Here is a 60,948-nt window from a genome sequence, read left to right on the forward strand (position 1 = left end):
ACGGTTAAACTTGGACGGCTCCCATGATATCCTGATCAGATTCTAGTTATGCCTCAAATTAGCCTATTTAGCCTATTAAGGTCACCTATTGGTGTTCCAAATGAACTTTGGGGTCATCAGGGGTAGAATATGCATAGTAGTTCATGTCATTATATGTTATATAACATAGAATGTTTTAAATGCATGCATAAACTAGAAGAGCTGCAGAGCTTAGTAAGTAAATAGTATGTGAGCAACATAGCTTAATGTTACAGACCCATAGAAATATTATTTCAAAATAAATGTTTCAAAATCATGAATTGAATAGCTAAGTCTTTACTTAGCCTGTTGAGCAGGGGTAGAATCAAACTTTGGTTCAGCATCAGTACTTGTTGTTGCACCAGCATCAAGAACTCCTAAACCACTCTTAGGAACTGATTGTGTGGTTGGATTGGTTGGGATGGTTGAAGGCTGAACATAACATTCACTTGAAATGGGCACAAGCAAAAAAGGAAGCTGAATGGGAGGCATGTTATCATTGGTGTCTTCTTTAGAAGACGGGCATAAGTTCATTCTGAATTGCTGAGATACTGGTATTCAGGTCAGGAAATAAGATGAAAGGGTTGGTCACCCGCCCTTGATAATCCACCTGAGAAACATACCCAGTAGCCTCAATAGCCTCCTCAAACTTAACTTGTTTGGCTGCATTGAAAGAGTCTTCAAAACATCAAGCACTCTTAGAGAAAAATGAATAGCATTTTCAGATGACCTCTTCTTTACCTCATGTACCATCTTGGAATATAACTCAGAGGTCTCCGCCAAGAGATCACCAGCCTTCTTTTCAGAACGTGGATGCTTCTCTTTGAGAGCCTTCTCATAGCCTGTCATGACTTCATTTGCATGAGTAATGGCTTGGCCAAGGTTTCTCATCTTAGTATTCCTACGATGAAGCTTCTCCTGGACTTTGTCATGCTTTGCTTGTAGAGTGGTGAATTGGGAACGCAGTTCCAAGAATTTCACTTTCCAAAAAGCAGCCTCGAAAGCTCCCTTTTGGGCTTTGTCTAGAGAGTTTTGGAGGTTGGCAATCATATCTCTCATGTTCCTGAAGCCAGCATCTGACTTTTTCTCTTTGGCCAAAAGTTAGTCTACATGGGTTTGCAGTTCCTCAGCCCTATTCTCAGCAGCCTCTCTTGCCCAGTTCAGCTCACCAGTGGCCATGTCAACGGCAGCTGTACTGGCTGAGGTCGCAAAGATTGGTTCTTTCATGGCAAAGAAGTTATTCACTAACTGAAAAAAATACAAGGTATGTAAGCAACACAATGAGAAAAATAGAACATTGTACAGAGAAGGAAGTCTTACCTTGGCAAGATAAATGCCAGATCTGTGAAATGACAGATCCAGACTACCAGCCATACTACCTTCAGCTCTATCAACAGGAAAACGCGCAGCTTCCAAAACTCTAAATGCGATGTCAACATCATTAACTGAGTGCTTATTGGTAACAGGAAGCTCATCAGGTCGGCCCCAAAGCCTCATCTCCACGATCATCTCCCTTTCAGGAGAGTCTGGGGATTCTGGCGAGAAGGGCATATCATCTGCCCACCTCCTCCTATAAGTTCGAGGAGGAAGGAGAGCAACAGTTACAGCAGTCGTCTCAATGACGCCTTTCCCTTTTCAATCATCAGGGAGGGAAGGATTAACAATCAATGGTACATGGTCACCAGCCTGTTCAGAACCTAGGAGAGGGTCCGAAACTGGTAGTGGTGTAGTAACTTTTTCAGAAAACTTACTTGGAACATTCACAGGAGCCTTAAAAGGTGTCTCTTCATCCACAGTTAGAAGACAAAATTTGGTTCTCTTACTTGAGGGTACAACACCAGGAGCAAGAGCAGAATCAGTTCTCTTTAACTTTGAGTAGTTGGACGGATGTACTTTCCTCTTAAAATTGCTAGCTGCCAGAACTTCATGTGGAAGTTCAAGGCCCCTCTCACCAGTGATTATACAATCATCACTGACATCAGGCTCCTGAATTGTACTCGATGTGGCAGCGACACTGGAAGTCACAATAGAACTCTTCTCTTTACTGTTCCCCTTTTTTCTAGTGTTGAGAGAAGATTCGTCTTGACCTAGAGGGGGAAGGAGACCAGCATCTTGATCTACAGGGGGAGGGAGTACTGTGCACCTAGTGTTCACAGTGTTAACCCCAAATGGAGAAAAGTCGAGGGGCAAGTGTAAGCAGTTCTTTAGCAAACATATTGAAGTAATCAAAGAGGCGGGTGGGATCAGGAACTACCACCCAAGGCATCCTCTGATCTTTGGAAATCTTATTAATGAAATCCACAATAACAGCATTGGTTGTGGTAAGTTGGTTCCATGGGGAAGAGTCATCTAAGGGATAATAACAAGAAAAATCAGTTGAAAGAACTTATGGAGGATTTGTAAATTCATTAGAAAGTGTGCTTACTAGTATGTGCATGAGTATGCTTTATGGGAATTGGAATCCCTACTGGTTCGCCATGAGCATCTTGATGACGAAGGTCCCACTCGTCACCCAGCACCCAGATGTGGTGATTAGCCCAACCCTCATCACTGTGTTTTCCCTCAAAGAAGACGATTGGAGCATTCTTGTCCCTAGTCATGAGATAGTAGTAAGACTGGTCCCGAATGCGACGGACCTCATAAAAGTACCCAAACACCCATCTGTTCAAGATGAATTCATGCCTCTTTGCTAGTATGGCAGAGTACATGACAGTTCTGTAGAACATGAGAGCCGCTTGACCAAGGGAAAGATTGAAGTGAATCAGACACTCCCTCAACAATGGGTGAAGAGGAAGAGTAAGACCGGCCCTGAGTTGACCAATTATAATGAGTGCAACCTCCTTGTAGGCCAACTCATCAGATAATCTCCCCCACTCAAGCCCGATATTGGTAGGGATGCAAAATTTCTCTCTTATCAGTTCTAGGGAAAAGAGAACCCCGAAGTTGATAAGTGACCAATTTGGGTTCTTCATTGTCAGAAAGGGTAGAAAGTTTGAATTTTTAGTTAAACCCTAGCGGGAAAGAAAAAAGTTTCTACATAGAGAAGGCTAGCAGAAGAGATAAGAAATATTCTTTCTCTAATCCCCTTTGTATACAGATGTGATGGACGGTTATGATTAACCTAAGCGTTGTATCTTTCTCGAGATGGAACTGCCATCATTACCTTTTTCAGGAAACGGCGTCTCTGCTCGAGCAGTCTTTTCAAAACCTTAATTAGGTGAGTTCATAGGTAGTTCCAACTACTGTTTATGATTCTCACGCAAAAAATAGTGTTACTTCAAACACCCACGTGCTAGATGGCACGAAAGGGGGCATCTATAAGGGGGATTTCCCATCATTGATTGGATGACACGTGGCTATAGATGTCCAGAATAAGATGAGAGCCACCAGATCAGTTCTGTGAGTAAGTGATCTTGTGTTTATCACTAGTGTTTAGTAAGCATGTGCTAGACACGTGACTAACCGCCTCTAAGCATAACAATTCTCCAAGTCGTTAGGAACTGATATGGACAGTTCTTGAATAGAAGGAAACTAAAGATGGCGATCTTTGATGAAAAGGAAGTAATTGTCACACCCCGAAGATCGAAGAGTCGGGAACAAATAATGTTTTTCTGAATTCTGTCGAAATCCGGGGTGTGACAGTTTGGTATCAGAGCATTTGGTTAGCTTAGCTTAGACTTAAGTGATTCTCGGATCGTGGTTTATGGGTAGTGTTTAAGAAGTAATATTTTCAAAACTATTTTCGCTAGTTGTTTTAGTTTTACAAAGAAAATGAAAGAGATATAGAAATAAAGAGAGTCAATAGTATTCTTGATTGGATTGTATGTGTAATGTATATATTTATATTAGTTACTTGTGGAGTGGATATGAAATGATGTTTTTGTTTCGTTACCATATGAGGAGTAGTTAGATTTATTATATGTTAATTATTAACGGATTTGATCAAAATGATGTGTGCTGCTATAGTGTGGTTTTGTTGTTGGTGATCATTTTCACATGGAGTATGGATTAAGTATGACAACCTGTCTGTGAACTTTGTATTTGAGTATTATATTATTATTTAAGAAACAATGAGATATTTTTATCTATATTGAATGAGTTGTATTAACGGATAACTTTGTGACGTACTAAGTAAGGAACTAATTGCCTCGGTGTTGGAGGAACTATCTCGCCTCACTCGTACACTTTAATGGATGAATAGTATTTTGAAGTATAAGAGATTAATTTGTTAGATGTGATTAATTATAAATAGAAAAAAATAATAATAATAATAAAATATACGTGTATTTTTTTTGAGATGTGTATACTTGCATATACACGTGTATTTTTTTGGGATGTGTATACTTGCATATACACGTGTATTCTTTTTTGAGATGTGTATACTTGCATATACACGTTTTTATATTATTATATATAGAGAAACTATTACCGTGCGTATGTGATGATTAATATTGTTTTACCAAGAAAACATGCATGTGTAGGTTGTGTTCTTAAGGTCATGTTATTAATGATTAATTAAAATAATGGTGATAATTGTTAAATTAGTTTCACATTGATTTTTGCATGTTCGAGTATTTTTAAATATATACCTTGATTTATGGTTCATAAATATTACCGTGAGAATATAACTTGTTATGGGTGATATATTAGAAGTGAGTTTATATGATCCTAATATTTTTAAAATTCATGTTAGACGGTAGCAAGACTTATTTTAATTGTCATTGTATATGGAGATTAATTTTTGAATCTTTTCACCGTTTAAAATAATTAGTGATAATAATAATAGCAATGAGCGTCGAGTATTTATTCTTAATTGTTTTGTTTCAATCTATACGATTTTGATAGAGGGATGTGGAAAAAATTATTTTTTTTGGATACGTGCTATATTTGATCCAGTTGCAAGCATGAATTAGGATTCAAGGGTTGTTTTAAATTTAATATTTCTGATAGCATGACTAAAGTAAATATAAAGTTTTATTGTAGTATCAATGACATGAGGGACCTTTTGTTTTAAGTGTGTTAGGACACTAATTTTCTTTTATGCATGAAAATGAAAGACTCCATAATGTTTTATGCAGGGATGAACTTACTCCATATTATTGATTAGTTAAGTAGAATATTAATTTTCGTAGAGTTTGCTACGTGTCCATAAACTACATGCTAAAAAGAAATGATGTATTTATCTTGCGTTTAAGTGACAGTAATCATTTGTTTTAATATATGCAGTTAAACTATAATAGGTTTTGTAATGGCATGAGGATATATATTCGGGTATTATTTAGAAATAATTAATACAAATGTTATCTTGCTTAAATTTAATCTACGTATATTCTTGGGTATGTTCTAAGTTAATAACCAATGTTATTTGTTCGTATAGCTTTACTTCCGAATCTCGGGACGAGATTCTTTTGAGATGTGTATAACTGTAACGCCCGTATTTAAAATACGTATTTATTTATTTATTTATTAATTAATTTAATTATTTATTTAAAAATCGGCTGGATTGGATTTGAGATTTATGGGCCTAGTTTCTGGGCCCGAGTCTGTGTTGGGCTTGGGTTTCAGACCCAAGTATATAATCACATTGTTCTAGAGAATAGGGTTTTTGGAGAATAAAAAAATAATAAAAATGGAGGCAGAGATAAAAGCTGGATTGCTGGAGGGTGGAGCGCGACGACTCGGACTCGGAGGAATTTCATCGAGCTGTTCATTAAGGTGAGTAGATAGTTTTTCTATTTCACGGAATCCAAATTTTACTGGTATACAGACAAAATTCTACTCTCAATTGTTTCTATTCATTTTCGGTTTGTTCGGCTGTAGTTATTCGGCGATATTGTCGAATTGATTAAACTAGATAATGTTAGGGTATCTTTTGTTTAAGTTATTGGATTGTTGTGCTTATTGGGCTGATGAAGCTCAAGCGAGCGTCAATGGCGGTTCCTCTGTCCGTATGCGTTACTGTTAAATTGTGATGGGGATGGGTTGTTTGATATCGGTGGTTAGAATGTCGGGATGGATACTGCGGGGTGGCGGTAAAGCTTGCACTGTCCATTAATGGCGGCTTGCCCAAACACTGCAGTAATATAGTTTGAACTATGTTTGGTTGATTTTGGTGGTTGAACTCTTGTGCTATGACTTTGTATTGCTTGGTTTGATGTTGGATTGGGTGGGGCTGTCGAGTGGAGCTTGAAGAACCATTAATGGCGGCCCGAAATTATTTCCAGATCTAGTTTTGGAGAATATGGGGGTTTAAGAGTTGGAGTTTTAGCTTTTAGTAAAGTGGTAGGGGTTGTCGCGGGGATCAAAATCGTGGGCTTGGAATGGGTGGTCGAGTGGAGGTCGACGGTGGTCGATCCGGTGGTGGCAGTTGGAGAAGATGACGGCTTGGGCTAAGGCCTGGGTCGGTTTCAGTTCTTGGGCCCTAGCTTGTTTTGTTTGGGCCAGACCAATTTGGCTTAGTCTATGGGCCAGTTTCATTTGTTGTTGGGTCCGATTCTATTTTGTTTTGATTGGGTCGGTTTCAGTTCAATTCGTTGGGCCGAACCCATTTGTGTTTTGAACCAGTTTAATTAGTTTTCTTTGGGTCGGTTTCTAATTTATGTGGGCTGGTCCTTATGTCCCCATTTGGGTCAGGTGGAATAAATAAGTTGGTTTTAAACTTTCCGGTTCTAAGGTTTGGGCTTGGCCAGTTGGGTCCGAACCATTACCTTAGTCATGAGCCCATGAGCCATGCACTTTTGACCTTAGCCATGAACCATGGCTATGACCCTGAACCTATCGAACATGGAAACGACAGTTTGACTTTGACCTTTGACCATAACGTGTTTACTTTGACTTTGACTATGACGTGTTGACTTTGACTTTGACAATGACTGTTGACTTCAACCATGATGTGTTGACTTTGACTTTGACCATTGACTTTGACCATGATGTGTTGACTTTGACTTTGACCTTTGACTTTGACCGTTGACCGTTGACTGTACAATGTTGTTTTTTCCAGTTTTTTCACATATTTGAGAATATGGACAAATGTAGTAATAAAATATTGTCGATATTGTATAACCTTGGTTGGTCATTATCTAATTAAGATTTGACGTGAGTAGTGTGTAAAACATATAATGTTTGACACGTAACAAAAAGGGAATTTTTATAGGACTTAGATATATACGTTTTTACGAGAATTAAATTATATACGGATTTAGATTCATGGACTTTGATTGTGGATTGTTAATTATTTAAATCGTGTTACGTTTTTATATATTAAATTGTATGGACCAATCAAATGCTAAAATGCTGTGGAAGCTTGTATAAATTTGGTTGTCATTATCTAATTAAGATTTGACGTTGATATTGTGACATTATATAATATGTTGGGATATATATATTAAATGAAATAGTTGTGGAGAAATAAATGTATAGACACTCCATTATTTTATCTGTGAGATGCTAGTAGAGTATTTGTGGATATTTCCCACGGGATTGTGGCGTAGTGCAATAATATATTGGCATGTGAAATGATGAAAGTGGTTATGAGATATAATTGAGATGTTTCTAAATATTGTGGCTTAGTGCAATAAGGTATTTGACCTGCACGTGATATAGTGGAATTATTATGAGTCATAAATGTATGACACCTGAATAAATTACGTAACGAAAATCCTAGAACCTGACTACTGCAACTCATGTAATTTGCCCTATGTGGGCGTATGTGGTATGATTGGTCCTTGTGTAGGGTGAATATATAAGATGTTGATTGACCCATGTGTTGGGCAATCATAGCCGAATGGTGGCTTGATTATTCCGTTCGCAAAATAGAACGAGACACGCGATATTTTATGCCGAATAGTGGCAGTACTTGCATAATGGCTTCCGTGTGAGGGTTACCTGGTGTGCGGCATCCCGCTCAGGGTAGTTACGCACGGAGTGGTTCATTATGTAAGGGGAGGCATGTGGATGTACATGTTCGGCGTTGGGAAGTGATTGTGGTAGCCAGGGAAACTTGGTAAGACATAGATACGACGTGATTTTAGGGACACACAAAGAAAGCCTTAATTAATATAATTATGGTAATGTGTTGGTTAATAATATATCTTGAAATATATGATTGTAGATGGTTTTGCATAAGTGTGGGTCAAACTAATTACTTGGGCAGAGACGACCCACTCTGTATTTGAGCATGAAATGCGGTACGGATATAATATGTTTGGTTGGTTATTTGTTTAGTTAGAACCTCAAAAAGCCTCGATGGAGGAACTACATGCCTTATTTATTATGAGTATAGTTTGTTGTGTGGTTAGTGGGAAGTTAAAGCACCCTCGATTGGAGGAACTACATGTCTTAATTATTGTATTTAAGGATGTTGTATTAGTTGTTGGAAGTTAAGGCGCCTCGGGGAAGGAACTAACTGCCTTATGGATTGTGTATCTATATGTATAAATATATGTTGTATTTTAGAGCTACTCACACCAGCATTTTTATAATGCTGACCTGATTTGCATGTTTGCTTATCGGGTGTGTTCATTAAATGAACATAGTTGATAAGTCTTGACAGTTTAGTATTGAAGAAGATTGGTTCTTTGGTGGTTTGTGTTAGCGTTTCATCTCAGGATATGTTTTGTTTTCCTTTCAGGTGATATAGATTTTCAGTTGAGATAAGGTTATTTGCATTTTCATTTGTTAATTTATGTAACGAAGATGACTTTTGTTTAAGTTTAAAATTCTTATTGGTTTTTAATTATCCACATATTTAAACTGTTTATGGGTTTTTGGGAGTGGAGAGTGCGTCACACCTCGGAGATCGAAGAGTCGGGAACAAATAATGTTTTTCCGAATTCTGTCGAAATTCGGGGTGTGACAGTAATCATAATGGCATATCTTTAAGAGTTACCTGTTAGATCTAATATTCCCATATGCGATGGGATATTATGACCAACAAGGAAACTTAGCTTTAATAAGATATGGTCTAGACTCAGACTTCCATAAGGAGAGGATTCCTAATAGGAAGGCAGAGTCCAAAGATGGAAGGGAACTCATAAGCGGTGAGGTTAACCCTAGCCCTAGGACTCTCAAGACTCTTCTTATATAAACCATAGGAATTCACTCTTAGGAACGACGCAAAAATAGGGTTTGATTCTTCTAAATAAACAAGGAGATACATAGGCAGCCGCCAGGTAGTTCAACCCTGAATACTAAATTATCTCATCCTTTCTCCATAAAGAAAAAAGGTTATGAATCACAAGGCACAGAGGAGGATTATGGGATACTCAGAAAATCTCTTACAATTCCTATGAAAGTGAGTTAGAATTTTTGTTTTTGTTATTAGTTTAGATTTAGTTTTGCTCGAGGACTAGCAAAATGTAAGTTTGGGGGTATTTGATAAGCACGTAAATGTTACATTATTTACGCCTAATTTTATATTAATTAGTCCGTTTATTTTATTTGTTTGATTAAATTAGTGCATTTTCAATGATTTTGTAGGAAATCAAAATAATATATGAAAGTGTGGCAAAAGCGTAAATTATTCATTGAAACCAAAGTGTTGCAGCTATAGAAGAAGAAATGCACTGGTGGCATCTGAATGGCCTTTGAAGTTTATATGGGTTTAGTAGCGTGAGCATATGACCTGATGACATGATTCTCTAGCTTGAATTATTGGTTGGAACTTTGGTTGGGCCCTTAAGCATTTGAATTGAGAAAAAATAGAAATAGAAGGTGAGGGACCTTAAGTACCCACGTGACCAGCATGAAGTCTTTGTTATATCAATCCAGCACATGCCTTACTAAAGGCCACACCATTTCCCATCCACCTTGATACAACCTGTAGCACCGAATCATAGTTCACTTTCTAAATTCTATTCCCTGAATTTCACGACACTGCACGAGAATATTCCAATTTTCAATTGCATCTTTTTGGGAGAGTTTCCTAAACTAAATGGACTTCTTCTAATTTCGGTTTTGGGAGACTCTATATAAACAAAGGAAAACAGTAGGGAGAAGAGCCTCTCCATAAGAAAATAAGGCAGAAACAACAAGAGGAGGAAATGAGAGAGAGAGAGAGAGAGAGCGACTATAGGAAGTTGGAACAGACAAAGTGGATTCAAATGGAAGACTTGATAGCAAGACTTCGGTTTTGTTTTATGAATCCTTTTTCTTTTACATTCACTGCACTGTTTACCATGTCTAGCTAAATCCAAGCTAGGGTTTAGATGAAGCCCTAGACTTGCGTATTTTAATGTTGTTGAATTGGTTAATTGTTCTCCACGTTAATGATTAAACTTGATTGTCTTCATATTGATTTTAGTAGAATACTTTCATTAATTATATCTTGCGTGTTAAATTGCATGACTTGACTAGTTAATAGTTAGATACATATTCCGTTATTATCAAAGTATTGATGTTATCGTTTACGTAAACTTGTGAGAACTCGTGCTGTAAGAAGACGATTTTTTATAGGAGTTTATATTCTCGTTTGTTGAAATTCAATCAAACTAATATCTAGATTTATATAAGAGCCCAACGTTCACATCATCGAGCAAGCTAGGGTTACCTTTCCCTCGTGCTACTCATAATTAAAAGAGAACTTTAAACTGATTTGACCTTGATAATCGACAACAGTCTAAGGTGGATTCGAATGCCTTAGTATTCTCTATATTAATAGTATTTAATATTAGTTTTATTATTTCTATAGTTTAACTAGCTTTAGTTAATAATTGCTATTCCTACAAACCAATATAGTTCAGATTAGGTTAAGTAGTATTTTAATATTCATTTGTACCCAACACGCATTCTCTGTGGGATCGACCTCGTATTTGCACACCTACTACAATAGACCTCGTGCGCTTGCAAGTATTCTTAATAGTGTAATAGGAGTTATTTAGCATGTTTATTTTGGTTAGTTAAATATCTATCAAGTTTTTATGGTGGATTCGAGGTTTCTTAATACCTCTCTTTCGAGGTTTCACCTTTGTTGCTCCAGAGTCTGGACTGCTTGGCTTGCCTAAACTGACCCTAGAGTGGTGAGTGTGGTGTTTTCGCCATTCAGTCGCTCCCTTTGAGTGTCATTGTTAGTGCCTGTGATTGGAATGATTAGGCCCTCATCACCAGTTACCCGGTCTTGAGGAGGAAGGTCCACATCGTACTATTCGATGTTTTCTCTTACATCTGTTACCTCATGTTCCTCTTCCCTAGAAGTAGCACGTCCGCCTCGTGTGGTTGCACCACATTTTGTCTTCCTAGTTCCTACCATCACAACATGAAAAAAAGAATTGTGTTTAAATTGAATCGCCGACCGATCGATATTACCTCGCTATCGTCCTGAGACAACACCAAAAGATGTAGGGGTGTATCCCACGATCCTCAACTGAATCGTGTGATGCAGGATTGAAGAATTGTGGTGAATAAGGGAATAGGCCGGGATGATAATATGATCAGGGTTGAACCAGTATGCGGCTGCCTACGTATCTCCTTATTGCTAAAAGAATCAAACCCTATTATACTTAGTTCATAGAAGCGGATTCATATGGCTTATATAGGGGAAGCCTTAGGAGTCCTAGGGTTAGGGTTTATCTCACCGCTCGTGAGTTCATTTCCCTCTTCGGACTCTGCTTTCCTATTAGGAATTCACTCTCTTTAGAAGTCTAGATCTAGATCACATCTTATCTGATGTCAGTTTCCTCTTAGGTTACGATAACCCTTCTTATAGGAGAAGGTTATCCCCAAGGTAACTTTCAAGATATGTTATTAAGATTCTTTCCTTACCATCGTGAACCATTGTTCATTGTTGATTTGGGTGAGTATTGGGTTGAAGTTGTTCATTTTAGATCTTATGAAGAGAAGAAGTGTGGATGGATAAAAACTAGACCTTTTCCTAAACTCTCATTTCCTATTTGTAGTTTTTTATGTATGAAAGATGTAGAAAACAACTAGTGGAGAAAGAATTGAAAGAGAGTATATATATATATATATATATATATAGAGAGAGAGAGAGAGAGAGAGAGAGAGAGAGAGAGAGAGAGAGAGAGAGAGAGAGAGAGAGAGAGAGAGAGAGAGAGAGAGAGAGAGAGAGAGAGAGAGAGAGAGAGAGAGAGAGAGAGAGAGAGAGAGAGAGAGAGCAAACTTTCTCACACAAGCAAAAATTAATTTTCCCAATCCAAAAAAAAATAGTGGGACGCTATTTTCCCACTGACAAAAACATCTTTGTGGTGGGGGGGACGCTATTTTCTCTCTTCTCATTCTCATGGGAAAATAACATTTTCCTGGAAAATGATTTTTTTTGTTTGCTAGCACCTATTTTGTTTAGAAAACGCAGAAAAATGATTGTTTAAGTGGGAAAATGTGATTTGCCAGCCCGGTTTGCCAATAAACAAACACAAATAGTTGGAAAGTATATATGTTGAACTTTAATTAGAAGAGTAGTAGGACCCGTTGAGAAAAGTGGTGCTTGTGGATTTTACGATGACAATAATAAAGCTAATAGTGGTAAGGCCGGCCTATCCTATTAAGTAGGAAAAAGTTTGTAAGTAGTGGGACTGTCTTAAGGAAAGGAAGTGTTGGAAGTTGGAAGGGAAGTCAAGTGTAGGACCGACCACACATTATTTTCATGAAGTGGCATTGTTTTTGCTTGGCACTTGGGCAGTTTAAAACAATGCACTTAAACTCTTAGGAGGCACGGTGTTTGGGGGGCTAAGAGTCTTAATACACAAGAGAATTGTACATAAAATCCTAGTCTAATAAAAAAAAAACACAAGATGGCAGATATATGACAAGCTACGACAGAGTGGACTAAACAGATAAAGGGAAGGAAAAATAGAAGAAAGGATAACAAAACTATAAGATTTGGGTGCCGAGAACTTTATTCAATTGTAAGGCTTCATGTGACTCCAAAAAACAAGTTTATAATGTTAAATCGGCGTACACTTGAAAAATAGAATGGAGAGGTTTAGTGATCTTCCTGATAGCTATAAGCATTGGGAAGCTCCATATCACATACATGGGAAATGGAACACGACAGGAAGGGGCATTCCAAACAACTTTACTGGTAAGGAAATATATTGTGTTTCAATTTTGGTTGGTAACTTTAAGGACGCGACGATTACAACAATGTTACAATCGAAGATTTGGGTGCCAAGAACTTTATTCAATTGTAAGGCCTCGTGTGACTCCAAAAAACAATTTTATAATGTTCGATGTACACATTAAAAGTAGAACAGAGAGGTTTAGTGGGTCTTCCTTATAGCTATAAGCATTGGGAAGAGTATCCATATCGCATATGAGGGAAGTGGAACACGACAGGAAGGGACGTTCCAAACAACTTTATTGGTGGGGAACTATATTGTGTTTATGAATAGGTCGATATAATGTTCGTGTGTAGGAAAGAAAGATTACGTAATACCGTAATAATATATTTTATGTTGTCGGTTGAATTTGCAGATGGAATTCTAGAGATGGATATGGTAGACATAGATAACCAAATGAAAGATAATTTAAAATTCTTTTACCACATGAAAATACCATCAGGAGTATTTGATTTAAGTTTCCCTGATGATATTGTTGACTTTCTGCGTGAAGTGGAGGAAGAATTGGGGAACGAGGAGGAGAGTGAAGGTGAAGAGAGTGGAGAAGAAAGTGAGGAGGGAGAAGAACAATGAAGTGTTGAAAGAGAGGGTGAAGGTTCTGAAAATGTAAAAAAGAAGATTAGTAATTGTGTGGAAGGAAAGAGTGAAGCAAATAATTTGAAGTTATGAGTGGACAAATAATAAGACAAAAGAGGATAAAAAAGCAAAACCATAGAAATATGACTAAGCCAACAATTGTGGAATCTGAAGTTAGCAATAGTGATATAGGAGAGGAAGTGAATATTTCAACAAAAAGGACGTTAAGGAGAAGTGATTTTGAGTTACAGTTGGAGCTAGAATGACGGTGAAACATATAAATCTTTAAAATATGACTTTGTAGGGAAATAAAGTTGAAAAGAGAAAGAGGAACTTTTCACTAAAGGCTTAGAGAAGAAAGGCGGTAATTTACAAGGTGCACTCGGCATTTTAGCACTGAAGGAAAATTACAAGTCACAAACTAAATCCGACAATTTAATAATCAATGTGAAAACTAGCACGCAAAGGGAGAAAAGGAACGAGGTAAATTCCTTTATATATATAACATGTGTGTTAAGGTTACCTTGTGACCCAAATCTCGATCTATAAAGGTCACACATCATAAGCTAAAACCCCTCGAGACTCTGGACGTGGCTAGATCTAGATTCCGACAACTCTCTCATTCTCTGACTCATAGGGTTCTCTCATTTCTTTTAGGTTTTTTCCTCTCATTTTTCTGCTCTCTCTTTTCCCACTTTTGTAGTGCCCCGAAACCAATCTCTTACCCAAGATCGGTATTTCATACCTGAGCACTAATTAACGTCATAATTTCTAAATAATTGATGCATTCTAATATGGATTCATAATTAAAGACAAATAAAGAAATAACTAAATTATTACAAAACAACTTAAAAAGAATCGATAGAACAAGATTTGCTTCCTTGTAAGTGTTCTAGATCACCGCCTTGGCCATCAGAGTGCATTGCATGTTAAATTTTCTAAACGAGCTCATACACTTTTTCCTGCCATTTATTCTCCAATGCTCAACATTAGATACTTAGTTAATGTATAATAATCGATCAGTGTGAAATAAAATAGTATACAGAAGACAAGGTTTACTTACCGTTTAACTACACTGCGCGAATCTTACCGTTTTCTTATTAAATTTGTGTAAGTGTATCAATTAATGGAATTCAACAAACGCTTTTGCAAGCAGTATAAAAGATTTAGATCATGTTAATACTGACAATTCCAAAAAGTGCCATAATTAATCAGTAATAAATATAAAGAATAACTGATTCTCTTTATTTGGGGGGGGGGGGGGGGGGTTCCTATGGAAGTGGTTGTGGTTGTGCTGGGTGGCTGCCTACGTACCCATTTTAGGGATCAAGTCTTTCATAGTTCTTCCTGTTGGGTTGTTTCTATAGGAATGGACTTGTAAAGAATAGACTTAGCACTAATCCTGTTGGGATGTTTCATGGTTGGGTGCATACTATTGCACTAGGTTTGAGCGAGTTACTAACTGGACCTCCCTAGTGTATTAGAAATTAGGGTGATTACGTCACCCTAGGTTGTAAGTATTAGAAAAATGCTTGTTGCCTACCTTTTGGCACGTGTTAAAGGCATTGACTTGTGCAATCACGCCAGGGCAATTATCAATAACAAGATCAAGACTATCACACAAAAGATAGCGGGTCTCAACATTATTAAGTGGAGCTGGAGATTCTGTCTCCTTTTCTAGCTTGAGAGCCCTCAACTCTTTTAACCAAGGCAGCCATTCTAGCATTCGCATCGAAATCATTATCAATGTGAAACAAACAATTCCTAGTAGTACTACTAGCCACTTTCGCGCACGGCTAGTTTCATTCCCACTGCTGGACCTTTTCAACAACTTTTTCTAAAAACGTCCACACTTCATCCACACTCTTATCGCAGAAATCCCCAGTACTCATGGTTTCAATCATATGGCTTTAAAACTAAAATCAAGACCCTCATATAAAATTTGTACCAGCCTACCCTTCTCACTATAAGAGCATGTCCTTGAACTTTCCCATGCACTTCCACAACGACTCTCCCTCATCAAAGAGATAAAATTACTTTCCTAAAAGCAGTTGCCTTATGATTAGGGGGGAAATTCTTTAAGAACATAACACACAATTTGTCCCAGATAGCGATGGAATTAGATTGAAGAGTATGAAACGAACTCTTTGCTTTTTCCTTAAGGAAAAATGGAAACAACTTCAATTTTATAGCCTCGTCACTAAATTGTTGGAGCTTAATAGTCTCACAAATATCTTCAAATTCTCTTACATGAAGATACGGATCTTCCTCATCCATTTATCTAAACTTAGGAAGAAGACCAAGCAAATTAGGTTTTAACTCGAAATCATTAGCATTGGTCTTTGGGGGAACGATTCAACACGGTTGAATTGTCCTAGTAGGATAGATAAACTCCTAAATTGATCTAGGTACTTGGGCAACAAGGTCATTATTATTGCCTCCCTTAGCCATGTCGACAAAAATTGGTATATTTCCTACAAAGGTTATAAGTATCTTTAACTCGATTGGATTTCTAATCCTCCTATGGAATGTCCGTTCAATATATCTCTGAATAAAACAAGCTAACTCTGTGTGGTTATCGGATCGAGTTTCAACCGTAAACCATTTCTAAAACTTAAGACTCTAAATGATGACACATTAACAAAAGGAAAATAAAATAAACTCCTAAGACTTGGACAAATGATGCAGACAATGCACACACAAATTAACAATATCAAACAATTATTTAAATTATTTTTTAAAAAATTGTGTAATATTATTGCTCCTAAACCCAAATAACATGGTCCCCAATTCTTGTGCAAAAACCACCGTCACTCGATCCACGTGTCAAAAAGGCTTTCCTAGTGAGCGGTCCTAATGCAAGACGCCTAAGGCTTATCAAGGTGAATTAACCTTCCTAAATGCAAGAAATAATAAGAACAAGCAAAACAGAACAGGGAAATTGTGCCAAACTAGCTAGTGGTCAAGTTGAAGTTTCTAATAAAGAAACTAAGCGGATTTTAGAAAAGACGGTACGACCTGACAGGATTGGTCTCAACATCTTAATGATTCTCTTTGGGCTTATATGACTGCTTATAAGACTCCCATTGGTATGTCTCCTTATAGGCTTGTGTTTGGGAAGACATGTCATTTGCCTGTGGACTTGGAACATTGTGCTTTTTGGGCCATGAAAAACTTTTAACTTTGACATGTGTAGGGCATGTAGGTTCACACCGTAAGCTTCAGTTGAATGAGCTAGCTGAGATAAGAAATGAGGCATATGAGAATGCGAAGATTTACAAAGAGCGGACTAAGATTTTTCATGATAATTCTTCGCAAGTCCTCTCTCTAAAATGTATAAAGTATATGTTTGTGCTGGACTCGATGCTATATGGAGGGAGAGAAATGCAAGAGGTTTCAAAATTCTAGTAGACCAGAGGCAGTAGTTTTTCACAAACTCTGTTGAGATCGAGTTAAAGAGATATATGCAGTGAATTCTTCCAGATTTGAATGAGACACTCATATGAGGAGACTCCTTAATGCCATTGGTATATAGGTTAGTCTAAGAATTCCAGCTAACAAGCAAGTCCTATGGAACCTACCTGATATGGGCAAAGTCAAACTGAATGATGATGGGGCGGTGTCTGATTATAAGGGCTCGAGTCATGGAGGAGTAATCAGAGATGAGAATGGCAAGGTGCTAGCAGGATATATTGGGAGTGGTGGAATGGATGGAGTCAGTCATTTTTCAGGAACTTAAGGTGATAGGAATTTAACCGGCCTAAATAAATAGACTAATTTAACCCTATAATTGTAATACTCACAAGTGCATAAGGTCTATTGTAGTAGACAAGCGGAAACGAGGGTCGAACCCACAAGGAATGTTTTTAGGTCAATTGAGTATTTAGGTTATTGACTAACCTAATCCGAACTATGTTTGTTTGGAGAGTTTTGAATTACTAATGACTAAAGTTATTTTAACTTAACTACGACCTAAGACAAAAATAAACTAAATAATTAGGTTTAATTAATGGGAGAGAATTCTAGGACTGTGAATCCACTTTAGACCTATGTTGTACTTTTTGAATTAATTTCAATATTCCAAATTTTATTACAAATAGCATTATTGATGAGAATCAATTGCTTCCTCGGTGATTTGATTGTGATCACCCTTTTCTACACATGTATCTTCTAAGGTTCAGAAGATATGCAAAATCAAATAATTACTTGTCTTCTAACAACACAAATAATAAACAACTTGGCTTCAACAATTTACTGTTGCAATGTGCTTAATCAATAATGCAACAGGTATCAAACTATATCGCATGCATCACATGCAATATGAAAGATAAACTTTAGCTAATAGCTTATAAACTTAAAATAATATGTTAAACATAAAGCTCACTAGACATAAACACAAACATCCACTACTAAAAAAGGGTTTATAAGTTCCGCTAAAAGGGGAGAGTTTTTACCTCGGTTTTCCAGTACCCAAAAAACCGAAGTAACACCCACCGAGATAATAGAGTTTCTAAAACCGAGATAATAAGCTACTAAATTATCTCATAAGTTTGATATCTTATCTAAATATATTATCTCAGTTTTCTAAATGAAATTGAAATTATATAGAATAAAACCAAGATAAATTGTGATTGAAACCAACTAGCATGGAACAAAGCTTAGACGCTTTTCTAATTGAAACCAAGATCATATTAAAAAAACAACAGTGATAAATTCTTTTGGGAAGGGCAATCATTGGACAACCTTTTATCTCACCCTTCATTCAGCTGACATAGTTTGTCATTTTTTTTATTTTTTTATTTTTTGGTGCTAGTATTGCTCACTTAATTATGACAACCTACAAATAAAAACCTCTCCCAAACAACCACATTCCCTTTCATATTCATAAACATTAACACGAATCAATAAAAAGCAACCCAACATAAGTAAATTCTTCGAACAATTTGATTTCATTAAGATAAGAATGAACAATGTCGAACATGAACATAACTTCCACAGAAAGTACTACCATCAATTTTCAAGTATTGTATCAACTAATCTTCAAACTATAATAAGACATGGTTTTAACTTTTCTGAATATATTCAGGAAAGGAAACGAGATGGATGAACCAACAAAAGTCCAATTTTTCCGACGCTTAACCGATCGAGATCTATTGAGAGATCAACCTTGTCATCAACAACACATGTTCCCCAAAGTAATGTTAGGAACATCAAGACAGTTGATCCAGAAGTGCAGCCACTCCACTCACTACCCCGAGCTTGAGCCATTTCTTTATTTCCGAAATTCCGGATGCTAAGACACAATAGAAGAAACTAAGTCAGGTTATTGGTCAATTTATTTTGGAAATGGAAACACGATCATCCTTAATCAAACTAGAGTAGCTTATCTCGATGCACCTTCCTAAGCAACAATTTGGTTCAGACAAATATGTCAAGACTTTGAGTAGATTTGAACCTAAATGAATTTTTCAGACCATGTATATAAAGCTATGAAAAATAATTCAAAAGAAATTTAGAATAAATAGAAGAAAAGAAGGATAAAACATACGTTTGGGTAGTTAAGAAACTCTAAGTTACTTATAGAACCCCTTTCCCATATCTTTCTTCCCCACACTAGTAGCTTCTCTTTTAGCTGGCTCTCTCTAGATAAAATGATTAGGCCTGCCATTATACTGCAAGCAAAAAAAGATCCCATATAAGAATAATAGGTTAACAAAAAATCACAAACAAAATAAAGAAAGAACACAAAATACCAGGTCATTTTGGTCATCATAAGCCCGAAAACCGCCCTTTTGCAAGTTTTGTATTTTGAATGGTAGCAGACTCTGCAACATAAATGCCTTGCTCACTAGACAATATAGTGATCCATATATCGTTCATTATAAACTAATACCAGCCCATGCAGTGCATCACTGAATTTAAAAGGCCATTCCCCATACAAAATTTAATTCATACCTTCTAGTGAGATCGATACTTAAAAATGACAAATATATTTTGTATATTATGCTAAGTTTGAAGAAAGATATCAAAAAGCCTACTCCAAAATCGTATAGTTTAACTGGCAAAAAGAAAGGTATAACTAAAATTAATAGAAGGCAAAAACAACTTCCTAAATCACAAAGCGGTGTAAAACATAACTATAGGCTAGAAATTTGACCTGAACTTCATTTTCTTAAAGTGTATTCTGTAGAAGAAGTTCGGGAAGCTTGGTCATGTAATGGCGGACAAATAGAGAAATGACAACAAATGTAACAATGCAATAACATCATTGGATGAAGGAAAAAGTAAATTAGAGGACTAACTCAAGCAAAACCTAAGCAGCTAACCTTCTCAACCTCGACATAAGTGTCTTTGGGAAATATAGACATCGAAGTTGATAAACACTTTAAAGCAAAGACTTTAATTTGTTCCACAGGGATAGGACTCATTAACCCCATTGGTAATAGTAGATCAATCCATGACAAGGAGAAGAAGTTAGCTAAATTCATAATCCCTCGAAAAGAAGTTCGCTGCCACTTGTAATATATTTTTGTCGCCAAGGTATAGCGGTACACTCATATTCAACAATGAACAAACCTACCGATTTCCATGCTTAGCGAAAGTAACAACACTGAACCTATCAATGGTCAACTCAACAAATATATTAAATGGTTATACAACCCACCAAAAAAAATTTCAAAATACAAAACATGTTAACACAAAACAATTCCACCCTCCAAAGAAGTTCTACCATATTATAAACAAACTTTATCCACATAACAATAACAAAATTAAAGGTTCTAACCAGGTGTGTAACACGTAATTTATAGTCATACAAACGGTAAGAAAAAAAAAAAGCTCTACTAGTCATTAACCAACCTTTGAGCTTGAATCGAATCGGGAATGGTGGTGAGAAGGAATCATCTAGCAAAGAAGAATCTGATGATAAAACAAATGAATCTTTCTATAGGTGGCGGAGTAGACTTGCATCACTAACGGATAAAGTAGTTTAATTATCACTAGAACTGCTCTTATAACTTTTTTCATGGAATTACACTATTGCATACCACAACTCTAGAGCAAGCAATACAAAATAAATTTATAGACCTTAGCACTAAAAGGTTCTCAAATGCGAGTAACAAAAGTGAACCTATTTACAATTGAGGAAGCATATGAAATGGTTATACTACCCAGGATACAAAATTTCATGACAAAACCCACCTTCTCACCATCGAAACCAATTTGATATAGTCGTACACAAGAAAAAAAAACTTGCTACAAGAAGGCCTTATCTAAAAAAAAAGATAGAGTAGTACTTGCTCTAAAGCAAATCAAGTTGAAGCAGGATGGCCGGAACCTCCTCGGATCCAATTTGTTCTACCAAGGAATGAATAGTGAAGCAAGATCCGCAAATCAATTTATTAAGTTTAGCCACTAACTTATTTATAGGGATTTCTTCTATTACTACTTTAATAGTGGAAGAACAATGAGAAGCTCCAGTTACCAACTTTATTTCTCATAGCTTTTATAGGGGCCTTACATGGTGTATTAAAATCGGTGACCGTCTTTCATTCATTCAACAAGAGGGTTTACTTATGAACAAATGTTATAACAGGGAAAGGATTTATCGGCTATATTGTGTAACATGAACAAGTGAACATCCATTTTAATAGAAGGCACCCACCCTAATTATAGGGAGATTGGATTGAAACATGTATTCAAAGTGTCATCTAACTTTTCTCGCTACTTCAATCCATATCTGTTTTTGACATTCCAAAGAAAAAAAAAATGTCTCAAGGCTTTAATTGTTACTTACTTTATAGTGATCGATCAATGTCTTCTTTTTCTCGACATCTACTACTTCTATGACATCTTTTTCTACTTTCTTTTCAGTTTAGTGATCAATGTCTTTTGGTTCAAAAGCACACTAAAAAGCATCTCGAACTGCCATATCTTAAAACCTTAAGTGATAGGTTTCTCTCAAGCTCAACTCAAAGAAAACAAAAGAGAAGAGAAGTGAAACTCGGTTTCAAAAGAATCAAGGACTATTTCATATTACATAGCCTTAATTTCAGGGAATCAACTCTCATCTCTCGAGTTGCTTTCATCTTATACCAAAGGTAAGATTAGTTTTATTGAATTATATGTTAGTTTCATAGATAGTTCTTATACCTAAGATAAGATCCTTGAATTCTCTGTGTAGTTTCGATAGTTCCAATCTTTGGATGTAAAAAAGCAGATGGGATTTATTTATAAATTCAAGTTTGAATTCTCCTTAAATTCTATGATTGTTAGCTTTTTAACTTGAATTGCTATCAGCAGACAATTTTTACTAGGATTTTGTTCATTCATTTTGTAAGGATCCTCAACAAACCTAGATAGATGACATTCAATTTATGCAATTTTTAATAGAATTGTGGCAAAGATAAAGTTTTTTATGCAATCTTACGTATAGCATCTCCAAAAATTAGAGAAGTATGTTTCTCAAATTCATAGTAATCCCAAAGATTCAAATAAGGAGAAGAGGATCTATTGACCTTCCTAAAGGCAGCTGTAAGTAGCACTTAACATTCTGCAATCTCACCCATGCTATATAACCAATTACCCTACACCTCGAGCTTGTACAGGTACACCAACAATTAATAAATCAAAGGGATCATGATTCACATGCACAAACCACATACAAACAAACACGGGTTGTCGGGGTGGGTATAGACATCTAACAGTCCCCCCCTAAACACCGGGTGGGTAAACATCTAACAGTCCCCTAAACAATGGGTGGGTAGACAAACTCGGCGGATCATGCAGTCACGCAAACAAAGCATGCACACACACACCTAATCATGCAAGCATGCACACACCTAATTACTTAAAAACTGCGCAAACTTAGGTTTGAAACTGCACTCAAAAAGAAGGAAACATCTAATTCCACTAAATAGAACTACATCCGGGTAAATGAAGGCAAGAGGCATAGCAAAAGCTACAATACTTTCACTATTTTTTTTAAGGTTAAACAAATTTATTAATGGTAATGAAAAGTACATAGTGAAAACCTGACTTAGTGAGGATTTAAGTCAGTTCCCTCCCACAACTTACATCAAATCCTAATTAACTTTCCCGACCAAACATTAACTGATCAAAACACACCACTCACTCTTATATGTAATATCTAAGTGAACCCATTCCCACGCAGACAATACTTAATATTTCAAATAATGAAATGACTCAATCTAGAAGAGATTTTGTCATCAAATATTCTAGAATTCCTTTCACGACAAATGCACCAAAATATAGCATGCAACAATCTATGCCAAAACAGTCTACCCGACAACCGATCACACTTGCTTTTAGGAGTAACCCAACTAACTATGATATATGCATATTGAATTATATATTAGGAATTATATATTATGTTTCCCACAAGTAGGCACAACGCATGTGCCCATTTACTAGTATATGCAATGAAAAAGAAGACAAAATGCCTAGGCTAACAAAGTTGACACATCTAAGTTAAAGCTCTAAATTCTCAATGACAATAAGAATAGAGTTCTCCATCGAAAGCACTATAGAATAGAAACCAACAAACTGAAATAATTGAACCATAAGAATAAAAGTATAATATTGAAACTTCAATTCAACAAAAAAAAGGTTCAATCTTGATAATGAGACATTCAATTTACAATTTCAACACAAATTAAATAACTTTGGTTTAATTTCTGAAATTTGTTGATGGAAAATTTTATTTTTAACAAATTGGAATTTACGAAGCATTTCAACAAACATAAATCTTGCATCGAGATAGGTGGCGTAACGTTTTATTTCTAAAAAGCCGATGGTTTTTCCGACAACATATATTCACCAAATTTAAGAAGAAAGCCATCTGTTTCTAAAAAAAAAATACAAGTCAAAAAAAATAGATTCTCGCATTCAAAACCCAAAGGGGAGTTGTTTTTCAGTTGGTGCGAGGTGAAGAGAGATCAATATAGATGACAAGAGAGGCCAGATAGTTGGGAGCACAACGGCAGTTGCCATCGTGAGTTAAAGTAGTCATGTAGAGAATAGTCCTCCTTGATTGTCCAATTATAACTTGAACCAACCAAATGCATGCTAATATCGGCTTGAATGGAGACGGGGTGTAATTAGGACATTAAGAGGTGTTACTTTGAGATTAGTTATTCATGCACTCTTAGTCATGTCGACAAATGCATCCAATGGTGTTTCGAAATCAAAGCCTTGTAGCAAATGTGCTAATGCCAAGTGCACCATAAGTAGCACAAGCGAGATTCCTAGGCAGGATCGTCTACCAGACCCACAAGGAATGAGTTCAAAATGTTGGCCCCTAACGTCGACATTTGCTTGATCAGTGAGAAACATTTCTGGTTGAAACTCACTAGGATTGCACCATATGCATGGGTCTCGTTGAATATTCCATATATTTGTTATCAAACGCGTCCCTGCTGGGGTGTGGTAGCTAGCGATGGTGCAGTCCTTAATGGACTCATGTGGTGTGGATAGTGGAGCAGCTGGGTAGAGAAGCAATGTTTCCTTGACAATTGCTTGGAGGTACACAAGTTTCACTATATCTGATTCATCTACTTGTGTATCTTTTCCAACATGAGTGTCAATTTCAGCTTGGGCCTTCTTCAAAATATGCCGGTTGTGCAGTAGTAATGAGAGGGTCATGTCAAGGTGACCATTGTGGTATCCGTCCTAGGGCGGTCAATGGTCCGGTTCTTAGTGTTGTAAGAACTAAGACTATTTAATTTTGCAGTTCGATTTTGGTTTCGTTCTTAAAATTGTGAAACTTTACCATAACCACTGGTTTCTAGCGGGTATTTCCGGTTCCGGGTTTTAAGAAATTCACTATTTACACACATTTTTTATTGGTCTTATTAAAAAAATGTGTACTAAAAACACAAAAATACCGCATGAACGAGTCGGTTTTCAACTATTGATATAAGTAATTATGTCATTCAATAATAAAATTAGTAAAACCATATATTTAAAGTTGTAAGTTATATTTTTATATTATTTATAACATTAAATACTAGAAAAATACATATTACACTAATAAATATAATTTAGTAATATATAAATGAACGTTTTGAGTTTTTATATATTTTATTTAGATATTTTTTATGTTAAAAGTACGATACATCCGGTTATGGTCCGGTTCTTTTGTTTAAAAAACCATTCGGTTCCAGTTCTATATGGTTCGGTTTTTTAGTACCCATTTTTCAATAGTTTCTAAAATTAGGAACCGTAACCATGATTTTTTCTATAGTTTCGGTTCCGATTTTGGTTAAACGGGTACCCATTGACACCCTTAATCCGTCCCACCCAACAACATAGTCTGCATAAACTCTAAGAAATGTAGGCAGATTATTTAGAGATTACGACCCAAGAACATAGCCCAATAATAATTTCGCCATAAGTCCAAAACCAGACAGATGTCATCACACTCATCATTTTTTTACTTATAATTTCGGCTCAATGACACATTTTTGTTAATAATTTTTGCTCAAAGACAAGCTGGGCTGACACCACCATATGAAAATTTAAATTTAAATTTACATATGAAAATTTAAATTTACATAGTATTTTACATATTAAAATTTAAATGTACATAGCGACGTACGTCAGCCCGTGTTTTTGGACTTAAGGCAAAATTAAAATTCAAGTGGACTTAGGGCAATTTTTTTTTGAAAATTGAGCTCTCAATTGAACACATATTGTTCATACCTATTTTGGGTATGGACAATCAATATTCATACATCAACATAATGTATGATCAGTAAGAACACCTATTGAAATATAAACAATGATTGTTTAGACATCAATATGAGCTATAAACAATCATTGTTCATACATTAATATATTGTATAAAGTATGTTCACCTATTTTGATATGAACAATCATTAATTATTGTTCATATATCAACATAAAGTATGAATACTCATTATTCATAGCAAAACGACAAAAAAAAATCGAAAAATATTTATTTCAAATTCGGACTATTTGTCTTTATCGATTATTTTCACTCGAAAATAGTCTTTGAGAGCGATTTAAAAAAAAAAAAAAAAAACAACCAATTGTGATAATTATTTTCACTTTCAAATAGGACTTGGGACCAATTTCTTCTCGTGGTGTTTGCTTAACGTTGTTCAAGACTGAAAGTCCACACTCTACACTTATTATTGACAACAACAATGAAAAGACGCTACCGACCCAATGACTTAATTCAGTTGATTGGTGTGCATCCTTAGCTTAGAAGGTTACGAGTTCTAGTCTTTTCTTTGTCCATTAGTGCGGAGATTTACAAACTCTTAAGAACATCATCAACGCGTTTTTTAATTTCGTTGTGACACATCATCATTTTAGGAAGCAAAAATTTCTAAAACGGCGGTTGAAACAATGCGGGTTGGTTAAATTTTGTTAAAAATTTAAACGGGTCAAGTTGTCCCGGCCCCACTCCAAATTATTTTGAAACGGGAGTAGTTGTCCCGTGCACTCTATTAGCCCATTTTATTTGAAAACGCTAAACAATGTTCCAAAGAATATTTGCCCCCCAAAGAACTCACCAACATAACTCAAAATCCAAACCTTCAATCACCCAATAAAATTCGATTTTCAACCAAATTTGTTTTGTTTTTGCAATGGATCAACGCCGCCGAAATGGGGCGTTAAGAAGACTATTATATCGCGGCTCGGGAGTTCAAATCCTCCGAAAAATGAGAGTGAACTCGCATCGAAAAATGATTTCAATTTTCCACGAGATTGAGTATTGTTGATCATCCGACATTGGATCCCGATCCGACATGCATGTTTCGTGTTTATATAACACCGACGGAGAGTAAGTATGAGTTTATGAACGTTGTTCAATTGATTTTGATTTAAAATCGTGTTTAAAATTTAACGATATACTAACTGTTTGATTAAATGCCTCAACGATAGAAAAAATGAGTTCGACGAGATGGAGATGCAATGCCGAAAGTATTAAAGACTTCGGAGTCATCTAGTGGAAAGAGGGGAGGAAATGGAGCACGAAGAGCTCGAATTTTGGGAACACCTTTTGGTCCATTGATATGGTGTAATGAAAGATTCGGACCGATCGACGCCAATCGATATTTTGCATTGGAACGAACGTGGTGGTGACACCATGCACACTTTTCACCTTCCATGTGGTGAGATTGGTATCACACCACTTGACTTTACAATGCTAACGGGTTTAAAGTGTGGGCTAGAAGAAGCCATTTTGTTTGATTCAAGTATCGTAGATAATTTTGAAAGGTTGAAGACTCTACCGCCGTTGTTTTTGATGTTAAAGGTAGACTTGTTTCGAGAATATGGATGGCGATACATTTTGAACCCATTACATCGAGAGAAAAATTCATGCACCGATTGAGTATTGAATATTGTTTAGAACATGAAGTTGACGCCCTATATTTGGACCCAAACTCTGCGGAGGAGGATGAGTTTATCAGGATTTTTTTGTTATATTTTTTGGGCCAAGTTGGTTTTACAACAGGAAAATCTGGGGTTCAGGCTAGTTGGTTAACGTCTTTGGTAGACCTTGATAGCTTGGAAGATTTTGATTGGGGAGGTGCTTTCATGGCACATTTATATACAGGGCTTGATTTGTTTGTATAAACAAATCAAATGGGGAAGCAATGCAACGGAATTACTTGGATACTACAGGTAATTCAATAGGATTTAACTTTTAAGATATAAGCTTTTATTTTGTTAGTTAAAATTATATAATTTAAATTAATTAGATACACTTTCATTTGATTATTTCAGTACTGGTGGTATGAGTATTTGGCTTGCTTAAACCCTATACTGAAAGAGGATTGGGATAAGGACTTATGGCCTCGCCCTCAGGGATGGGCTGTTTTTGGTCATGCTAGATTAAAAGATGAGGTCCATAATGATCTTCAAGCTGCTATGATCCAAATAGAGACGAAAAGTATGAAATCTATTGTTTGGAGTCCGTGGCAAGGTTCTCAATTTGAGAATATGCATATCTGTCAGCATAGTACTCTAATGTCGTTAAAAAGATTCATATTGCAAGCCCCTGATATACGTGCTTGGTTCCTTGGAGATAGGGTGACTATGCAAACCATTGGATATACATATATTCCTGCTCCCCCACCCACAGATATGCGTGCCATGGATGTTTTAGAGAATTTGATTGAACGGTATCGCGTTGAGAGTGCGTGGCCGTGTTTTACAGATTATGTTGATGTGAACTCCAGTCTTGATTATGAGACTTATTGGCGGAAAGTTTCTAGGGAAGCCTATCTCAAGGGTCCATCAGTATAGAGGTGCAAACATGGATGTCGCAACTAGTCGAGTTTTAGGCGCAGACGTCCAATTCCCGAACCCGCAAGTTCCACAAGAACATCCGGAGTATATCATGGTTATACACCCCACCTAGTGATCCATATGACCCATGGTCATACCGTTGTTAGTTCTCGGGGAATGGAGACCACATTTCACTTGAGCGTCGGTGCTTGTGCGATCTACAACAGTTTAATGAGGTATATTTATATTTCATTATGTTAATTTAAACACACTATGTATATTTAACTTATATACAATATTGACACAATGCAGAAACGGATGAAAGGCGGATCAATCGTGGGCTTCGAGCTAGTTTAATTGAGCACACTCAACAAAGATTATGGCTATTTAGACGAAGAACGAAAGCAAAGAGCAAACGCTGAGCGTAGGATGGCTGAGATGACAAACGAATTGGAAGCCTTGGTAATTTTATTATATGTTTTACATTTTCATTTTTTTTTAATATATATTCAATTTTATATTTTAATTGCATTGTGTTGATGTTTCAGAGAATTGCTACTGATATCATGCAACAAAACAGTGCTCCTAATAAGAGAGGGCGAAAACGGAGAGGGAGTGGCCAGAGCAGTCAGGGCAGTGCTCCATAGTGTTATATTGCACTATTTTGTAATAATTTAGTTATGTCATTGTTTTTGTTGTTGGTTGTTGGTTGTTGTTATTTTTTAGGGTTTGAACAGGTTTTTGAGAATCTTAACAGGTTTATGTATATGAATTATGTTGATTAAACAAAGGAGGCTATGTCCAATTTTTTTTATGCATTAAATTAATTATTACATTACGTTAATTTAAATTCAAGACATTACGTTAATTATTACTTAGAATCTATACATGCTTTTTATTATGTAGACAAAGAAATTCTCATGTGAACAATCAAGCCCATGTGAACGTGACTAATAAGCCCATGGGCCTCAATTTATTATTCTTCCAATCAATTTATATCCGTTGGCATTATTCCCAAGGGGGGATCAATTTATATCCGTTGGCATTTATTCCCAACGGATATATTTCTATCCATTGGGCCTTTGCATATATATTCAAAGTCATTTTCATTCCTCACTTCACTTCATTTTCATTCTCTAATCTTTCTCAACTTCAACTACCAATATGGGCGGATCAAATATTGTCCACATTTCTACACTTGAGATTTGTCAGTGGTGTAAGGAAGTTGGTCATTACGCTACTTCATGTCCATACATTAACATCAAATGCCCAAACCCTGAATGCAACGGCATGATGATAGTGGTCATAACTATCAATGATGATGGAACATTGGAAGACAAACTTCTAAAGTGTGATGTTGATGATTGTCCCTCAAATATCAACATCTATCATTCAAAAAAGGTTGACATACCTGTATGTCATTTTTGCAAGGAAGCAGTAGATTTCTGCCCTAGGTGTGGCTTGTGCGATCAATGCAATCCTTCAATGTAATATTTGTATTTTGTTTAATTCCCTAGTGTATTGTCTTTAATTGTTTTGCATGTGTTTTTAAGTCCGTAGAATTTTATAAGATGTTTTGTATTTTTATTTCAAATTAAGTTGTAATGTTTTTCATTTCTAGTTGAGTTGATTTGTTTTAATTTCAACTTATAAACAAACACATTTTTCAAGAAAATATACTTTCATTAAAACAAAATACAATTTTATTTAAAGAAAAACATACACGTAAACAATAAAAATAGATTACAACATAAAATTTAAATAAATTAGTACGCTAAAACATAATCTAATACCACCCAAATACATGTTCAGCCCAACGGTACAAAAAAGCGACCACGGTACAATTTTTGCAAATCTTCTCAAATCGTTCAGGCCCAACGGTACAAAAGCCCAACGGTATAATTTTTGTAAATCTTCTAAAATCGTTCAGGCCCAACAGTGCAAAAGCCCAAAGGTACAAAATCGAACTGCTTGAATTTTTTAATAAAAAAACAAAAAAAATTTGACGGACTAAAGTAGTCCCGTCCCCACTTGGGGATGGTCAAGTTTTCCCATGCACACCATTTCTATTTTCTTAACCAATTTGACTCCAGTTTTGACAATTCTTATAATAGAAACGATAATTTGACAACGCGTTGGTGATTAAAATTGCTATAAACATTGTCAACTGTCACATTGAAAATCAAAAATAACAACGCGTTGATGATGCTCTAAAGAAAAGACAAAACATACTTGTCATAGAAATATCGAACTAGGACTTCACTAATTGTATGGTTCATTTCAACTTTATTTCAACGTTTTGATTCCTCATTCAAGAAAGAGGAACATCACTATTTTCAGCGACTGATTATTCAAAGTTTTGCTGCTGCACCTTCATCTTCATTTTCTACAAACTAATTATTTATAAATATTCAATGGTATAATGGTATGACTGGATTGACTGCCGAAGTGCCTAACAAAAATGGGAAGTGTGCCAAAAGCCATAAGAAAAGAGTATTTAGATAACGTTGGTTTTCATTGTAATATATACGGATACATATCTCTATGTAAATCAATAATTATGACTTTTGACACATCAATAGATCCAAATAGTTAGTCAAATAAGTGAGTCCATCTAGCATCATTGGTAATTTTACGCATTTATTATATTTCACCAAATTTCTTCCAACTTTTGATTTGATTGACCGGATGCTCTAATCGTTATCTTATATAACGTGTGTTATGCTTGGAATTTCCATTGTATAGTAGGTTATAGGTGACCCCTGCACAGCTCTTAATAAAGTTTTGCTAATTTACATTCCACGATGTCAATAACGCCGGTGATTTTGAAGATAAAATCAAATTAAAGCATCAATGCTAATCACACATGTTTGAATATGGTAGGTGTTTTCCAAATCGTGCACCGGGCCGGCGATATTCCAACATGATGTTTTGAAGTTCTCTTGATGAACACTTGACATTTCATTGTAAATAATTCTCAAAGATAGTAAGATATGAAAATAGGATTAAGAATAGTCAAACATTAATCCAATGAAGAACAATGCACCCAACTTCAACACGAGTCGAGATCTCTAGTAGGAGATTTCATGGATCCCTTTGTACCCTCCATAATTAATCCATTGAGGAAATGGAAATGCTTCCCAGCAGACCACCACCCAAAAAGATAAAACATTGACTTAGTGATTTCTAGAACCGTCGCTAGCTTGTCATTCTTGTTTCCAACTCCTGTTGTGCTAACATATCATTTTCCGGCCATCATCATTGCAGGGGGTTTTCTGAGTATCCCACGATCCCCTACTGGACCGTGTGATGCAGGGAGGATAGGTGTGATTAGAATGAGAAAAGGATGATGATGGAACTTGGGTTGAACCAATATACAGCTGCCTACGTATCTCCTATAACTTAGAAGAATCAAACCAAATGCGCGTAGTTCATGATGATCACCACCGTTTGTGAGTTCCCTTACTTCCCTCTTGGGACTCTGCTTTCTATTAAGAGTCACTCTATTAGGAAGTCCGAATCTTGGTGCGAGTTCCCTCCTTGATTGTGATAACCCTTCTCTAAATAGAAAGTTATCCCTAAGGGGCAATTCTCACGATATGCCTCCTTGATTCTTTCCTTATCATTGAGGACGGCCTTCTCATGTTTCCTAGCGGCTTGGAGAACACTCTTACTTGGAGGCGGTTCGTCACATGACATTAAGGTCACGTGATGAGCACGAGGTTGCTTACACCATACCTGATCCGGTAGTCCTCATCTCGTAATGAGGATACGTAGCATTGAGGTATTTCCTCACCACGTGTCACCCGGACAGTAGCGGGAAATCCCCCTACAATCATGACCACTAAATTGAATATTAAGGTCTTCAAACCATTTCTTCATCTCTACTATTGTTGTGACCTATCCCTTCTCCTCCTCTACTATTCTATTTATAATCCCCCTCCTCCCTCCTGGGCCCTCCATCTGTCCACTCATCTTACGGTCTCTGGAGTGCCATGTGTTAAGTTCCCGTACGGCGTTAGGGTTTCGCCCTTCCTCCTTCTAGGCACGTGTCTAGATGGTTCCATTCCATGTCAGCTAGCCTTCCGAGCCGCGGCTCTCCACTATCGGTCCTCGGTTCTCGGCCTCCATATTTGGCTTCCATGCCCGCCGTCTTAAGTAGCCTGTCCGTCATCCCACACCCCGTCCTCTTCCCGGCTCCCTTACCCGACAGACCCTCGGCCCTCATGAATTGGGTCGCTACAATGCCCCCTCTTGAGTTCGCGAACCTCTCGAATGTTCGTGGACCCGAGAACTCAAATCACCTGCCTTTTTCCGTAACCTGGCGCCGCGCTTTTCTATTATTGGCCGCCCGTGTTCCCAGCCCCTTGGTTTTTTGTGTCGCCTCGTTTCTTGCCCCTCCACATGTCACCTTTCCTCTGGTTCAACTGACGGCTTCTTGATTTTCGATCCTATTTCTTTCCCCTTTTACCCCCTCCACGCTTCAACTTCTACTTACCCCTTCTTTCCTTCTCATTCCTTTCTCACCCTTCTACTTCTTCCTTACCAGTCGCAATTTTCAAACCTTCCACTTTCCTTCCCCGCTACTATCGCCCCTGTTTACAGTCAACTCCATCCTTCTTCTAACTTTCCTCCTACTCCTCCATTCTACACACCTTGCCCGCTCGAACGTTTGCCTCTGCTGCTGGATTGGTGCACCAGGTTGGTACTCTTCTCTCTTTAATTTTCGTGATTTCTTTTAAGAACCGCTCATATTCCCTAGCTTTCCTCCCATGTCGGATTCCCAATCCGACGGTCCGACTTCATGGTCGTGATCGCGGAGGAGTCTTCTCCTCCGCCGATCCCACCGCTGCCCCTCCACCACCGGGCGGCCTTTCAAGCTTCCACCGCCTCCCCACGCCCCGTCGACCTAATTTGGAAGCGATTAGGGTTGGCTATGGCATCCCGGACGACATCCTCCTCGAAAGCACGCGTGCCCGGCGTGGACTCACTTCCCTCATCTAGTCCCCCTGCCGGATGCCTCGTGGTCACAAATCGGCCAAATTGTATCCGGCTTGCGATCGCCAATCGCCTCGACTAGATGTCGGCGTATGCAACCACTTCAACATTCTCCCTTGCCGGTATCGGCAATTTTGGCGTATCATGTATGCCGCGAACTATTATAACCTCCACCACAAGCCCCGAATAGTCCTCCTCACGACATAATTTCTCACTATTACATACGCAAAAGTACCAAAGATGTGAGCGTTGGGTACCATTCTTTTCGCGTGTCCGCCTCGGCAAACAAATCCTTCATTCTCAAACTCACCACCTCGGACAAAACTTGGCATCACTACCCCCTGTATGTTTCGATAATTTCGTGTCCCGGGAGGTTCCACCTGGTGACTCTCAACCATCTCACCTTCCTCGCCTCGTGGTGAGTTAAACTTTTCGCCTTTTTTCTTATGTTGACTCATACTGCGGACTCACTCATTGTCTCTATTTCTCTCCCCGTGCGGGTTGGAAGTCCGACTCCAAAGTCCCGATTTTTACGTCGGCCCCAAGTCTGCAATCTTTTGAGCAAATCCGCACTTTGGGCTCTTCTCCGCTTGAAGTCCTCGCATAGATCCCTCTCATGGAACCCTTTACCGATGACCCCTCTTTGCACACCTTGGGCAAATATTCAGCCCCCTTTATCGCCCTCCTCCGCCCCAAAGAACGAAAGCCTCGCCTTCTCCATCCTCAATATCCGCCTCCCATCCGTCCCAACGTAACCCCACCGGCCAAGCGGCTTCACTCAGAAACCACCAAGTCTCGGGCCGCTCGCTCTAGAGGAGATAGTCGAAAAGTCCACCGCGACATCTTTCTTCTCAGCCTCACCAATATACATCTCCTTCTTTCCGTTCCCTTTACCGACCGGGGCGATCAATATATTCCCCAATTCCCCCCCCCCGACTCATCACCTCCCCTATGGACGCCTCCAAGATCAAGCCGCTTGACAAATACTTCGGACGATGACGGATCAAGTCCCTCCTTCCCCCTTGTCCCGCCTGCTGTTCCCCGCCTGCCCACGGATCCCTCATCTGAAGAGCCCCCCCACAAGCGCCGCAGGTCTTCTCCTTCTACAAGCCATTCTGCGGCTCCTCCGTCTTCTCCCCATCCGCAGCCGCCCAAAAGAAACCGCCGCTCTCTCCCCTGGTCTGCGATTCCCAAACTTTCCGCCCCTACTTCAAGGTCTTGCGCGCCGCCGGTCAATGTAGAGGATTCTGCTCTAGAAAACCCTGCTGTGGCCTCAGCAATGTTCTACGGCTCCCATCTTCCTCGTGACTTGGCTTTCTGGCCGACTCGACCTTCCTTCGAAGATCGCACCTCTTTGTATGCGGCTGGAGAAGGTCTGCCTCTTTGCCCACTTTGCACTTTCTATATTGACCCTTATTCTCGACCGCTTTCTTCCCTTGCTAGGTGAGCCCGACATGGCCTATATGATCCGCGGCCTCTTCTCTTCCCCGAGTTCCCCGTGGAATCCTTGGAGAAGGAGGTCGGCGCCCCGATGGACTAAGGGGCCACCTGTGGGAGCCTCAGCCGAGTTGTCGGCAGCGGACATGGCCAAACTCCGAAGCCGAGGATGAACCGAGGACCGGCCGGCTTCCCACCAGGCCTTCATGGACGGAGTGAACGACCGCCCTAAACAAACAACGGGAGGCCCTTGCCCTCCAAAGATAAGGAAAATACTGGCCTCTCTCGCCGCACACACTCAGAGACATGGAGCACCGCGGGTAAGCTTCAAGGCCTGCCGACAAACGGCCAAAAGCTCTTGCCGAGGAACATCGCGTTTTACTCAAAAGGGGCCGACTCCTTCCCGAAAAGCCCCTTCTCCCATGCCGCCGGAAGATCCATCCACCGCTGTACCCATTGCCGCAGAAGAGCCGCTTGTTTCGGTCGGGCGTTGCCCTCCCTCAATCCATTTGCTGCACGCTCTCTGCTTTTGGAGGCCTCCTCCCCCCCCCCCCTCGAGTGCTCTTGACCAAGCTCCCTTGTCAAGATCTGTGCAGAATTTAGACTAGCCCCACATTGGGGTCTGCGCTATTGTATTAGCTATTTTGTAACTTACTCTTCCAACTAAGTGTGCCACTAATCTTATTTGTTCTCTCCCTTTCATTCGTATGTTGGTGTGATTAGAAACTGTTTCACTCGTCCCCGACATGTATAATCTCTTAGCTTTAATTGTTGCTTTGTCCGCATGTCTTTGCTCGTCATTTCTTGCCTCTATTTCTTCTCATTTCGCCTTTATCTACGCTGGGGCCTTCTCTCTTCTTGCCCCCATGTGTGATCCCCGCCTCTTTCGGCAGGGAATTCCTCTTTTCCCTTTGGAGTCACTTTCGTTGACTCTAGGTTCCATCGGGGCAGCTCGACCTGCCGTGGGCCCGATTCGAACCATTCAACCGCTGAAGGCTCATCCCTCCGCAGCCTCTTTTTGGAGTGGCTTCGCCTACCGTTGGGCTTCTCTCTTTGCCCCCGGTGCAGCGTATGCCTTTCTTCCGCGGACGGCTCTCCCCGACCCGCGGCTCTATCTTGAGGTGGACCTCTCGTCCTCGGGCGTCTCTTGCCCTCACTTGTGTTTAGCCCGACCGGTTTATGTAAAATGGTGAAATTTACTCTCAAAAGTGCCATTGTATTATATATTTACAAATAGCTCCAGTGTACCATTCGACTTTCATTACATTCAAACATGAAACTTTTTAGCATTCTCACATTCCATGGCTTTTCTAGCACCTTTCCTTCCGGCCGTTTTAACTTGTAAGTACCGGCTCTCCTCCCACCGACCATCGTGATATATAGGCCCCTCCCGCCTCGCCCGAAGCTTTCCATCATTCTCTCTCTTGGTACTCTGGCCACCCGCCGCAAAGACGCATCCCCTACCCCGAATCGCTTCGCCGGCTTGACTCTCTTGTTATAACGCCTCTGCAGGCCGCGGTGGTACTCTCTAGTCCGATTCGCCTTCGCCTCTTCTTTCTTCCGCTAAGGTCATGTCCACCGCCAAGATGCCCTCGTTCAAACCCGCCTCCACCGCCCTTTGTCCTCGCTCGTGGCATTTACCATTTCCGTGGGAATCACGGCCTCTACCCCGTAAGCCAAAGGCGGAGGGAGTTTCCCTGTGATGTCCGGCGTGGTCCTCAGATGCCCATAGAACATGACTAAGTTCATCCGCCCCACACTCCTTTCTTATCCTCTAGCTTCCTTTTTGAGATTGTTCATAATGGCCTTGTTGGAAGACTCGCTGCCCATTGCCTTCCTCGATTGTATGGGGCCGAACCCCCGCTTCACCTTTGTATGCTTGCAAGAACGCCTTCACCTTGACCGGTGAACTGGGTTCCATTGTTCCTTATGATAATATATGGCAACCCAAATCTACAGATGATATTCTCCCACACCTAACTTGATCACGTGGAGTTTCCTTGACTGTTGCGGCCACCGCCTCAATCCATTTGGTAAAATAATCTGTGGCCGCCAACATGAATCTCCTTTTGCCCGTAGCCACGGGCAGCGGGCCAACTATGTCCATTGCCCACATTCGCGAAAGGCCACGGACTTGACACCGCGGTAACGGTTCGTTCACCGGTGCAAAGATCATCCGGCGAAACTTCGCACACTTCGCATCGCTTTAGCATAGTCCACGGCGTCCCTTTTTCATGCGCCAAAAGTAGCCTTGCCTTGTCGATATCAATTTGCGGTGTCATTTCCGCCTGGCCGAAAGTGACTCCCCGCTCCTCCCTCATGCAACTCCGCTAACACTTCTAGGGCTAATCTCGCCCGACACTTTAACAAAGGCCCACCGAAATTCCTTCGATATAGCTCCCCTCTATGAGCACGCGATCTCCGGGCGCCCGCTCCAGCCTCCTTTCTCCCCTTTATCTTCCACCACGCCCCCGACAAAAACTCTTGATGGGTACGATCCATCCCCTTCTTCCTCCTCGGCCTATATTTCGCCATCTTTCCTCCCCTCCTCCTGCTAGGCTTCTCCAATCGCTTTACTCTTTATCACCCTCTCTTCCGATTCAGGGATTGCGGCCGCCCACGCTATGGCGTCGGCATGTCCGTTTTCACCGCTGACCAAGTGTATGAACTTAACCTTCGCGAAACCCGCAGCCCTCTTTTTGCAGCACTTCCAAATATTTTGCCATGCGCACCCGCTACCACAAACCTCCGCTTTGCCCGACATACCACCAGATTTGAGTCGAATACACCGCCAATTCCTTCACCTACCTCTTACGCCATTCTCATGCCCGCTATCACTGCCTTTCATTACTTCGCTTCGTTATTTGATGCCGCGAACCCAAGCTTCATGGTTAATTCTATTCTCGTTGTTTTCCGGGGCGTGACCAACACCGCCTTTATCCTAATCGCATTGTGCGTAGCCCGCCCGTCTGGCGGGCGAAGACTTCCACCCATTCCTTCGATCCTGGGGTCCAACCAATCCTGTTCCATGCTCCTTTCCGGCTCCATGACCATCTCGTTTCCCCAAGTGGGGTCCTCCTCACTGAAACTTCTGCTAAGAATCTGCACCACCGCTGCGCTTTTCTCGGCTGTTCTAATCGATCATCAGATCTCGTAAGAACTCAACATTATCGCCCATTTCAGCATCCTTCCCGACTTCTCCGGCTTTCAACGCTTTTTTTCGACAAAAATTGGTCACCACCACTACTGAGTCGCCTCAAAATACGGTTTCAACTTCGTGAGAACACCAATGCCAAGGCATATTTCTATTCCGCTATATCCGGTCTCGCTTCCAAAGAAGTTGTTTTTACTTTGAAGTACACCGACTTTTCCAATTTACCCACAATTCTGACTAGTACCGAAGCAATGCGTACTCCGCGACCCCCAAATATAAGTACAACTTCTCTCCCCTGTTTCGTCGCGACAAAGATGGGGGCCTTGCCTAAATAACCCTTTAACTCTTTGAACGCCCTCTCGCGACTCCGTGGTCCATTCAAAATCCCGCGTATTCCTCGGCAACCCGTACAACGGCCTACACTTATCCGGCGACTTCGAGATGAATCTATTCAAAGCCGCGACTCTTCCCCGCAAGTCTCGCACCTCCTTGACATCCCGGGAGGCGACATCTCCACTGGGGCCCTTTATCCGCTTTCGGGTTGGCTTCTATTCCCGGTGAGTAACTATGTATCCCGGGAACTTCCCCGTGAGTGGCCGAACGCATATTTTCTGGATTAAGTTTTAAATTGTACAACCGCGGTATCCTAAATGTCTCTTTCAAACCCTCTAGATGCTCTTTCCTCCGACATGCTCTTCTCCACCATGTCGCCTATGTAAATCTCAATCCCTTTCGAATCTTGCTTTCAACATTTTCTCCCCAGCCGCTGAAATGTGGCCCGGCGCTTCTTCAATCCAAACGGCATTCTTGTGTAATAAGACGCCCCACCTTCCACCACGGCGGCTGTCTTTTCCCTCGACCGCCCATACATGGCCACCGTTATATCCCATTGACGCGGCCCATGAAAGAAAACACTTTAAACCCCGCCGTTCTATCCACCAGCTCGTCTACTCTCGGCATGGGGTAGCTATCTTTGGGACACTCTGAATTCCGTCCGCGGAAAGTCGATGCACATCCGCACCTTGCCATTCTTCTTAGGTACCGCTACCACATTTGACAACCCGGTCGGTAAAGGACACCTCTCATTATTATACCCGCCCCTTTCAACCTCGCGACCTCTTCAATCGAATTCATGCATACTCGGTCTAATCCCTCGTGATCTTCACGCCTTTACTAGTTTCATTCCCCTCATATGTAACTTATGACATGCGAACTCCGGGTCCAATCCGGTGACTTCCTCGATCATCCAGCAAATACATCTTGGTTAGCGGATAAGAATCGTTACTAATTTGCTCTTTCCACTCCTCGCACAAACCGGACCCCACCGATGTGAACTTCTCTTCACCGTTTCTCCCCAAGTTTACTACCTCTATCTCATCCAAGGTCTTCGCTCCTTCTACTAGCTCCGCCGATCCTTCCCCCGACGGGCAATCAGAATTGCTATGCTCGCCTTTTTCCCCGGACCGCGAGGTCTCTTCCCCCCCAATTCGGATCAATCTCTTCACCGTACTCAGGTGGCTATTCTTTTGCCGACACCGATCTCCATGGACCTCATTATACCCGGTAGGGGTAGGGGAACCGAATCACTTGGTAGTAAGTGGAGGGAACCGCTTTCATCTCGTGGAATCCATCTCCTCCCCAAGATGGCGCTTGTATCGCGAAATCGGCATCCACCACCTTAAACCTTGAAAACACCGTAACAGGTCCCGCAGTCACTGGGAGCAAGAGCTCCCCCAGGGGTTCCGTCATGCTCCCGTTGAACCCAAACAAATTTGTTGGCGAGGGTCTCAGCTGCTTCCTTTCTATGTTCATTTCTTCCATTGCTCCTCGAAATAGTAAATCCACAAAGATCGCCGCGAATCCACCAACACCCTCTTTTTACTATGTAATTTCCCTATAGTCACCGCGTGACCACCAACGCGTCCTCATGCGGGGAGTCGATGGCTCGGAGGTCCGCGTCGGTGAACGTGATGCTCTTCATTCCTTTTGCGACCCCGTAATCCGTCCGCAACTGCCCTGCTGTCTCATGTACTTGTTGTATGCTTGCCGCTCGCCTTATCCTGTCGCGGTGTGCATTGTGGCTCAATATCTCTCCACTGAAGATCACGTTGATCGTTCCTAGTATCCTCCCCTGGGTAGGCGCCTGCTCCCCTTTTTCCCCTTCCGCTACAAACTCCTTCAATAATCCCTTTGCTATCATCCTCTGAATTAACCACCTTAACGCATAGCAGCCGTCCGTCTCGTGATTGTGTATTTGATGATAAGCACAATAAGGTCTGCCTTGTACCTCCACTGGCTTGGTTCGCGGACCCTCATACCCCTGCAAATTCTGAATCAACGGCAGTATTTCACTCAACGGCTTATTCAGTGGCACTTGCTCTTCCTCGCGATAAGGCTTTTTGTCTCGACCCTCCCTCCTAGCCTCTTTTCATGCCCCTCTCGGCGATGAGTACTTTCGATACCCGCTGCCCCCTTTGTCAGAGGGTTCATATTGCCGACGCCCCTCCGCTTTGTCCAACGATAACACCGCCTTTCCCGGCCTTCTCACCTCCTTCTGCATGGTGTCCTCATACCTGATGTACTTTTCCACCCTCGGATACAAGTCCCAGTAGTGTTGCTATCTCATTCTTTGCTACCGATTCATGTACCTGGTTCCCGGCGAACCCTCTCTCGAAAGCTATCACCGCAGTCCTTTCATCTAGATTTTCCACTTTCAAAGTCTCCGCTTTGAATCTACACAAGAAATCTCATCGATTCAGCGGATCTGCCTTTACGTTGAACAAGGTCACGATGTCCACCACACGCTTCTTTTGATGTATGAAGTGATCAATGAACGCCTCTCCAACTCCCCAAAGTTCTCAATACTCTTAGAAGGTAACCTGTAATACCAATCGGATGCTCCCCTTTTGCCGGGAACATCATACATCTTAGTCCGTCATACCGCGGCTGGCTCCCGCCACAACGGCGGCATCATCTCATCGAAATGATGAATGTGGTCCGCTGGGTCTCCCCGCTCCATCATACCTCTCAAACCTTGGCTGGTTGAACCTCTTCGCACTTCGACTTCCATACCAAATCGCGCGATTGGGTTGCGATTCAACCCCCGCCACCACCGACTTGCCGTTACCTCCTCCCTCCCCCGGTACGTCCAAGCTAGCCTTCGATCGATGGCTATCATTTCCCTCGACTTGTTCCTTAGTGAGCCCCACCCCGCGCTTGTTCTTCCGCATCCGTTCCCCTTTCCTCCTCTTTTCCCCGCTCTAGACACCTCCCTTTCCGACTCTCTATTGTTTCTCTCTCCCTTCTTAACCCCTCATTTTCCTCCCTTAACCTCGATATTTCCTCATGCAACAACCTTGTTTCCTCCGCTCCAGACATTATTGTCTCTTCCCTATCCCGCTTGTCACAGCCCGATTTTCTAAACAATTAAAATAAATGAATATTTGAAATATAAATATCTCAAACATCACTATATTCAATTGTCTAAAAACTCAGGCTATGACGGGGTGGATACTACACATGCCAAAACCTAAAACCCACATCATAAAGAATCTTAACAACAAAATCATCTCCAAAACTTCTCTTTATTACTTTATAACAAGTCTATCTTCTGTCCCAATAAAACATCAATATAAAATTCTAAGAATAACAGATTCCAAACATCGTATTCTCATGTCATATAAAAATGTAACCTACGTTATTACATCCTTCCAAAAGATCAGACCTAATAAACTAAACTCCCAGACTGCTCCAGGCGAGAATCCCAATCACACCACTACACCATAACAGGCTATTTGCAACGGCAAAAGCGTTATGAATAATTTTCGCCAACGCTTTTAAGCGTTACAAATATGGCGTGAGGTAAAGTGTTGGAAATTTTGCAACGGTTAATAAAGCGTTGCAAATATAAATTCCCAACGCTTTTTAAAGCGTTGCAATAATGATTTGCAACACTTTGTATAACTATTTTGTACACAAATTTAAAATATTTGCAACGCTTTTAAAGCGTTGGTAATTTATAAAATATTACCAACGGTTCTTAACCGTTGCAAAGTTGTTAGTTAATTTAAAAAAAATTAATTTAAAAGTCGTTTTGTAACGGTTATGAACCGTTGCTGATGGGTTGCTGATGAAAAAAAAATAATTTCTCATATTTTGTAGCGACCAGCTACACCTACAAAAAGATGCCCCATCTTACACCATATACATAAATCATAAATTCTTATTTAAGCTAAATTTATCCTGTACACAATACATTTTCATACTATTTTACAAAGAAACCATAATATATATGGGAAAAAAAACTGATAAAATACAAAACTAATCCAACCATATACATTCACAACTTTGAGCGATTTTCTAAACCTCACAAACTTATTGTTGGACTCTCACCATAAAAAAAGTTCCGTACTATGATCCTAAATAAAAGATAACAGCTTGCGTTGTTGAAAACCCTACGCCCATTTACTTTCACAAATGCTCCAAAAGAGATCCTAGCATTAAGATAAAATAGTCAACCAAGAAAAGATCATGAAGCGGATAATAAGGGGATTAAAACCAATTTAAAAGCTAAATACTGATAATCTAATAGTTCTGAACTTCTAGAATAGCTGACTAGGTATAACTCTGTTCTTCCTGAACTTAATATGAAGTTAAGTATGCCTATTTTAACTGCAAGTTGCAACATTAAGAACCAGGTTTGTGTATTTTGGGACTAGTAGTTTGTAAACAAGCTACACGGACATTAAATTAAGTTCTCCTAACGTTTTTACCTGATTCAATGGTGGCATGGTGCACATAAAAAGACATACAAGTTTCACTTTTACAGGGACAAAACTGAAGGCTATATAGGAAAATCTTCGAAGTGTATGTTCATGACCCCATAGTCCAAAAGGACCTGGGTCGCCTTTGACTCATTTTTGAAGACTAAAAACTACAGAATAAGGAAAAGTTTCTTAAAATATTCAAAGGTTACTATCATCACACATTCCATGTTAGCTCTTATTCCGGACTACGGACAAGTTGGGGCAGTAGAATCACTCTCCTATTGCTTAAATTCTGAAATGGTGCTTTCTAATTGACTCACATACCCTCAAACTTCCTACAAATGCCTGTCGGTAAGCCAACTACAGAGGGTGTCACAAGTCTCAACCTTCCCCACTCCTAGACACATTCACATGCTATCTTAAATACAACTATTTGTTCTTTTGTGTTAAAATCCAGAATAGGAAATGATATATGACAAGAAGTGTTTCGAATGTGTATGTGAGGGGCTTTTAACTTTTAGGTGGAATATGTTCAAAGACATGTCTTGTTCAAATATTCACATATAGGGCTATAATAAATAAAAAAAAAACAGAGATAATTCATAGGTTAAGATTGAGTTGCTTTCTAGTTTATACCTGTTTATTTTAGATGGATTTTGAGGTTGCTTGCTTGAATGCCACAGTGGGAGCAATTCTACAGCTCCTTCTCTCATGGTCCAAAGACTAGTTCTCCAAAGAAACCAGTCCGGTTTCTCAAAATTTGTCGTTTCACCGAGCTTCTTCCCTCCAAAAAGAATCGACTCAACATTTTTTTTGCTTCAACATCTCCTCTGCAACTCCAATCAGTTTATTCAATTGCTAGGACTTGGGTCAAATCCACATTTACCCCACATTGATATAAATTTGATCCATTTGCCTATATGACAATACATTATATCAATATGGCCTTTAAAGAATTGTAAATGCAGTAAACTACAAGTATTAACTTAACAATGTGATGAATAATTGATATGTTATAAGATCATGGCAAAAGTTATAGTGAGATTCAATAAGAAAAACAATGGGGACATTTCAAAATGAATTATTGGAAGGACACCAACTTTTCTTTAAGGATATCGGGCATAATCAATCTGTTTGGGCCCTTCCAATGGGCTTAAAATGCAACCCCATGTTTCAAACTTTGCACCAAGTAGTACGAGAATAGTAGAATAGAGAGTATTCAAGGACATTGACAACCAAGATTTGGTACCCAAAATGTCCACTAATGAAGGCCAAGAGGTAGCTAAAATTAAACGTAACCGCAAGAGGGGCCAGGGTGTCACTATTCACTACCACTCCATATCTGCCATTTTCAGATAACCTTGAAGACCCAGTAGAAATGTGTTTCCGCTTATTGTGGGGATCCACCTGCTTCAGAACAACACATACCCAGACACCCATCCTTTTTAGCTTTTTGTTTGGTAGTTGGTTAAGTTTTCACCACAGCAATGTTATTTTCTACCAATTCTTGTTATTAAGATAATTTTACATACATTTGACCACGTCACCTAATCACTAGAACAACTCAACATGACAACTTTCTGAAACAAAACATACTCAGTAGAAGGAAGTGAAGTATTCTGGACCATATATGGAGACTGGGCTAACAACAAACACAGGAACACTAACCAAAGCACAATTTCTAGCCTCGACCTTGAAAACAAACTTAGATAGTTGCATCACATGCAACAACCAACGAAGAAGAAATGGATATTGTAAATTGCAGAAAAAATAAGCAGCATTTAAGACTCCATTGCTGAACAGGACCACTCCTAACTTATTAGCTGTTCCTATTTAAGGCAAAATGCTCAAGTACTTTGTACAAAACGGCCTATATCAGCACCATTTAATTCCTTTGTAAAAATTCCTGGAAACAAATCAAATCAATGGTGAAAAGTATGCCAATGAAAATGACAATTGCAGAACCAAGCTGGCACTAGTTTACATTACATCAACGCCTTTTATTTAGGTAACAAGATTAAGCAAACGGAACTAAAAACCAAGCATGTGTGTGAATCAAGTCAATCAACAGTTGCTTTCATATTTGGTTGAATTACAATGCGGGCATTACGATAACCTAATTTTAGGTGTACCTGGATCCAGACGTAACTACCACTTTGACTCTGCCCAAACGCCATAGCAACAGCATGGTCAACCAAATCAGCAGCCCCATCACCAAAACCACAGTTAATATTTGAGATAACTATTGGAGCAGAATATGAACTTGATAGCCTAACAACAAAATTCAGTGATTTTATCGGAATTTATTAACAAATATTACTAGATCTTGAACATATACCAATAAACATATAAATACTTTCATTGTTGAAGCCATTTTCGCGGGTGCAATCCTGCAAATTAAAGCAAGCTGAGACGATTAGCTTTAAAATTGCGAACGTGCTATTCCAAAACATGTTAATGGGGCAGAACTGCCGGTTACCTTGCTGTGGCTGTTGCGGCATGAATTAGACCACTAATTTGTACCCCATCCATCAATAGTGCCATAACCATCAACTATGAGACCAGTAACATCGCCTAAATGCAAGCCATTGGCTTGAATCAATCCCGTCCCCACTTTTCGTATCTTGAGGAGATAATATAGTTCCAAGTATCTACAAAAAAGAAGACGTAGTCAATCACCAATCAAGAGAAGTCTTTCTAACTTGAGCCATAAAACTCTACTGTATCGAAAGTATCGACATGGACATTATTAGGATGATCTTTTGGAATTGCTACTGTTTTGGCCATGTTTATGTTAGCATTTTTACTTTCGGTTCTCAAAAACAGAATCGAAAAATGTCTTTGATTTTTCAGCACTGAATATTTATCCTTGAAAGTTTGCATGGGCCATTGAACGTAATGGGATTAACCAAAAATCTCCTTTCTCGGGAATAATCATGTTAGCACTTTCGCAAATTCTAATTACATGTAACATCCCATGCCTTCAAAAATGCCCGGTAATCAAAGATGGAAGTCGAATCATTAAATTATATATTAGGAAGAAAGCTAGCATACGGAAGAGAAGTAAAACAATTTACTTGAGAATAATCAATGTAGCCACCCCCAACAGCTCCATAGTCTAAAACATTGATCTCTTTAACAAAACTACAAGAAAGAACAATAACATTTGAGCAGGATAGAGTGACAAGTATCAAGGCAAGTATACCCTGTGCAGAACAAAAGAATAGTTTTAGGATTCACCAAAGTAGAGACAAAATGAAAATAAATAAAAAGAAAATGAAAAAAGGAGAGACAAAAAAAAAGATAGTTAATTGAGGCATATTGAAGAAACCCATTCGAGAAAGAGAATCGAGCTACTCACCATAACATATGGTGGAAATGTGGAATGATCCTTGTATGACAAACTTAGAAACTTTTCTTTTATAGGTACCTTAAGGCACTTAATTTCAGCGTAAAATGTTGCACGACTCTAGAAAAATGTAGAATCGGTTTATTTTGTTATCATTTCGACCAAATAGTATACTTGACTTCCGATTGAGATTTTAATTTTTAATGAATAGAACCCAACAACAATTGTAGGGTACATATTCAACTCGTTGATTTATACATACTTTGAGACCTGTAAGTGTACTTCTCATCATTTCGAAAATCAAGGGAAATATATTACTTATTAGAGAAAGCAAGATGGATAGAAGCTCTTCAAGAGCATGAATTATATTAAAAGCCACCCTTAGAAATATAAGCAAACAATGAAGGATAGAGGTTTCCACGCATTGAAACAGTTACCATAAAGAGTGGGAATTTACTCAATTTAGATCCATCAAGAGTGGGAAAGCAAGAACCTGATTATGCAGATCTTTATCGGACAAGAGTTTTTACTTGACTCGTCCACACTACAAGGCATTGACACTACATATCAGTTGAGAAATTACCGATAATATATACAAGATAAAACTTACTATAACAAAGTCGAACACTATAATCTTTGTTTTAAGAAAAGATATAAAACTAAAACATGTGGGCAATAGATAAATTAAATTACTAGTCAATCCGCCGTCTAGAACTAGGGGCTTGGTCTTGTGTAATTTCTCAAAATTTGAATAAGACTAAAAAGAGATCTGTATATATGTGGTTAAGAAAAGTCCAATTAACATTCGATACCTTTTGTCCTTTAAGAGATGAATGATGGCTACGACTTGAAGGAGAAACAACTTGTCTTTAAGCGATTGTGAGAAATCGATGGTCTTGGGGCATTAGTAGTAGTAGTACCGGTGTAGATGGGCGGAGGAATCTGGTGGAGAATACCAAGAAGAAGAAGATGGCCCAGAATTTCTTGTTGCTCTTGAGAACCCCTGCAAAATAATAATAACAACAATCTTTCAAATTTGAAAATAAATTTAACAAATCATCAAAAAAAAGGAAAGAATACCATGATACATAAGAACTGCAAAATATCACTTGATACATAAGAACTTCCATAAAATAGGAAAGTCAATAGCCAACTGAAAATTCTCCGCCCTCTCACGCCATGAATTCTTATATAAAAGAAATTCACAAGCGTGGAGAACACATCAGCAAATGCTTCTTACTGCATGTAAGTATTCTACTACCAAATGAGATCCCTCTTACAGCCAAAGACACCTTAAGAGTAAGCCAAGTATCAGAATTTCTTATAAAAACAAATGGAGATAGGCGTGCGTTTTAAGAAAGAGATGTGTTTTTCTTTTCACAAGCGGGAAAATTTTCTTCGTTTTTGGAAAACATTGAGCTTTTAAAACAAACCGTCGAAATAAAAAAGAGATGTCTTTTGAAACAAACTCTCAAAATTGAAAACGGTGAATCAATCAGTTAGAACAACTTTGATTAGTGTGGAACTGAAATTGAGCGACCATTGTTTTCAATTTCGGAGAAATCGAGAGAGAGAAACCAGTATTTAGGGATTGAGGAGTCGCGAAAATTAGGGATCTTGAGATAATGCGGCGGAGAGAGAGAGAGAGAAAAAAAATTATGTTTTATATTTCGATATTTTGGTTTCCCTCTATTTGCGAAATTTTAAGTTTGTAACACTTCTCCAACGCTTTTAAAGCGTTAGCAATTAATTCGAAAATTCACCCAAATAAAACAACGGCTTTACAACATTACCAACGCTTTATTTAACGTTGAAACTTACTAACGCTAAATAAAGCGTTGCAAATCAAAAAAAAAGGTCGTGTTGCAAATATCCTATTATGGTGTAGTGCACGCCATGTTCCATGCCTTCCACCTATGTTCCCGAGAACACACCCACGTTGCCAAAACAAAGCAAACATGGGTCGACAAATTGAATTTGCTTTGGTATGAGTAGACTAAATACATATAAACATTATCATACTTTGATTATTCAAACAATCACTTTATATTATCCCATAACTTAATCATTCACAGCTTGGAAGACAGGTAGTTCCGTCATTTCTACCGGCATAGCTTCTTCCCAAGCAAGACTTCCATTTATTTTCACTCATTCAAATCACTCGTTTTAATATCTAAAACATTTAATTAAAACTTACCGATATCCATCTCTTTGTATAAAGGGTAGGACCCGGCGTCCTGCACAAAATGTTATTAAGTCCTACCCTCCTGCAAAAAGAAAGTTAGAACTTAACATTTGTCGATATCCTATAGGTATTCAAAAGTAAACCCAAGCACACTCGCTGACAATCAAATTAATTTTTCTTATTAATTAATCAATTACTTTTCTTATACACATATTTCACAACCTATGTACCTTAGGTCATTCCCGCCCACATTCAAGGAATACCCAACCTTACATTCTCAGTACACTCAAGGAATACAACTAACCCATGGCGAATACCTTAGTTCCTCTCTAGGGTAGTCCAAACAATCTGGTCATTCATGGCACATTCAATGAATACCCAGGTCATTCATGGCACATTCAATGAATACCCATAGATAACGCTAACGGGCCATTTATGGCACATTCAATAAATGCCCACCTAACCTATGACACCAACAGTCATAAAACTAAATTCCAAAACTTGAGGCGTGAAGAGTTCTCAAAGAGGTGGTAAATTTGTTTACGCATTATTGAACCTTATTTCATATATTATTTCAGAGAACGAAAGAGTATCTTGATTCATGTATTTTTGTTTTACGCGTTATTAATTTCAGGGATGTCTTAGTGTCATAACGTTGTACATCATAAAATACTGCAAAATCACATAGTAGTTAATACACATACACACTTATATATAGAGGTCTTAGCCTAAAGTCAAGTATGCTAATAGTCCTAGACCTATCTTAATAACCCAAATCATAATCCGAGTTAAAAGGTCAAATTGGGTCAACTGGTCAAAGTCAACTCTGGTCAAAGTCAACCCTAGTCAAAGTCAACCATGGTCAAAGTCAAAGTCCACATGTCACGGTCAAAATCAACATGTCATGGTCAAAGTCAAACTGTCGTTTCCATGTTCGACAGGTTTAGGGTCGTAGTCATGGTTCATGGCTAAGGTCAACGTGCATGGCTTATGGCTCATGACCAAGGTAATGGTTCGGACCCAACTGGCCAAGCCCAAACCTTAGAACCCGGAAGTATAAACATTTAAAGACCCAATTAGATCTATTTTAAGTCCAATGGTCTGGCCCGAACAATATTAGAAACTGGCCCAAAAACTGTTAAGTGGTTCGGTCCAAAAATCTTAAATTGAACTGGTCCACAAAACTTAACTTAAACTGGCCCAAATTAAACACAATCCGGGCCCAACCAAACATTTAAATTTCGGCCCAGCCACTAAAAATTTGAACTGGCCCCAACTAAAAATAGAACCGGCCCAAACTAAAAGATTTGGATCGGCCCAATCTCACCTAAGGCCCAAGCCCACACCGAAATCACTGTTCATCTTCTCTATCAGGCTCCTTCCTCCACCAGCCACCAGCTCCAAATCGACCACCACAAATACCGATCGCCTACCCATTCCAACCAAGCGGTTGGACTCCTAAAGAAAAACCCCACACCTTTAATATATGAAAAACTCGATTTCATCTTCCCCTCACCAGCCACCAGCGCGACTTCAAGCCAAATCGCGCCGCCATTGATAGCTTCAACACCTCCGACAGCCCTCACACCAATCCAACATACAAACAAACATCAAATCCAAACAAACCAGGTTCAAAAGATTTTTAAAAAACGATAACCCCAAGTTCGGTATCACCGTAATAACGCCATTAACAAGTCCCGGGCTTCCACCGAGCTTCCCAGCACCCATTCGACCCATCATAATCCCACTACACAACCCAACAACCAACATCCAAACAAAAATAACAATCCAAGATAAATTACAAAAAAAATAGTATGAGCTAGCCTCCATTAACCCCTGTTAAGAGCTTCAAACATCCACCCCCAAATCCGGCATTTAATCCCCACTAATCCCCAATCGATGCGATTTCATTTCAAAACCACAATCGGTGTATAACCGAAAAATAAAACACAACAGTACTAATATATGCGGGGACCATTGTTTTGTTTGGCCGCTTTCATGCCCATTGATGACCAAATCGCCTCAACAGAGTTTCGACAGTTCTAAATCAACTCCGAAGTTTCACTTTCGAGTTTTAACAACTTCGACAACACGGCGTCGAATCAAAACAATATTATGGACAAGAAAAAACAAAATATTAAACCGACGAAAATCATAGTTCTAGTAGTGGTGAGAGTTAACTCTACTCACCTTTTAGCTAACAAAATGACTCGACGAATTTTCCTAGCCGAATCGTCGTTGCTCCACCTCTCCAAAGAAACCGACTTCTTTCTCTGCCTCCATTTTTTTATATTTTATTATCTTCAAAACCCTATTTTCTAGAACAATGTGTTTATATACTTGGGTCCAAACCCAAGCCAACACCGACTTCGGCCCAAAACCAAGCCCACGTATCCCGAGTCCAATCCGGCCAATTTTAAAATAAACAATTAAATTAATTAATTAAATAGAAAAATACGATAAAAAAACACGGGTGTTATTATATGCCCTCCCCTTCGGCTCCTTGTTGACTCCACGTCCATCTCATTCATCTTCTTTTTGGTCGCCCCACTCTTCTTTTGTTGCCATCTCACTATTTTTTCTTACTCTCTCTTTCTTTTCTCTCCCCACAGACGGCGCCAAATGTTGTGACCTATCCCTTCTCCTCCTCTACTATTCTATTTATAATCCCCATCCTCCCTCCTGGGCCCTCCATCTGTCCACTCATCTTACGGTCTCTGGAGTGCCATGTGTTAAGTTCCGTGACGGCGTTAGGGTTTAAGCCCTTCCTCCTTCTAGGCACGTGTCTAGATGGTTCCATTCCATGTCGGGCTAGCCTTCCGAGCCGGCTCTCTCCACTATCGGTCCTCGGTTCTCGCCTCCATATTTGGCTTCCATGCCATGCCCGTCTTAAGTAGCCTGTCCGTCATCCCACACCCCGTCCTCTTCCCGGCTCCCTTACCCGACAGACCCTCGGCCCTCATGAATTGGGTCGCTACAACTATAACTGGTTGTACTTGACCTCCTTGGTTACTAATACAAAGTTTGTTCAAGTCTTTGATGCAAATGTCCACCTCAGTTGTCCAAAAATGTTTCAACATTTTAGGGCTTTCTTCCAACTGCGTAGACCAAATCATTTAGATTGTCCAAACACTCTAATCTTTGTCTTGTAACTATGTGCACTGCTTGGAATTTCCATTGTACTGTATAGTAGGTGACCCCTGTACATCTCTTGAAAAAACTTTGCTAACCTACATTCCACTCTTGGTGTCAATAACATCTATGATACTTGTGATGGAATCATTGAAGCATAAAAAATGATCACATATGAAAGTAGGACTAAGAGCACTATGCCTATTATAGATTTATTTCCTAGCTAGTGCTGTTATTATATGTAGCAAAATTCTAGTTAGTATGTGATATTTTGTCCTGAAATCTGTAACATCATATATTTTGTTTTCGCTATTTTGATACGTACTATTACTCTTTAGCCAAAAAAAAATGGAACTAAGAACCACTAGAACACCGTTCAAAAGTTATCTCAGTGATTACTACTACATTTCAAAGATACTAAGATGTAAATATTGGACCATGTTTAAGATGTTTATCTCGTTAGTGTGTTAAGTGAGTTAAGTGAGATAAACACAAATAATATAAGAGGAGAAGTTTATATAAGATTATAATCTTCTAATGTAGGTAAGGGTATGCCTAACCCTATTAATCCTTTAAATATATATATATTGGACCATGAATGTTCATGGAACCAGAATATTGGTCAAATAATGTTTAAGAAATCTCTTATTGAACACAGATGTTGCATTTTGAGTTTTGACATAATAATCTAAAAATACAATGTACTTTGTTGTTTATTACATTAAATACAATGTATTTTTTTTCTTGCCTAAAAATATATTATACTTTCATTTTTTTACCATCAATACAATCCGTCAAATTTGATTGGACGGCATGTGAATTAGCCGTTAAAAAAAAGTTACTTGAGTTGCATCCCCAACTCTCTTTCCCTATTTGAGCACTTCTTTTCTAATATGACTAAAATGCCATAACATAAAAATACAAGATTGCAACTACAAAAGTGTGATGATATTTTGTTTCATAGTGATTCGTGACCACAAATTGATTCAATTGTGCAAAATTTAAATAACTTTCTCTTTTGCTTTCTCATTTATGAAATTTTCAACAATTTTGTCTGGATTTTTAAGTTTATAAGATGAGGGCATTGGGTAATTTTACTGATCAGGGTAGTACACTGAAAGGGGTTGGGGCTTATATTCCTCCGATAAAGAATTTGCAGGGCTCTTATGATTCAAATTAGTAGTGTTCTTCCATCTAAATGAAAGGAGGGTGTTGAATATTGATATCATTTATGGGTATTTCCCGAATTCGATTACGCCTATGTGAATTGTGAATTGAAAAAGGCGATGAGCAATTGATTCTTAGGGATGACTTTGTTGGAGATATTAGAATTTGTTGTTGTTGACCCCATTGCTTCAATTCCTTCATTGAAAATTACGCTCGAATCGCCATCGGGATGATCCATCTTTAAGGTCTCTGTACAATACAGTGAAGCCTCAATCACATTGTCATTTTGTGGCAATCTTGATTTGGATCAGTGTTCTAAGTGTTTACTAGCACAACAGTAGATAAATTTTTGTGATCAAAAGCTTGGTTTTCAAATCCTGGAATCAAGATCACCAATTAATTTCTTCTAAGAAACACATCTTGTTTTTATCATATTGATGGATTGCTAAAGGAGTCTATTAAAGAGTTAGGCCGTTCAGCTACTTTTTAGTGTTTCCATTTGTGGCAGTAAAATTTCATTTTGTGAGAGGAGATACTAGTTTTCTATTCTGGTGCATAATGAAAATTCGATTTGCATTCGGGGGAATTTTGGTCATACAAATAAAGTGAGAAGGGGATGGAGCTCAAATAACCTTTTTTAACGGCTAATTCACATGTTGTGCAATCGAACGGATTGTATTGATCGTAAAAAATTGAAAGTACAATATATTTTTAGACAAGAAAAAAAATACATTATATTTAATGTAAAAAACAACAAAATACATTGTATTTTTAGGTCATTGAGTTTTTGTGTGTTCCCAACAATACCGTTCTCAAATAAGACATCAAGGCTGCTAATTAAATGGCCCACACAAATCAGTGGCAATATGATCATAATTAGCACGAACTGGTACGTATGATAAGTTCCTCTTCAGAGTAGTAATTGTCTCAATCATAGAGCTTGGAAGAGAGGCGTGGAGTGAGGACGACTTCTAATGGGCTGGCTTTGGATAGAGTAGCTCCAACAGTCTCAGTCATATCAACCGGTGTATCCAAAGGTGTTGCCAAATCAAATGCATGAAGTAGACGAGCCAGCGTCAAATGTAGAACCTGAAGAGCAAATAAAATCCCAGGACAGGACCTTCTTCCTGAGCCAAAAAGGTATCAATTCAAAATGCTGACCTCTTACGTCTACATCCATGTGACTCGCGATAAATCTCTCTGGTTGAAACTCTAAAGGATCTGACCACACTTGTGGGTCTCGGTGTAGCTCCAAAGGTTCACTATCACAGTTGTGCCTGATGGGATTCTGTAACCACCTATTGTGCAGTCTTCCATGGACTCATGAGGTACTGACAGTGGAACAGGGGGGTATAACCTTAAAGTTTCCTTCACAATGGCTTGAAGATAAAACAGATTATGAATATCTGATTCGTTAACATGCCTTTCTTTGCCAACGTGAGCATCCAACTCATCCTGAGCTTTTCTTAGCACATGGCGATTATTCAGCAGCAAAGATAGGGCCCAAGTTAGGGTGATCATGGTTGTGTCCGTACCACCTAGAACCATAGCCTACATAAAATCTGAAACCCATCAAGTAAACTGAATATTCCATGACAGAAAATATCCAGAGAACTTTCTAGTCGTACTAAGATAAGAAAGCTAACGATAATGCTAATAAAAAACTTGTAAATTGATTTTTACTGTTTGCTCAGTTACCAAACTTAAATTTCTACATAACAGCATTGTATCGAAATTGAATGATCATGATGTTGATTTTACTGCAATCGTAATTCCATCTGCAAAACTTAAGTAAATTTGTCCAAAATTGTTTGGTTTAGCAATGCTTACCTGGCACGTAGCCTTGATGATGGTATCGTGGTCGTAGCCAGGGAACTCCATACCTTCTAAACTGGATATCATCACATCAATAAAATCTTCATGATCCCCAACATCTGCTGAAAGTTTTCTCTGTCGATGCTCCTGCACCCAACTTCTGAACACAGAGTCGAGATCTCTAGCAGTAGATTTCATGGCTCCCTTGTACCCTCCATAATTAATCCACTGAAGAAATGGAAATGCTTCCATGGCAGCAGACCACCCAAAAAGATAAAGACATTGACTCAGTGCTTTCTGGAACCGCTGCATCTCATTCTTGTCCCCGACCCTGCTGAGCCAACATATCGTTTCCCAGTCATCATCATGACCACTACATTGAATGTAAGGTCTTCAAACCATTTCTTCATCTCTACTATAACTGGTCGTACTTCAACTCCTTTGTTACTCTTACAAATAAGTTTGTATAAGTCTTTGATGCAAATGTCCACCTCAGTTGTTCGCACATGTTTCAGCTTCTCTAGTTGGCGATTTGATAGAAGCTCCAGTGTAGCAATCTTGCGGATTTCACGCCACAATGGTCCATAAGGGGTGAGCGAGAAGACCGCATAGTTGTAACCCATGTACTTCGCTCCAATGGCGTGTGGACGACTAGCAAGAATCCTGTCGTTCGTAGTAAGACATTCCTTTGCTAGTTCCCAACCACTCACTACTAGCATGCAGCTCCTTCCAAAGCGAATGCTGAAAGCCGGTCCATATTTATCGGACATGGCTCCAAGGAATCGATAGAAGGGATCAGGACCCCCTAGCAGATGGAGGTGGCCTATTACGGGCCATGCACCAGCGAGTTCTGGTGCTTCTATTTTTTTAACCTTTTTAAATCTTCTCCACCATAATCTGAGAAAAACTAAGGCAAAAAGGCCACAAACGGCTTGTAGCTGGAGAAGAACCATTGGTTGCATGGGGAATTAGAGGAAGAGCTGAAGTGCTCTCTAAAATACTTCTCAAATACAACCTAGGTACATCACCAATCGTTATTAAAAAATGGTTTTCACCTACCTTCACTAAAGATAAATGACAAACTTGATCTTTCAACAATGTTTTAGCTACATTACTTTTTGAACTCGTTCCCAGTCTGTCCAAATACTTGGGCTGAATTATGCCATAATCCATCCTGTATTTTGACCAAGTAGCCGAACTTCATAACAAAAAGACTAACAAAATTGCCAAAATCTCACTAATCTCAAGGCATCATTGCCTGTAAATAATTGCCTACAAGCATATAATTAAGTTAAACAGATACATCTAAAAACAAGGTTTCTAGCTACTGATTTACTAATCTAAAACAGATACATTCAATCATCTATTCTCTGGAATACAGTGAATACTTGATGTCCATTTTCAGCTACTGATTTACTGATAATCAAACTCCATAGCTTGCGTTACTAACTGGATTACTAAGCTAGAAGTCATCCTGGTTTGAGATAAAAGAGTAGCCAAAACAATTTCTTAGCAGTGAGAAACATCTCTGGCTAGAGCTCACAAGGGTTAGACCAATATGCAGAGAAGTCGCAGAATTTTCCATTAACTTACAGTATATCACGCAACGTGAGATTGTGTCCATGGCTGTACCAACTCGAATGACGGTTGCAATTTTTAACAACGTTAAAACATTAAATCTGTTTTCTCATTTCGACTTTTTTAAGGTGTCAGTATAATCCCATGGTAAGCTTTATACTTGCACAAATTGCAGTAAAAGATCCATCAAATTGGATTCGACTACATACTCAAACTGATCAATAATACACTTCCCCATTGTCTCAACTTAATAACAGTACTAATAAAATTGTCAAATGCATACTGATCAGAAGGCATCTTTGCCGACTTGTAATATTAAACTTTAATAGGTATCAATGTTTTCTAGTCATTCATCCATCTGAACGCTGAAGGTAGCAACAAAATTACAAAAGGAGAAACTGTTTATGAGTGTATCACTATATTTCCTAATTTTAAGCTAGCCAGATCTAGAGGTGAATTGTAAGAATCGACGCGCACCTATTAAAATCCACAATATAAAAAATCACAGATCGACAGAATTAAAAATAATAGATAAAGAATTAAAGAACTTAAATTAAACCAAAATATTTGAATGGTAGAAATGAAGGGAATAAGTCAAATAAAACTCAATCATGAACAAGTGAGAATAAACACACAATTTTATCACCACTGAAACCAACAGTGAAAATGTTAGTCTTTGCTTGTGACGAGGATGGGGGTGGGAGAGGTAACTTCTGGCCTCCAATGTTTGATCTCGATCCATGGACACATGACCAGAGGAGTTAACTACATTTGGCTTGGGGGACAACACCACAATTTTGATATGAAAGATCCATGGGTTGGCAAATACATGCTATTAAATCTGAAGGTATGAAATTTATATATATACACGCCTCTGGAATCTGGATGACAGTGATCTGCCTTGACAACCTTGTAACACATCGGAGGAGAGAAAAGAAAAAGATTGTGAACTTTCCTAATACAAGAGGTAATTAATATTATAGTCAGGTGATCAAGTAGGCAACAGATATATATATATATATATATATGTTCAAGAAGATACTACAAAGCCATTAAAATCTGAATGTCAAGCAGGCCAAAGAAAATTTTATGTAAAAGAGAGATACTACAAAGCCGCATCTATACTGCCTCTATCGTCAAGCTCTCTCCATTGCTTTTGTGCTTCTTCCACCAACGCTTTCACCACCTCAATATAACGACGTCGGAAGGTTGGGAGTCTTGAGAGAGTCAAGCAAAAGGCTTGTAACCTGATTAAGTTATATAACAAATTAGTAGAAGTAGACAATGAAAAGGCCTCGAGGATCGGAATTAATGAAACTCTAATTCTCCATCTAAAACAGAAAGAAGATGAAACGAGAAAGAATTCCTTGTTAATTTCAGTATTTTGAGCCACACCTAAATAGCCAAAATTCAAGAAAGACGATTCCTTTTGTATGAAACAAAGGAAAAGCAATAATCCGACTCCTCTCACAACAGGTACGTGATCCCAGTGTGAAATTAATATAGAACTAGAGAGAAAAAAATACAAGTTCAGAATACCTTCTACTTATGGCTTCGAGTTGTGCTCTTCTAATCTCGTCATTTGGAGGAACGCCACCATTTTGCCAAGCTTCTACTCTCTGAGCATCAGCAGAGTACAAACTAAGTTTGCAAAGATACAATTCCTCTGATTCGAGTAAATTTAAACTCTTGATCTGCTCTTTCATGACACACATTGGATCATACAGCCAATCAAACACCCTTCCCTCGGCCTATTCAAGTTTGTAACTTCAACATTATCACCTGATACACATCAACAAGACAAAGTAGTTAACTGCAACTTCAAACAAACTAAGACCTTTCCAGATAGATGTTGTAATGTAGTGTAAAACTAAGGGACATAAAAAATGTTTATGCAAATATAGTGCACATCAGCTCCCCACGGTGACTACTGAGTTACCACTCAAAAGAAATCACAAATCCTACCTAACACCTATTACTGTGTTTGAAACTATTTGCAGTGCTTCCCAAAAGCATTATAGATAAATTAAGATGTGAAAATTAGCATGATGTGGGCTCTTTAAAGCGGTCACTCTAATCTAACGACTAGAGAATTATAAGAAACATAACTTGTTCACATGCAACATTCTCCATATTTCCCTTCACTGAAAATAAAAATAAAAGTAGCAGCAAGAAGTTCTTCATACATGAGAAAGCCAATAGAACCACTCCTAATAGATCTGAGAAAGCACTGCACAAATGTATATGCAGGAATTCCAATGTTAACAATCTTGTTCTTTGCTCGTTGCCATGCCTCCAGATCCCGTATCCCAATTGCTGCTTCTCTAATAAGTTCTTCTCCAGAAAGTTCACATCCTTTAAAGAAATTATCCCATATCTGACACAAGAATGTATCACTGTGAGAGAAGCAAGAACTGGCATAATGTAGGAAGCAGAAGATGATGTAAAAGAAATACTTGAAATTATTAATGTCAATAATCATACCACTACAGCTTTCACAGCTTTGATTTTCTCAGAAGGGCCCGCCATTAGAATTTGCTTGGCATGAAGAGCTTCAAGCTGCTCGTGCAACCCCTTTCTTGGTAGTAATTGTGAATCGTCATCATCTAGTGTATCCTTAAATGTTGGTCTGGCTGCCCAAAAAGTCAGTGTTTATCATACTTGGATCTACTAATGAAGAACGAAGTAGGTTTGTTCTGCATCATCTACCAAGTTTAAACATGTTTGCATTTAATGACGAAATTACGGAACATTTAACTAAGGAAATTAAGGTCACAACTAAAGCAGTGTAGAACTTTATAACTTACATACCTCGAAAGCAGGACCCTTCTCGTAGGTAGAGGAAATCGTTGGTGTACTCATCAAATAGTGATACACTAAGCGATAACATAGAGTAGTCCTTTCTTTGTAGAACTTTCCTGACACAGAAAAATGGTAAGTACAAAACAAAAAACTTCCCTCTCAACCAAACATCTTTTTTTTTACACGAATGAATTTATACATTAGTGAAGTTGAAGAGATAACCAAAGCAACTTAACGTCCCAGTCTCCCAGATAGCAGAAACAGAGAGAATAGTAATCCTTCAAGGGTCATAAGATCAAACAATACCTGATATGCCACAACAGCAGCATAACATCCAAAACCTAAACTTGACATGATTCCAACTAAAACAGCCAATACAACTGCAAACGGCCACAGCACTATCAACAATCCAGCAAAGGGGACGCAAACAGTCTCCAAAAATGGGCCTGACCTTCCAACAAGATCTTCCACTAGCCTGTGCCATCCTTTAAATAGCATAATGGGGGCTTTATATATAACTATAAGGGTAATCAACGGAATATCAAGCACAACTCCTAAGACTGCTGCAACTATGCACCCTGGCACTTGAGATATCCTATAAGAACAAAATAACATATTAAATCCTGGAAGGTGTTAAATCCAGTTCAGACTTCGGAGCTTGACCACACATATGTAACTCTTCCTCATTGCTGGGCAATAGAAGTATTAAAGAGGGCATACAGCTTAAAACTAATTGGTGATAAGTGGAGAGACCCCAATACTGATATGTTATGTGTGGCTTACATTTCCCATGTGGGACTAAACATCTCAACAAGAAATATGGATACTTTAAGTGTCTAATGTGATGATTTCTAATCATATTACTCATACCTCAATCATCCAATGAAAATGTACCTAACTCAAAATGTAAAAATATTATGGATCTGCTAATCCAATGTGGTTTTATTCAAAGGCCTTTGTTTTTCCTCCCATTTGAAGCCAGTGTTCCTGGGCATAAAGTATTTGATTTATCCAAGAATGGCATACAGATAACATACTACGTGTGTGCCTTCAATAATTGGTGTTTGTTAGAAATTGTACTTGAGTTCTATGCTCTTTTCATCCTCTTTTGCCTCAAGCAGCTCATCCATCACTGAGAAGTAAGAATGGAAGGAAAAATCCCCAAAGTCACGTCTGACGATAGTGCACGCCCATACATTGCTCCAAGTACCATCCTATATACGAGTCAATTTCAAAACTATAGCACTCTAACATTTTGCCACTATTTGTTTGAGCAATTACTGAAAACGAATGCCAAATATCAAACTTCAAAAGTTAGGGCATTGCCAAATCCCTAACTTTTTTTATCACACTTAAAATTACAGCCGTGGTGCTTTAGTATGATAAAAAAATTCTACGGCTTGGTAGTACCGTAATAGCAAAAGTTTTGATCGAGTTTACATTATTTCGATTGTGAATTTGGTAGTGGGACCGTATACCACAATACAACCACAGACCTCAAAACACATTGCGCATCAATATTTTTCAAATTTTGCTTTTATATCAAGGACAACCATTACCAAAACAAAGCAGTCAATAAATTGAACATCATGATAACGGAAACAAGAACAGAGAAATTACTAACCGCGAGACAACCAAGCAATTTATTCCGAACACCTGGCTTGCTAATAGCCCTGAAAGTCTCCATAACAGGCCAAACAAAAGCATACCCAATACCCATTATCACAGTCCCAACTAAACCCACCACTGTCCACAATGCTATTGGTATGGGCAGTGTTAAAATCAAAAGGGTCTTCAAAAATGGACCAAATTTTTTCGATCTATCAAAAATCAAATAAATAAAACAACCATCATTCAACACAGTAGTAAGTAGTTCAATGAAGTGATATGAAGCAAAGACAAAGAGTTCAAATAAAAGGGGAAACATAAATAGATGATACTTGGAAATGCAGTAAGCAGTCCAGAAAAGATGTAAAGGCCATAGTCCAATGATAACACCAGTATCACCAAAAGCTATCACTAGAAATACAAAAGGGCTGAATATTGCAGCTGCACAAGTATAAAAAACTAAGTTAGATAAAACAGTGAAAAAATCAAGAAAGAGAGAAAGAGAAGAGTGTGTGAAGGTACCTTTAACGAAACCAAGAACAAAGAGAAGAATGAAAACTGGGATGAAAAAGAGGAAGTAAGCTATGTAACGAACGACTCCATGAGAAGCTTCCATTTTCATGCTGATGGTCTAGTGAGACTAGTAAACAAGTTGGCAAGATTGCAGACAACGAGGGGACAAGTAATATATTAGTTTAAATTATCTTTTGAAAACTATCTACCCCGCGTAATCAGAAGCCATGTGATTATGTGAACCAGTGAATGTGAGATATCGATGATGTGAGACACGCACAACTGTCCACTGCCACCAATCTACAATCCAAGTGTACACCTTAACTGCCTCCACGTGTACTCAAACACTCATACTAAATTAACAGCTTTTGTTTGAGGTAGTGGAATATTAAAATTTGAAAGTGCTTCCAGCCCAACAAACTAAATAAATTTTGTTACTTTGAAATCCCAGCAGAGTTTCGCTGAATTTGCATCTTTTTGTTAGTTTATTATTG

The 60,948-nt window shown here is 38.9% G+C and overlaps 1 protein-coding gene, 2 long non-coding RNA genes and 3 pseudogenes across 5 annotated transcripts; 1 reads left to right on the forward strand and 5 right to left on the reverse strand.

Moving 5' to 3' along the window:
* Positions 1-19,082: 19,082 nt before the first annotated feature.
* Positions 19,083-19,887, reverse strand: LOC147516948 (uncharacterized). The gene is made up of 3 exons (XR_015213771.1): positions 19,825-19,887; positions 19,421-19,492; positions 19,083-19,339 (listed from the first exon to the last, which is right to left on the reverse strand). It is a non-coding gene; the product is annotated as an uncharacterized LOC147516948 (long non-coding RNA).
* A 3,839-nt stretch (positions 19,888-23,726) lies between these two features.
* LOC147516949 (tropinone synthase pseudogene) lies at positions 23,727-24,880 on the reverse strand (annotated as a pseudogene).
* Positions 24,881-28,294: 3,414 nt separating this feature from the next.
* Positions 28,295-28,818, forward strand: LOC147516950 (uncharacterized). The gene is made up of 2 exons (XR_015213772.1): positions 28,295-28,412; positions 28,499-28,818. It is a non-coding gene; the product is annotated as an uncharacterized LOC147516950 (long non-coding RNA).
* A 12,925-nt stretch (positions 28,819-41,743) lies between these two features.
* On the reverse strand, positions 41,744-45,298 carry LOC147516951 (patatin-like protein 8). Its single transcript, XM_086589410.1, has 5 exons — positions 45,162-45,298; positions 44,775-44,956; positions 44,438-44,576; positions 42,942-43,221; positions 41,744-42,032 (listed from the first exon to the last, which is right to left on the reverse strand). Exons 2-4 carry the CDS (start codon positions 44,804-44,806, stop codon positions 43,153-43,155), a joined length of 240 nt encoding a protein of 79 aa, XP_086445536.1. The 5' UTR covers positions 44,807-44,956; positions 45,162-45,298; the 3' UTR covers positions 41,744-42,032; positions 42,942-43,152.
* A 7,494-nt stretch (positions 45,299-52,792) lies between these two features.
* Positions 52,793-55,560, reverse strand: LOC147516952 (cytochrome P450 CYP82D47-like; annotated as a pseudogene). Its single transcript, XR_015211261.1, has 2 exons — positions 53,969-55,560; positions 52,793-53,689 (listed from the first exon to the last, which is right to left on the reverse strand). The product of XR_015211261.1 is annotated as a cytochrome P450 CYP82D47-like (transcript).
* Positions 55,561-56,458: 898 nt separating this feature from the next.
* On the reverse strand, positions 56,459-60,683 carry LOC147516953 (putative membrane protein At3g27390; annotated as a pseudogene). Its single transcript, XR_015211262.1, has 11 exons — positions 60,464-60,683; positions 60,274-60,382; positions 59,958-60,153; positions 59,414-59,547; positions 58,640-58,928; positions 58,343-58,449; positions 58,016-58,164; positions 57,718-57,908; positions 57,615-57,616; positions 57,071-57,313; positions 56,459-56,778 (listed from the first exon to the last, which is right to left on the reverse strand). The product of XR_015211262.1 is annotated as a putative membrane protein At3g27390 (transcript).
* Between the last annotated feature and the right edge of the window lie 265 nt (positions 60,684-60,948).

This window comes from Coptis chinensis, chromosome 2, assembly GCF_015680905.1.
Source record: "Coptis chinensis isolate HL-2020 chromosome 2, ASM1568090v1, whole genome shotgun sequence".
NCBI lineage: Eukaryota > Viridiplantae > Streptophyta > Magnoliopsida > Ranunculales > Ranunculaceae > Coptis > Coptis chinensis.

What these genes read in the sequence shown, in the direction of transcription:
- LOC147516951 (XM_086589410.1), bottom strand. Translation starts at nt 44,806, where the DNA reads ATGCCGCAACAGCCACAGCAAGGTAACCGGCA. An exon ending in CCACAGCAAGGTAACCGGCA is followed by an intron (nt 44,577 to 44,774) that starts GTTCTGCCCCAT and finishes TTTTGTTGTTAG; the next exon opens with GCTATCAAGTTCATATTCTG. An exon ending in GTAGTTACGTCTGGATCCAG is followed by an intron (nt 43,222 to 44,437) that starts GTACACCTAAAA and finishes ATTGTCATATAG; the next exon opens with GCAAATGGATCAAATTTATA.